Below are 67,870 nucleotides of genomic sequence, written 5' to 3' on the forward strand. Positions count from 1 at the left end.
CGACCCTTAATCATCAGTGTCAAGATTAGTTTAACACTTTACTAAACCGACTATGGTCATTTTGGAGTTAATTTTGTCAAAAAGCCGACTCCAATCAACCAATAATCACTCCTAGTATCGGGTGCATCACCTAATTTGAACTTGTTATTTTACCATATTTGCAAAATGATAAAAATATATACATGCACATCCATAGATTGTCATTTACTACAATTTACCTAAATTATGTTAACACTTATGGAGAGCAGGTTCATAGCTAAATTTGGTATTTTCCTATTTATTTTCATTTTTTAAAAATAGTAATTGAATAAAGAAAATGGGCATGAGACTGAATATAAAAATGGTACTTGCAAAAATGGCAAAATAACTTATAATAATTAAGTCCATATCATACACATTTTATTATTTGCAAAAATGGCAAAAACAAAGTCCAACCCACACATCAAGAAGTAAAATGTCACAAATGCCCTCGTTACTAATATACGTTTGATACACCTAATACACTAATTGATACTTCTTGATACACCCGATAAATTTGATTGATACACTTGATGCACCGGATACTATTTGATACACTCAATACTGAAACATTGCATACCCTCGTTACTAATATACGTTTGATACACCTAATACACTAATTGATACTTCTTGATACACCCGATAAATTTGATTGATACACTTGATGCACCGGATACTATTTGATACACTCAATACTGAAACATTACTAATATATGCTTGATACACCTGATACACTGTAGATACATTTTGTATTCTTCACTTATACAATTGATTGATTAAATGCACTTGATATGCTTGAAGTCCTATTTATACATTTGATATATTATTGACATACACTTGTAAACTCGATTCATATACTTGATAATGATTTACTTTACTGATATTCTTTAACAATATATTGTTGGTATATTTGATAATATATAGTGAGTTACATCATCCAGATACTTAATAATACTCTAATGAACTGCATAATATAAGTATATCACAACACTGATATATGAAACTGAGAGAAAGTAAAACCAAAAAATAATATAAGAAAATAAAACAAAATCATTTGAAATTAGATTCAACTCAAAATACACATCGAAGAAAGTAAAAAAATCACAAATTTAGTTAAATTACTTCGATCAACAACCATTATATTATATCATATTGCAATTATTATACTATCGATATTTTAAAATTAGGATTAAAACATAAAGAATAAATAATTTTTCTAGTATAAAAATAAACAAATAATTAGGACCAAGTGGGAGCATAAATAAATAATGAGTAGGACATTAAAAGGAGAAAGAGAAATAAGTTATTGAAGAGTAGTTTAGGAATAATATCAAATTTAAGATTGAAAAGTGAAAATTTTACCATATTTACAAAATTATAAAGCAATATGTTATAATTGCTATATCATATTCTCAAAATGCTATCCTATCCAATTTCCCTTATAAAAATTATTCCCAAATAAACTCAAAAGACTTTAAAAATGAGACAGTGCAAGAGAATTGAATTTAGGGCTTTATTGGTATGAGAAAACAGAGTATATAACAAACTTCAGAAATGAAAATGGTAAATTTAAATGAGAGCAGACCCAAAAATACAAATTCAGCTAATGTTTAATAACACATAAAACTCTAATCAAAGTTGAATTTCACCCCAATAATGCCCTATTTAATATCAAAATTTCTGACTGTTGTAGTAATACAAAACAAGGAACAAAAACGAAAAAGAAAAAGAGAACCTAATGATGGATAGTACAAAGAATGATTTGTAATCTAAAATGCTACAAGACTTTTGAAGAAGGTTAAAAAAAGAAAGAAAATAAGTAAAAATCAAATGTCCATATGAACAGTAATGAAGGAATTACCACTGAAGGAAGCAAGATACTGAAACCTAAGTGAACAAAGTTACGACATCTCGACGGTATCCTCTTACGATCAAGAGCCTAGGCACATTCTCAACCAACAAATCCAAGTACTCCATATAGAAGTATGCAGGATGGTTGACAGGGGGTGGCGGGAGACTGACAAGCACGACTGCAGCCATCCTTGAGTATCTCAGGATTGTTGAGTTCAACTTAAGAGTTGTATTTAGAAACTTCTCGACCTGCTGCTCATTCACACTAACAGGCTTGCCGTCAGCCATGAGTGTGGTTCCTCTGCTCTCAGCTGTTTCCTTCATTTCACTTAAATAACTAGCAATCCTTCCTTGGGCGGCGGTGAAGGCTTCCATCGATTCGTCTTGTTGCCCGCCCTCCACTTGTGTGTCCCATGATTTTATCGTTATAACAATCACCTCAGCTTGCATTCGTAGATCATACAAAAACTTTTTGACGTCAGCTTTCAGGCCCTCGGCGTCGGAATCCTCCTCTGCTATGCAGAACACCTGAATCTTACAGCTTTCAAAGCTCTCCTTTGTAAGGAGAAGCTGAGAGAGGAGAAGCATAAGACCACCATCTCTCACAATCCAGTACAAATCTATAGTTCCATATTGCCTTTGAAATTCATTTGGCCATTCATCCAGACCCTTAACAATCACAACTGCCTTGTTAGCATCAATGCAGTCATTGATAATTCCAACAAACGTAGCCGGAATTTCTATTAGATTTTCACGACGCCATATTTCAGGGTATCGCATGACTACAATATTCGGCTTGAGATTTCCAAGACCCATTGTCTGAACGATCCCTCGGAAACCTTCAGACATTGTGGGAGCCACAACGATCTCTGCCACACCTTCACAACGTTTGTAATCAATATAGGTAGCAAGCTGCTTGCAGGCAGCTTTTCCATCTTCAACTCGTTCATGGTAATCTCCATCTAAAATGGAAACAAATATGGACATACCACGGCCTTTTTTCTTCATGCAGTTAGCAAAGTCTGCAAGTTTAGGGTGACAGGGTACATTTTCCGGCAGCTTTCCCCACGGCCGGCAAAATATCAAGGGAATGGGATACCAATTCTTTGGGTGAACTTGGCTCGCTGCAATATAAACATATTGCTATGTTAAGAACAGTAGTAACAAAAATCTACAACAGTGCATTCCACAAACAGCTATAACAAAACTAACAACAGTGCAATGGAAGAGCTAAGCAGCTAAATCAAAAGGTTGAGCTCTGGCTCTCCACGACAAAACAAGTTAAATGAAACCAATAACACTAGCATAAAGAAAATGACCAAAAACTATAGTCAAGATGGTGTTTATCAGCAAGTGACAGTAGTATGCTTACCTCCAAGGGAACGAAGACTACGGAGAGCAAGTTGGAAATATGCACTCTTGAAACCATCACCCCAGTCTCCAGCCTTACCTCTAAGGCACACATAATAATATATAAGGCTTGCAAGGGCTAAAGACACTATCGTGAACGACCACGAGATCAAGAACATTATCACTGTAAGAAAAAGAAAAAGAAAAAGTAAAAGAGTAAAAAAGAAATCATACTGGTTCCGAGGGAGAGAGAGAGAGCCATGCTGGAGAATTAAGATGATAGGAAAATAATTTGTTCTAACAACTGTTGTATGTTAAACATAAAACATAACAGATACAAAATTCTCTAGTACTATTTTGTTTGGTTGTTTGTCTTTACTTTTTGCTCTTTGTATAATTCTCTTGTACTTTGAGCTTTAGTCTCATTTTCTTTTATTAATAAAGAAGTTTGTCTCCGTTTCAAAAAAAAAAAACATAAAACATAACAGATGCAAAATTTTCAAAGCAATTTCCTTTATTTGATTATTACTGTTACTTGTAGAGTAAGTGTGCCAAATAGGCACTGAGATTTCAAGTAAAGAAACAAAATAGAAATTGAACTTGCTAATTGGTCACGTGAGATGTGCAAAATTTTCTGAGGTAAAATCAGAAAAGCTAACAATAAGCACTTAAATCTAAAAAAACATCACTCACTACATATTTCAAAGTATAGCATACCTACACAAAGTGATGCTCCAAGAAGAGAGAGGCTCCAGTGATGGAATCTCCAACGTGGACGCCAACTGGGAGCGTCTAGTAAATCCAAAAGGAAGCAGGATAAGTTAACACCAGCATAACACAGTAAGAAAAACATGGTTACAGTTGGTGTGATAAGATCAAGATTCCCAATTATGACACATCCGATGCAGAGAAATGCAGTAAAGAGGGTTGCAAAGTATGGCTCGCTGCCATCTGCTACTTTAAAATAGTTTAGGATAGGCAATATATCATCATTGGCTATGGCTGCTAGTAAGCGAGGGGCTCCTGTCAGGCTCTGAAGGGCAGCTCCAAGAGTTGATAAAATAATTCCAACATAAATAATTGCTGGGAAAGGCCAAGCAACCGTGGCGGTAAGAAGCCTACATAAGAAATTTCAATTCAGTATCGAAAAACACATTTTGAACTGCTCAACCCAAGCCTTCAAAAATACAAGATACTAATTCCACCCTCCCCATCTCTAACAATTGCTCAACTTCCCATTCATACTCAACTTTGAATCCGATTTCTAACAATGACTTGCAAGGGAAACAACACAATGCTTTAGCTGTTACATATTCTTAAGGATTTGGCCCATCCAAATCACTCACTAGCAAATAATAGTAATAAATGAATATGGACAATGAAGTGCGTCACTAGCTATAAGCCACTCAAATAGTCATGTCTCAGAATTGCCAATGATCAACATTTACATCATCTCACTTGGTACTGCGAGTCTATGATGTATTACCTATCCGTCAACAATTTCTTTCTGGTTGCCAGTGCTCCAAACAGCAAAACAGAGACCAGATACATTACAGTTGTTGTTAAAGTTGCAGCCAATGTTCCAATGGGAATTGAACGCTGAGTATCCTTCAGTGAAGCTGATCTATTAGAACCAGCCATTATTCCCGTCACAGCAGGGAAAAACAGCCCAACCAATGCACTGCAAGAGAAGGGAAGAGAGAAAGGAAAAAAAAAAAAAAGAGAGGAAAAAGTAGAAAATCAATCCTCAAGAGTTGCCTTGAAATATGTTATCCATTACTTCAACGACTCAAGAAGCCAAAACTCTGATAGTAATAGTAATGAAAATTAAATAGGTAGTCTGACATTATAGCAAAATAACATCCAACGCTTACTTGAAATTCCAATATACTTTTCCTAGAGGATCAGGAATTCCAGCACTGTTGGTCATCTGATAATCAGAACTCCAATTTTCTTTAAAAGATTCCAAGCTCAAGCCTGTGACACCCTCTGCATAACATATCAAAAGAAAGCACCAATTAAATTCCTCCACTACATGTACACCATTTATAAAAATGACGAAGAGTTAAATACCCTCATTATTTGTGTTCAATTATGTTATCATGGTTATATAAAAAAACCTAAACCTTAATAGATTGTTGAAAGACCGGCCCACTAGTTGTTACATATAGATTGAGTATCGTTACACCAAAGTTCTCATACAATTTTATTCAGTGCTAATGTAGGAAAAAGTCAACCAAATATTTCTCAATCTCAATGACACGTAAACAAACTGACATGCAGAACAGCAGAAGAATGGAAAACCATGTCAGAGACATGATAGGGATGGAGCACATACGTTATACAAGTGAAACAAGTGAAAACTGTAGAAATCAAGATTCCTTTTATGAGATCAGTAAGCAATTTGTAACATCATCCTTCAACAAGCAGAAGAAAAAAATGCACACCACAGGCCAACCCACTCTGATGTCCCGAACACAAGGAGGAGAGAATGACAATGGATCCGTATAAACTGAAGTTTGTAACAAACTATGAGCCTAATACCCATCTTGCCACAAAGATATTGATCAAGAATGAGTAACAAGTATCAAAACTAACATTTAGTGTATCATGTATTGTAATGTAACAATTAACATGTACCTAAAGTTCAAAATTTTAACACACCCCCACACGACAGTCCTATAAACTGCATTGCACATAACCTAATCTAGTACTCTAGGTATCCACAATAATTCATATTAGAACAGAGTCAGAAGAATCAATTAGGAGCAGCCATTTTTAACACATCTCCATTCAACTTTAGGGTGAGTGTAGACGTAGTGTTTGAATGAAATATGACAGGTTAACAGTTTGAATATGCAGAATGAAAACCTAAAGAACCGTAAGTGTACATAGGACCCACACATTCAGAAGAACAAGCTAATAAGAATAATTTTTCATTAAAAAGAAAGTGAAGTCACCTGTAGGGTCGTTTTTTCCTGCCAGAAAAACTCCAAGAAATATGCAAAGTACTGAAAACAAGACTGGAATCAGGAAAGCAGGAGCAACCCTATTAATCATTTTCACACCACCAAACACAATGAAGCACAGAAGAATAGTCACAATAATGCCATAAACTTGCAAGTCATGTGAACTTGGACTTTGTATTGGCTCGACGGTTGTTCCATTAACTTTTGTTACAGTCTCTGCATTGCAATAGCAAAATGATCAACATAGTGCAGCAGGTATCTCTGATATAATTTAATTAAGCATGTCTTGCTAATACAGTAATACTAAATATGGAAAATATCTAGAATCCCATAGCATACAACACCAAATTTAAATGGACAAATAACTGCTTGTGTAATGGACGATAGCACAAACTACATGTGAAAAGTTTTTAATGTGAAGGAGATGGTGGTGAGATTCTTATAATAAATTTTAGGTATAATACTGTCTAAACCAGCATTATACAACTACACATGCTTCTGTTATAGATCAATTGCTTTAAATTGGAATGCTATCCAATCCTCCCTTACAATTCCACCTAGAAAACTCATGCTTATTACTTCAAAATCAAATGACATTACTATGTTGTAAACAAAAGGACACGGTGTCTTCATGAGAATAAACTAGAGTAACAGTGCCTCATGTAAAATTATATCAAAACCTCACATACCAGACAAATATATCCTTGATAGAAATAGAAATTAGAAACTAAAAGATGTTGTTTAAATCCAAGTAATAAATGAAAACTAACGAGATCCACAACTAATAACAATATAAAAAGGCTAGCTAGATACAGATAAGTTATGTCTGTAGTCTAACTCTAAAACAACAAAGACTCATCATTACCTCTGAATATCCCTGCAGCTGGTACAGCATTCAAAAATGTTTCAACAGCTCCCAACACATAACTGAACCACCAAATTGAGGAGAAGGGCAGAAGTTAAGATACACAGAAGTGGTGCACATTTTGACTTAAAAAAACAAAACACAACAAAAACGCAGGTACACAATGAAAGAATGGTAAGACAACTACAAGTCTGAAGTCTTTTATATAATAAAAATCACATATATCGAAAACCAACAAAATTAAGTTAAACGTCATATATACTTACAGAGCGCCAGCAACTGCATTTCCGAGGAAGAAACATAGCCCAATGCTAACTCCAACCTCTGGACCAAGGGCACGACCTATCAGATAATATGGTCCCCCACCCTAGAAGCAAATAAACACACACACAAAAAAAAAAAAAAAAGACCTTAGATGACAACTAAGCATATTTTAGGGTACCTAAGCTGGTATTTTTCTCACTGCCAAACTAATTACTCCATGAAACTGTCAAAGAATAGAGAAAAAATCACACACGCACACAGCAGTTTCAATGGGATAAATCAATTATGAATAAGTGGAGATTCAATTGATTACTCTTTTTGAAGGAAAAAGATTTTTAGTAATGTTCATTTGGTGCTTTTAAAAAAAAATTCTTCTCTTTGTCAATTAAACCTTATCACAATTCATTACTTACGAGCCAAAAAAAGGAACAAAATTGCTTAGAAAAAGTTAACATTCCGAAATATAACTCTTTTCATCTTATCTTGCTTTCTCATAAATAGAAAAAAATATACAAATTATTTTTATATCTTAAAATTATCAAAGCTCAGAATACAAAGTGCATAAGAATATTTTATAACTTATAGATGCTGCTATATTCGTCCTCATTAAAATTTATGCTCTTTGTTAGAAATAGTGGGCTTGGGTCATGTTTGAAAGCCCAAGGGTAGTTATGATTTACTTTGCCCTAATTTTTTATTCTTTTAGTAAGGCTCGTGTTGCCCATAAATATTTTTCCCCTTGTACTTTTATTATCATAAGAAATATTGGTATCGTGGTTTTTCTCCCTGTACTAGGGTTTCTACTAAATTTGTGTTTGTTCTATGTCTACTTTCAATACTCTTAAATTCACGAATTAGTAAGCTCTCGAGGTAAAATAATGACAACATTACAAATAATATACGTAACTGGAAAGTTATAGACTATAATATGCTAATAAATTTCAACCTAAGAAATGTACCTTCATAGCACCATTAGTTGCAATAGCACTTAGTGAAATCGAAGTCAAGAACGTACATAAACCACAAAACGCCACCAGTACTAATGACTCACCAATGCCAGCCATCCCAACGATCCTGCATTTTTGTACGTGATAGAAACATCTTTCATTTAAAATAAATAAGAGAGTACACAATAAATTCCCATAAAACAGGACCCAACAAGCAGGCAACAGGCAACTAACTAACCACTACAAGAAGGAACCTCAATTGCTTACTAAAAAAGAGGGGATTACAGAAGAAATAAATGTCAAGGCATATATCACAATATATCACCAAATATCTAGATCATTAAATAACGTACTTTTAGCATATCAAGTCTTCTATTCCAGTGCACAATTTAAAAGGACAATGTGCCTTCTGTGTCATATTGACATACAGAACGAGGCACATATTGATATTTCAACCCAACACAGCCAGACTAAACAATTATGAAGTTACAAAACTACCTACCACACTAAACTACTTCTAAACCTTATAAACTCAACGTTTTATTTTTAAAAAATAATGATGATAATGACAAAACTTCATTAATGTCAAAAAGGTTATGGCAAATGGGAAACATCTCCCTCGAAATGAAACCCTAACAAAAAAACCACGGTAATACCCTCGATAAACAATAATCAAGAATGAATTACAAAAGAAAACTGCAAAATACTCCAAATGGAAGCAATACATTTTACAAGGGGGGGAAAATCTATGCTATGTTCAATCCAATAAGTGTGAGATTAGGCCAAATCCATGACCAAACAAAGAATACGTCCCTAAGAGTTGGAGAACTCTTTAAAACAATGTTCTATTTTTAAATGTGATTAAAAGAAATTTCCCATTACAACCATAAACCTACTATTTTTATACAAGAAAATACAAATAACTCAACTTAAATAGTAATTAATCTAAAATTAACAGCTAAACAAATATTAACTAGAATATACGAATTATGTAACAATCTCCTATTCTTCTCATTAACCTCGACTTTACTCTATAAGAAAAATTGTTCTCAAGTTTAAGGTGACTGAACATGATGGAACACCAGAATGTGTTCGTATTTATTGATATCAAACTAAGAAATACAAAGTAATCAAAGGAAACGCAAGAACATATCAATAGAACCCTAACCCTCTGCCCTTTCTTTCTTTCAAGGAATGTTGTAGCCCAATATCTTCACCAAAATCTTCATGCCTTCCTTCCTTCCAAGTTCTCCACTTCAACCATCTAACTGCCTATATAACTAACTACCCTTAGCCCTATCTAAATCTAGGTATCAACAGAACACAAGTGTATCTGGTAAACTCCAATTGAAAAGTTTCAGTGCAAAGTTATCTAGACCCAAATAGGAACAAGTTGGGATTAACTTAATGAACCACCAAAATGTGAGAAGTTGAAGAAATTGTAATGTTCTAATTGGGTTGAAATGTTTTAGAAGAAAGAATGGCCCTCGATTAGAAATTTAGAATTTAACACTACAATGAATTTAGCACTCGTAAGTTGCAATTTTGGTTGGACAAGTTTCCAAAATTTTCCCACCACATCTTCCTTCTTCATTGAGCCATCAACACCCAACCGCTTCTTTCTTCTTGAACCTTCACCAGTGATAGCAACAACTCTATCCCTTCAACTAAAGTGATGCCGGCTGTCATGCCACTTTTTGACATGTGCGACTCATGAGAACCAATGAACCTCCAAGGACGAAAATGAACTCCCTATGAAAACTTTGTAAGAATCACAGGTCCCTATTTGTTGGGATCTGAGAGATCGGCCCCCTCCAACAATATTGCATCATTTGGCACCCCCTCTTCTTACTTTGTCCTCCCTTATTCTGCATCACCGTGGTTTCAAATGATTTTTTTTCATTTTCTTCTCCCCCTTTCTCTTATTTACTCTCTGTAAACTTCTTTTATCATCCATGGACACTAAACCTAATTTCTAGTCTTCTGATGCAGTGGGATTAGGATATTATGAACAAATCCTTAATTTATTAGGATTATGATTAGTTTCTTTGACCAATTAGGATTAGAATTAGTTTCTTTTATTAATTAGGATTAGAATTAGTTTCTTTTATTAATTAGGATTAGGTTTAGTTTGCTTTTCAATTTGCTATAAATAGAGTACTTGTCTTCTTGTATTCACAACTTTTGATCATTAATAAAATTTCTCTCATTTGGTATACACCATCTTATTTTCCCCATTCAGATTCTCAGTGCTACAGTTAGATGACTTGAGTGAGTTGAACCATACGCTCACCGAGGCAGTTTTCCACTTTGGCCATGGATTTGTTCAGTTGAACCAGTTCCACGACCAATGCCTAGCTAGTACATACATTGCAGGACCTTCAGAGACCAAACAGGGGTTACGGTTTCTTTGCTTATATGCTAAAAAATATCAGAATACACTCTTCTACCATCTTCACCATCTCTCTTGGGTCTAAGAATCCTTTATTTAAAGACAGCATATTATGTTTTCTGGATAGCTATAACTTGAAAGGAAATGTAAGATTCTTTGGATGGAAGCTGTTAAAGAAACTTTTTGAGCACTATGGCTAGAATGAACTTCTGCAACCAAGGCGGGGGGTGGAAAGGAAGGAGGTTTTTGACTTTACCAAGTTCCAATCCTCTTCATGGCAGTGTTGGTCAAGTGACTTGGGTAACAATTTCTCCCTTCATAATTAATGTTATTTGAGTTCTGTTTTCTTGCAAACGCCTAGTGGGAGAAAATAGATTCGTTATAGCTAATTATTCTTACCATGAAAAGTGTCCTTCTTCTTAATAGAAATAGATACTGGAAATTTCAGCTAAAGTGTTTTCTCCAATTTTGTTTTGAAATATGTGCCCGGCCCAAGGCCTAGATGAGACTTCAATGGTTCTCCTTTTTAAGCTCATCTGATAATATAAACACATGACCTCTAGGAAGGTATTGCTCAAACATTGTAGGCCTAAGCCAACGGAGCATAAGGGTTTTCTTTCTCCAAATTTCATGTAATGCGTTAGGAATAGACATGTAAAAAGCAACAATAATGAGCATCAATTGCATTTAAATAAAACACTTACCAAGAAAATCGAATATAGTAAATGATTCCCAATATGTTCTGTAAGCATGGGATAAATACACCCATCAATGTACCTGATTTGACTTCATTGGTCTGCATGAAATGTATTGCAAAACAATTAAAAATGTATAATCCAAAGGTTAAGGAGCAGCAACTGAAATGATACATAATTTTTAACCCACTAATAATGGTTTTCACGAGAAGGGCATAAAAAAATGAATCTACACAGAACTGAAAACACAAAAATTTTCAAACTACTAGTTCACGCATAAGTTTATGTTGCTAGAAGAACACAGCCAAATTCAGAAATGAAACAAGGAAAGTAAAATAAATAGAGTAGGCCACTTTGTTGGGAAACTATCAGCGCTACAAATTTCTAATCATACAACCAGAGCAACAATATTCTAATATATAGCTGCTTCAAGATTTACTATCATGAGCATTTATTAATAGATGCAGAGAAAATTGATCCCAAAGACAAATGAAACAAAATATTTCTGTCTAGTCTTCTAGTGACATTTTTTAATGAAAATCTTTTTCTAGTGACGTTAAACTTAATGAATAAAAACCCAGTGTAACTGAGCCGTTTTCAGGTTTGACTTGCAGCTACTTACCAACAAAGTTAGTAGTAACAGCCCCAATGCTGCAATGAAGAGATCACCTAAAATTAACTTGCTTGTGTTATTTATGAATTGAAATTGAAAAAATATTTTTTACAAAAAATTAATCAATCAGGTAAAAATAAAGAATGCATTTGTTACTGTACAGCTACAAAGAAAAAAAAAATAGCCCTAGATTGTAACAACAGTCCTTTCTCCACAAAAGTTCTTTTTTTTTGGTAAGAAACCACTCTTAAATGAAAGAATATACAAGGGTTTTCTCCACAAAAGTTTTACCAACATGCTGGTTTCAAAGGCCTCGACAACATGGATAAACAAATAAATAAGTTTCACGTCACCATGCTGACAGTGCCCAGACAAAACACAACAAAGCAATTACAATGTTTCAACATCCAAAATTCTCGTGAAGAAGTAACATCTCTTGAGAAGGCCATGACAATAACCTAGGTAGACGTTTATGGGATACCCACAGGCCACAGCAGATTGTAAGTCACTCCATGTGAGATGCTCCACAAAACAAATACGAGGTTTTGTTTTTTCCAAAGGAATAAAAGTATTATTTTAAGTAGAACGAACGTAGGAATAAGGCCTACAAATGAAGGTCAATAGCAAAAATTCAGGCCCCCATATAACAAATAACAATCATACACAATACAAAAAGCAGTCATAGTCCTTAGTAATCAATCCAGTAGGAAAGCACTAAAATCTAAGACTAGCAGTTGACAAAATGAAGACAGAAGCATTGAAGCAAGCCACACCACCTCCCCTTATAACTTTTTCTAATCCCTTACATATTTCTCCAGCAAGAAGATCAAACAAAAGAATAGAACCCCACTTATCCAGTAACCAAATGAGAGCCCCTTTCTCTTCCAAAATTTCCCAAAAAAGACCTTGCATGAACTTCTTTAACAAAGCTCCAACTGCAAAAAGATTTAAAGATACCCAAACAATAAAATGGATTTCACTAAGAACGAATTGGACAAGGGTGAGTGGTCCCTCCTTAAATATAGACTTTCTATCAAGTTTCGAGATGCCAGAGGCTAGACCTCAAGGACAATGGGGTCAGACCGAAAGAAATCAACAATAATGGCCTAAACAGAATGCCCCAAATAGGAAACGGCCAGAGCAACTTCATAACTCACAAATGAAGACCATGACTTGACCTTGGTTTAATCACCAAAGAACCCCAACACCGGTCACTTGGATCTATTACTTCTTAGACCACATGTTACCATAACAATTATCACAATCCAGTTTATAGCAAAAGAGTCTTCCTCGCAGCTCAGAAGAAAATTTTCATCGGAAAACTACAAATAAATCAGATGAGCTCTAAACTTTCTCACCCTAAACCCCTCACTGGGACCTTTTCCATCCCTTTAAAAATGATTTTGTGGACAGTAATAGCACAAAAACCACAATAAAATGAAAAAAATATGAGAATCCCCTCATCTGATTATCTTCTTAGGGAAAAAGAGTGGGGAACTCTTATGATTCTCATTGCACAAAATAAAGAAATAAAACAGAGAAACTGATTAGCATGAGGCTTTAAGTTCTCTAATTATATCCTAGACCCTTTCTCCATAACAGCTTACCCAGAAAGCTTAAAGCAACGAAGTTATGACTTTCTCAGGATCAATCCGGTTCTCAGTTTTATTATTGACTATAATTCTCGGTGACCCATTTCCAATCAGTAATTTGTCTTGAATTTGTGAATCTACTGACAAACCACCCTGACGGCAGAAGATGATGGTGGATTAAAAAAAATCCCCGCCTACATTCCACTGACATCTTAGAAATGACTTGTACACACGTCTAATAGGTCTAAAGACTTTTACATTTGCATCTACTTCCTCTAATTTCTTTAGGATAAGGAAAATGAAGGTCAAGCATCAATTAACCCTCTCTCCTTCGATAAATACCTTAAGAAAATCCATCTTGTGTCCCAACTTTCTTGAAAAAAGGCCAGAAAAAAACCATCAGAGCCAGAAGCTTTAGTCCTCTCAAATCTGGTAACCACATAGCCAATTTCCTCAAGGGAGGTGATCTCTCTAGCCACTCTTGTGGTTGCCAATCCAAGCCCTCCAAGGCCAAGAAGGTTTGTGAATTAGGTTGTGTGTCTACAGAGATATTATGTGATCACTCTAACTGAAAACAATGTAAATACCTAAATGGAGAACAGCAAGGAAAACAGCACGATAATGCAAGTTCAGATAGTTTACCTTTGGCAACCCTTGAGTCATAGAAACATTCTCACCATCCCGAGGACTAGAAGGCGCTTGAATTTGTTCCCCCATCATACTATAATAGCAACAAACATACTAGCACCGTTACACAAAATATACACTAAGGAATTGAATGAAAATCTCTAAAAGCAAAATGCACCATATCGAAACGGCCAATGAGCTAGCAATATGTTTGTGGGTTGTCCACTAGAATGTCATGCAAAAGGTCCTCTCACAGATGCATTGAATAAATCTATACAAGTTACTGGCATAGAAAAACAATTATACCTCTTAAGGCCAAGAATATTAACAAGAGAATCAAAACCAAAAAACTCCAGTTTCGATTCTCGCTGGGGGCCATTGACGTCAATACGAGTAGGAGAGTTCCCTTCTTTTTCAGTACCTGTCTGAGAGCCCACTTTTACCTTCCTGCCATAGAGCCAACAGATCTTCAAACAAACCACATCTCAAACATATAATCTCAAATCTCCAATACTGAATCAAAAAAAATAAAAACTACATCTTAACATACATCTAAATTACAAAATCCAAAGATCCTTCCTTAAATTCATTGGTCAGAGATAATGACAATTCACTTGGCCATAAAATTCATTCAAACCCCACAATTAAAGAATAACACAACAGTAATCACAAGACCAAAAAAAAAAAAAAAAAACAGATTACTTGAGAGAAGGATGGCGTATGGGTGGAACAGAGGAAGAGGAAGAAGAGGAACCCGGATCCATAGAAGACATTTCAAGAACAGCACGATCATGGGCTTCAACAGGACGATACTTCCTACCCCTCTGACCATGAAATTCCTCTTCCCCACTCTCAATATCACCATTATCCATTTTCAGAACAACCCAATACGAAATAGAAGAGCTGGGTTCTGAAAAAGATGCAGATCCAAAAGGAGAACCGGAAAGGAATCAGAGATCCAAGTGAAAGAGAGCGTATATAGGAAGAAAAGGGAAGGAAGACCAATGAAGGAAATTGAAAGAAGAAGAAAACGAAGAGAAGTGGGAAATATATAGCTAGAGGGAAAATCCAAATTCCATGGTAATGTTAAAGAAGAAGGAAAGGGGCGGGGCGCCGAGAGAAACGGGTTTGAATGTGGGAAAAATGGCTCGCGAAGAAAGAACCAGCAAATTCTTGCCTTTGTGTCATCGTTGTTGTTGGACAATGTCATGAAACGAATAGCACTGATTAAAGCTCACGAACAAAGAAGGCGCGTGGCTAATTGTTCTCAATTTTTACTTTTTAACTGAAATTTTTTTTGGTAACTTCTTCTCTTCTTTTTTTTTCTTTTTCATTTTTACCCTACATTTTATTCTCTTTCATTTTCTATTAATTTAAATTTTCTATTAATTTAAACTCTAAACTTTCAATTTTATTTATTTGTGTAGTATCGTAGTTATCAATAAAATATAATTAATAATATATTTAGTCCATGCAAATTAATAATTAATTAGTATATAAATATTATACTATTGTGTTTTAATATAATAAGTAAATAAATCTCGTATTGGAATTAAAAATATCTAAATAACTTACTATCACAATTTGTAGTGTTTTTCTTTTAATAATTTAAAATATTTAAATAGTTGTTTAGAAGGATGTGCTTTCTCTACCTTAATCTTAATTGTTAAGTATTGATGAGAAAAACAACAATTTTTCTTTTTGAAAAATGAATATGGCATGATTTTAAAATAGTATTTGTGTTTTAATGAACAAAAGCAAGTTAGTAGATATAATCTCAGTTCTTGAAAGATGAAATTGAAAATGGAAAATTAAAAAGTAATATATTATTTTGTAAAAATCCTAATTTTAGTTATTCGATGAAAATATTGTTTAAACATGTATGTATTCAATCTCAATTTTGCAAGCTTTCACATATTTTATCAAACCTTTGTGACAACAATACTTATTAGAGAGTTAAATTTGCAATACCCCTTTGAAGCTTACGATTGAAATGTCACCATCTTAATATTGATTTTAAGACTAAAATATAATTTTAATATTCGTGTTTAGTAAAAAAAAATTGTGATTAAACCAAAGATCATGTCTATCTAAATCACGTGTTCAATATGTCGATGTACCCTTTATAAAATAAATTATTGACGAAATTGAGGTATAACTTTTAATAATGTTTAGATTTATTTTATAATTGTGGTACCTTTTAAAATAATTACTTGTAATTGTGCCATTTAAATAACCAAAGTGTGAAATGAATTGTGCCAAAACTTGAAACATAGGTTAAAATATTTGAAAAATAAATACTAAACATTTTATTTTAAATATAATAACTAAAATAGATTTCTAATCAATTTTTAATTTTTTTTAAATTGAAAATTGTTGTTTATTATGATAAAATTTAGGGACATTTTCAAATTTAACCAAAAAAATTGAAATTATTTACTTATAGCAAACAAAAAAAAAAAGAAAAGTTAATTGAAAAAACAATATATTACATATAATAAGTTTTAATATATTAAAGTATAAAATTAAAAGCTAAATATCAAATAAAAATTCCACCTTATTTTAGATCAATCTAAAAGTTGATAGGATCATTCTTATAAAGTATGTGTGAAATTAACACGTTTCTAAAAGTGATTCTAAAATTTAAATATATCAAACGCAGCCTAACATTTGATTTTATTGTTTAAAACCAATATTTGTTTTACATATCTATTTAAACAATTATTTAATAATTAATTACTTATTTTATTCATATTACAGCTAATTTAAAAAAAAAAAACACACACACACGTAATTGACAATAATTACAAATAAAAAATTTTATAAGAAAAATGTTAATGGTTATGTTTAGTTAAAAGATGTTAATTATTAGGAACATTTTGAATTTAATGAATTAAAGATTGATCATTAGTTTGAACGAATTTAATAGATAAGACATCAAACTCAGGATTAATTCTCATATATTCCTTATTATTGTCCATCTCAAAGAAGGAATAAAATTTGAGTTTCAATGAGTATTTTCTCTTTATACATTTGTTTTGTTCCAATTTTAATGATTTTCATGGTTATTTTCAAGAAAAATATCCTAAATGTCAAATTAATAGTTGAAAATATAACAAAATTTTAGATATTTATAGACTTTTCTTAACATCCATAGTTAATAAAATATAAAATATAATTAAGTTTTGTTATTATTTTCGTTCATTCTAGCATTATTTTTATGTTATTTGTTCATAAATAAGTTTATGTCATAATATGGTTGTACTACAAAAGAGGAAAAAAAAGGTTCATATGTTAGCCCAAGTAAATATTAGAACCTCTATGTAATCATGGATTCTGAGTAAGTAAAAATTTTACCAATTCAGTTTACATTGAAGCTAAAATGAATTAATTACAATATAGTAAATAGAGCTACTAATTGTTATACTAAAAATAAAAATAATAACTTTTCATTTTTTAAAAATCTTCCACAATTTTAAAATAGGTGTAATTGAAGGATAGACACACATCTACCTATGTTTATCCATGTCTATCATTTTGTAAATATTTTTAAGAGTTAGAGAAACATACACAAATGCTTTTTAATCTTAGATTTGGTAGGTTTTTATCAATTATAATAAAACATAAAAATTCAAACCACATACTACAAATCAAGTACTCAATACTCTTTTAACAAATAAATTTATGCCTAATATCTACCTCAAATGTATTCTATTCTCCATTAAAATAATAAATTTAACCACAAGAGTCTATTCTCCATTAAAATAATAAATTTAACCACAAGAGTCTATTCTCCATTAAAATAATAAATTTAACCACAAGAGTCGAATGAAGGATGGACAACTCTTCTTGATTTGTAGACCAAACCAAACCAAACCGGTCAAAGATCTATTTTATAACAAATATATAATCATGAAAGTTACAGTATAAAAACTATATCATTTAAATTTTAAGTTCCCCAATTTGAAAAATAAACATAACTTAATTTATTTGTCAAAGTTATATAAAATAAGTATAATTATGAACGATTGTAATCATTCACACACAATTTAAATTTTAAACAATATATTATGGAAAATTGATTATGAATGGAAGAAGTCTATATAGCAAACGTAAAAATATAGTATTAATAAAATATTATATTCTAAATTTATAATATATTGCACCTCAATGTGAAATTAAATAGAACTTGATATTTTTACTACTCAAAAGGCTTTGAGGCATGATGAGATGTTTTATTTGTCGGTGTAGTTTATATGTTTATTTGGAGTGCACAATTGAATTCATATGTAGCTGTATTTGGTGCAATTTTTTTTTTTTAAATTTTAAATAATGTCTTTATAAGTAATTTTGTTTTTAAATTTTTTATTCAATAATTATTTTGAAACAAATATCAATTACATTTTTTATTTTGTTTTTCTTCTTCCTTTTTAGCTTTTTGTAATTGACAATAATTAATCTGCACTAACGTAGATAAATAAATAAAATGTAAACCAAAATATAAATGAAAACTTAAAGGTTGTTTTAAAAACTATTTGCAAAAAGCAAATACTCCCAAAACTATTTGTAAAAAGAAGATTGAATTGAATAAAATTCAGCCTTTGATAAAGACTGAAATCTCGACATCTCAGCAACCCTTAGATGTCGTGATATTCAATCATGTACTTTTAAAAAACATTTCTCTTTCTTTTTTGAGTTACAAATCTTAGCTTCTCCTTTATTTTCACAATCTCTAGGCTCAAACAAATATTTCCAAACTCAATCTCTCTCAAAATCTATTCTAAGCAACACCTAAAGATAAATGAAATTAAAAGAATAACTATTCATGAAATCATACTAAAATCTTCCAGTTAAGGCTTGGACCAAGGAGTGGACTTGCTTAAATCTAATGAGTTGTTAAGTCTGAAAAGCCGTTTGTTACGAATTCCACAATGTAAAGAATAAATAAGTCACTAAATTGATGTCTTTTTAACCGAAGAACAAAGATCCCCAGATCAAGTAAAGAAATCCCTATTCCTAACACAAACATGCCCTGAAAAGTAAATCATAGCAAAAGAGAATAGCATTGCAATGCAATGGATGAAGGTTCATACCAATTTTTGCCGGCCCTATGATGATAGATGTGGCACATAATACAATGTGGCTAAACAAATACAAACGTCTGTTAGAATCAGAGCTACCACATCAAACACAAATTTCGGTGCAAACAACCCCCACACCTGCAAACATTTGAAATGTCACAACTATACTATACCAAAAGGAATCCTATTCTTTATATTATATAACATCTATTTTCTAAATTTGGTTAAAAGTTCGTACTTTTGAAATCTGTTCGATTTCGGTCCATATACGTTCAATTATTCCATTTTACTCCTCCCACCTCGAATAAATCTTATTTTTAATTCCTTCAAGTTAACTTTTAGCAAAATTGAATAAATAATGATAATAATATCTATGCAAGAAAATAAAAAATGTTATAGATAAAAAGTTTCTTTTAGAAAAAATCAACAATAAATGTGCTAAAGTTAAGATTTATTGGAAATATAAGAACTAAAATTGGCCGACAAAAGTATATGGACTAAAATTAAACAAATTTCAAAGTATAGGAATCAACATGATATTTTAACCTATGATATTTTAACCTTAAAATGACTAGTAACCCTTCAAAAGTGACTTTGAATTTGAAGTGGATACTAATAAACTATTCCTGAAGTACAGTATCTCTGAACCATGTTTTTCAATGTTATTAAAATTCAAATTTTCAATATTAATTTTGTAATAAATACCGCAATTTTTAGAAAATTTTCAACATTTTCTAAATTCATACTACACTCATTCTTGCTTTAGAGAAAATGAAGTAGTTAAGGTAATTACCATCAAATGCCGTCTTTGAAGTATAACACACAATATAGTGGCCGTAACTGGAACCGCCGTTACGAGCCCATACATCAAGTAAGCCTAAAAGTGATACAGGGGAAATTGAAAGTGAGATGTTTAAAACCATGTTACAATTGGATAAAGTTTCACTTCCATCTTTGAAAGATAAAAAGATAGATAAATAACTTACTTGAGATAAGCCCATAAAGAGAGAGCTTTCCACTTTTGCAGCCTGAGTAGATGAATATTTGTTTGCAACAATGAAAGGAAGTCCAAAAATTGGAAGGATGATGGAGAAGCCAAACGTATCAATCATGAGAAGGACTGCTTGGCGAACTAGAACAAACTCGTCAAACCTAAGATTAGGGCATCAAATGTTAAGGATTTTGATCTTTCACGTGAATATTTTAATCTAAATGAAGGGGACAGTGCAATTAACATTGTTTTGGGACAAGAAAAGAAAAAATCTCATCAACCAAAAAAGAAAAATACAAATGGTGGCGGCTAGGCACAATCCCAAAGCATCTAGCAAGAGTGAATGTTAGTTCAACTTTTCAAAGTATATAATGAGGGAGTACGAAGCCAGAATCTCACTCAACCTGACTAACACAAAATAAAATAAAGTTCCTAGATCAGCCCAAACAATTGGCCATTCAAAGATTGCTTAAAAACACCAATCCAGATCTGGTTTTGATTCAGGAAACCAAACAAGAGGAGATTTCGAAGGGCATTGGATGGAGCTTTCTTCAAGCTCATGGAAAATAAGGAGGATTATTGACTATGTGGGACGAAAGCAAACTCTCTGTTATTGATGTTTTGAAGGTAGGCTACTCGTTATCAGTTAAATGCAAAACATCGTGTAATAAGTTGTGCTGGGTAACCAACGTATATGAACCAACAGACTATGCAGAGGAATAGAGTTACTTTCCCTTGGTGGGTATTGCCCAGAAGCTTGGTGTTTGGGAGGGGGTTTTAATATGACCAGATCAGGGGGAGAGTGCTTTCTAGAAGGAAGAACATTGCGTGGCATGAGGAAATTCAATAAGAAGTTCATTGATGACTCAAAACTCATTGAAGTTTCTTTACTGAATGGAAAGTTTACATGGTCAAGAGAACGAAGAACTTTGGGATCCTAGCTGGACAGATTCTTAGTTTCTTTTCACTGAGATGAGTAATTTGCGAACACAAGAGTAAACCGGCAAGTAAGGATTTCCTCAAACCACTTTCCTATTTTACTTGGAGCAGGGGCATTGAATGGGGGCCGTCCCCTTCAGATTTTGTAACAGTTGGTTGGTTATTTGACAAGCAGTGCTGTCAAATGATAGCAAACTCTTTATCTTTGTACACTCCGCCCACCGGTTCAAAACTTGGCACTTAGATCACACAAAGAACAGAATTGTCAAGAAGAAACCCTTTCAAAAGTCATTGCTCAAGAAGAAAGCAAATATGATCAATCAAAGATGGACATAGTGGATCAACTATTGTTATGTCCAAGAAAGCGGACCTACTAGCTCTATATAGAAGAGAGGAAAGAGATTTAATCCTCAAAAGTAAATTGAATTGGCTGAAATTGGGGGATGGAAATAATCTTTTTTGCAGCGAAAAAAAAAAAAGAAGTCTGATTCCCAAGCTAGTTTTTTTATATTCGTGAGTGTTTGGGCTAGTTTACGTGCACCTCAACTAATCTCACGGGACAACCTGCCTGACCCTACAACATTTGAGTGTCAAGGAAACTCGTAAGAAATTAATTCCTAGGTAGGTGGCCACCATAGATCGAACCCATGACCTCTTAGTTAGTTATTGACCTTTTTACCACTAGGCCAACCCATGATGATTATAATTCCCGAGCTAGTTAATGATCAAGAAATCCCCCCACCTCTTTCTCGGAAATTGAACATTTAATCCTTGACTTTTACAGCAACCATTAAAAGAAATCTGATCATGCAGTATCTTCCTTTCCACTTTTGACTCGTCTATAGTTTCAAGGATCAGAATAAAAAGCTTCAAAATTCAGCCTGCTGGAAATTAGGGCAGCTTTAAAGTCAATGGGAAGAAACAAAACCCCAGGCCCAGACGGATTCTTAGTAGAATTCTTTATCAAATTCTGAGAACTTCTCAATGATGATATTCTCAAACTATTCAATGAAATCTATGAGAATGGGAAACTAAATGCGTGCGTAAAGGAGAGCTTTATTTGTCTAATCAAGAAAAAGGAAGATGCAATAAAGGTAAGAGACTTTCGTCCCATAAGTCTCACTACTCTGCTGTACAAATTTACTACCAAAGTGCTCGCTCAGAGAATGAAAATAATCATGTCCGGCATCATAACCCCCTCAAAGTGCCTTTTTGGAAGGTCGCCAAATCCTGGATCCTATTCTTATTGCAAACAAAGCTGTGGAGGACTATAAACATAAGAAAAGGCAAGGTTGGATCATCAAATTGGACCTTGAAAAGGCATTTGATCGAGTCGATTGGAGCTTCTTCGAAAAAGTATTGATCCAGAAGAAATTTGATCTCAGATGGATCTCTTGGACCATGAGCATGGGCTGTGTTAAAAAAAGTTATTAAGTATTCATAAACGGAAGGCCTAGAGGAAGAATTCAAGACTCAAGAGGGTTAAGGCAAGGAGCATCTGTCTCAATTGGTGTTCTTCAAATGCAGAATTCAATGATTACTCTAGACAAATGGAAGCGTTTTAATCTATCAAGAGGATGTAGACTTACTATTTGCTCTTCTGTACTCTCCAATCCTCCCACCTACTTTATGTACACTTTCCTAATGCTAGAAAAAGTAACTATTCATGTCCACTTTCCTAATGCCAGAAAAAGTAACTATTCAAGCCCATTGAAAGAATCATAAGGAAGTTCTTTTGGGAAGGAAACAAGGGCAGCAAATTGAACCATCTCGTTAAATGGGATTTAGTATCTAAAGCCAAGGAGAAGGAGGTCTAGGCCTGGACAAACTGAAAATTAGAAATATGGCTCTTCTTGCCAAGTGGTGGAAATGCATTGTAGATCAGAATTCCTTTGGTGTAAGGTGGTTCATAGTATCCATGGCAATAGCACATTCCAATGGCACACAAGCGGCAAAGAGACCTCCAGTTTAAGAAGTCCTTGGATAAATATCTCTAGGCAGTGGCGTAAAGTAGAAGCCTTGGCAGATTTTAAAGTCGGAAAGGGGGACAGAACCTTGTTTTGGTTGGACCCGTGATTGGACAAAATTTCTTTGAAAACCAGATTTCCAAAGCTGTACAGAATAGCTCTTCTCCCTAAGGGTTCGGCTTCCCACTACTAGGATACCTCCACCTCATCCTGGTCTATTAATTTTACAAGATTGTTAAAAGAGGAGGAAATTTAAGATTTTCAACTTCTCCTTGTATTATTGGATAGGACAAGGTTATCCAATTTAAATGATAAAAGAAGCTGGTTATTGGAATCTCATGGAGTTTTTTCAGTGAAGTCATTATCAAGACACCTTGCTTCTGCCTCCCCTTTGGACCCACAGCTGGCAAAATGCCTTTGGAAATCTAAAAGTTCAAGGAGGGTGAATATTTATATAGGTCTTGCTGTTCGGGAATCTAAACTGTGCTTTAGTTATGCAAAAGAAACTCCCCACCCATTATATTTCGCCAAATATTTGTCCATTTTGTCTTAGATCTCATGAGGACCTATAACATATTTTCTTTGAATGCATTTACACTGCCAAGTGTTGGAGCAAGCTCTTTCTCATCTTTAAACTCAGCTGATCCCTGGATAAATTTTGCAGGAATAACGTTAGACAGCTTCTAAATGGTCCAATTATGGGGAAAATTGCATCCTTGATCTGGTGCAGTGCTGTCAAGGCAATCTTGGCAGAAATCTGGTTCAAGAGAAACCAACGGGTCTTCCACAATAAATCTTCTTGGCAGAACAGATACAAGTTGGCACGGCTGAATGCCTCTTCATGGTGTTCTCTAAGCAAACGGTTCAAGGACTACTCATTGCAATACATCCTACTTAATTGGCAGGCCTTCATCCTTGCTCATCCTTGAATGAAGATTCCGATTGGAGCATAGTCCTCCGAAGTCTCCTCCTCCCCCTTTTTGCAGCTCCCTTCTGCCAGATTTTTCTCCCTAGTAGAACCATTTTGTTTGAATGTCATATTACTGGTTTATTGGGTGGTATTGGCTGTGTGTAGCCCTCACTTGGACTCTTTATTTTTGCTTCGGTTTTATACTTTATTTTCCTGGATGTGTTGAGGATGCTATAAGTTTAAGTTGCAGTTAGTTGTAGTTTATGGACATGATGAGAGCGCTAGGGGGTGCTAACCTAGTTGAGATGTCTTGGTGCGCCTACTGGTCCTTAGGTTTATTGCTCTTTGTATATCCCTCATGTACATCGAGCTTTGTCTCTTTATTATTATTTATATATTTAATAAAGAGATCAATTTCATTTTCAAAAAAAATATAAAATAACATAAATATCGGCCTCTTAGGAAATCATAGAATAGACAAGGCGTTTCTAAGAAAAATATATTTGGCGATTACTTGAAATAACACCAGACTAATAATTAACAATTACAAAACAATCTTTGTATTTTTGTGTACTCTTTTCATGGGACAACTTGCTAACGCTAAAGATGTGGGTATCAAAGAAACTCATAAGATATTAACAAAATTGTGCATATATAAGATTAACTTAATTTCATGTAAAAGAAGATTAAAATGCATTGGTTTAAATTGGTAATAAAAAAGTAAAAAGTAAAGAATGAACCAATGAATAAAGAAAGAACCAATGAATAAAGAAACAGCCTTTTACACAAAGAATAAGAAAATAGTTTTTTTAAAAAAGATATACGAAGAAAATTAATCGTAGACTAACTTTTGGAAATGATGTATAGAATATTAAACAGACAATTGAAAACAGCTCTACAGCAACGTCAATTGAGAACTTGGAGTTTTCAACACACAAGTAAAGACATACCCAATAAATGCAGCAGCATAGCGAAGGCCATCGAAAGCACACCTACAGGAATCTTCCATGGGTAAGCAGACGGTAATGTGATATAAGAAATATCTAGTTGTTGAATAGAAAAGAAAAAGAAGCATTCAAAACATTACAGAATTGAAGATATTTGACGCAATGTTGACTGTTTAACAAGAGAGAGGCGGCAGAACTTAAGTCTCGAATAAAGGAAATAAATTACCAGTGGCCAGAGCTAAAAAAGAGGCAAATAGCAAACAAGCTCCACTGCGTTACAGGAAGACTGTCAACTGTCAGAACTCTATCATTTCCATCCCCTCCGTGTCTTAGATTGTCCATACTTATTATGCAATATCCTACCAAGATGAACAAATAAATCAATGACAGGAACTAGATAGAGAAAAATAGGAAGTATTAAACCACCAATTCACCCAAAAGCTTAAGCTAGTGGTTGAAGGCAAATTTAATTATCTATCACTAACACTCCTCCACTTGTGGGCTTGAAATATTCGAAAGGCCCAATAAGTGGAAATCAATTTTAACTGTGGAGGAAACAATGCATGAACTTAAACATAGGACCTCCTTGAACCACCTGCTCTGATACCATATTAAACCACCAATTCACCCAAAAGCTTAAGTTTGTAGTTGAACGCAAATTTAATTATATCACTAACATAAAGAAAATTAAAATTATCAACCAGAGACATCTCAAATCCTACATTTAAAAGTGAGAAGAAACTAACAGCACACATAAGGTAGAAAGGGCAAGTAACAATATTATGCTTCAGAAATAGTACAGCTATATATATATATATATAATGATGGCATAATGCATGAACCAACAAACCAATTTGTAAAATAGTATAAACAAAAACTAAGATATTGTTTGATAACCAATTGGTTTCTAAAAATTAAGCTTATATACACTACTTCCACCTATAAGTTTCCATTTTTTTTCTCTTTTTGTTATCTACTTTGTATTCGTTATGTTTTAAAGGAACAAACCAAGTTTTGAAAAGAACCAAAGTTGTTTTAAAAAAGTATTTTTTGGTTTTTAAAACTGACTAAGAATTCAACCATTTCTTTAAGAAAAGTGAAACACTTGTAAAGAAGTTGAAAAGAAAGAAACATAGATTTCAAAATAGAAAATTAAAAACAAAATTGTCAGACAAGACCCAATTAATCTCTCCACTATTTAAAAAAACAAACAAACAAATCATTTGAGGTGTATATCATGGCAGGGAACATGCAGCAGCATATGTAAGAAGACTATGGGTCACTAATGCAATTTAGTAACATACAGTGAAGTCCAAATAAAAATTCACCTCCAAGAACAGATGCCAAAGCGACCAAGGAACCTTGCTTTCCTGCTAGAATAATCACTGTTGGACTACATGCAGCTAACATGGTGACTGTTTTGGTTACTAAAGTTTTTCTGCAATTTAAAGGCTTGTCTTCACCAAAAAGTTGCCTAAACAGCAGTAACGACAGTTGTCCAAGTCCAATAGCATAGATTATTCTTGGAAGACAATTTTTTCCTATACCCTCAACCGCTGGAACAAAATGCAACATATCATTTTCTAAAGCCCAATGGACTCCAGTAAGGATATAACAAAAAATTGTTCCATACACAACAAACTGCCACATTCCCTTAGATTGGCTGCCAGAAACGTTTTTAAGAAGCAACTGTACCAATAATATCAGTGCGATAATTGGCACAGCTTCTGTTACATAAGTCCAACCAGGAAGCAAAGATGCAATTTCAAGCACCCATGAAGGATAAACTTTCAAGAATGCAGATGTATCAGCCTGCTTCAATAGACCAACTTCAATTGTAAATCTACAGTAGATCATCAAAAGTAGAAAAATGACAACCTGCAATAGAAACCAATACACAGTTAACACTGACATTTTTAATAAATTATTCAAAGTAAGATATCTGTTAACGTAAGCTTAAATGCTTACTTTCAGAAAATGTTTCCGCTCTGCGATTGAATATCGTAGCATGATAATGCCAGAAGTAGCCAAAAGAAAACTTGTCGCTTTTCCTTCTTCCACTGATCCAAGGAAATTAAGGGAGGGAGGGGGGAAATGTGAGCGACCATATGCTATACTACAGTAAATTTAGATCTGAGAGATTTCCAACTTACAAATGAAGCTATTTGAGAGAAAGCTGCATGCACGTATTGCCACCAAAAAGCAAGAAAGCATCAATTCAAAAGTTGTTCCACAATCTTCATTTGCAAAAGAACTGCTGCATAGTTTGCTAATCCTCTTGATAGCAAGAAAATGGACAAAAAGTGAAGCTAACATGAGGCTGAAACCAAGAGTCATCATTTTTAAATTAAATTCTGTCCATTTAGAACGTGCTAGCTCAGCAACACTTGCTAGGAAATTAGAGTATGCATCAATTTGCCTCTTAAGTGAAGGTATATTGTCGCTTCCATCATCATTAGATAATAAGCCTTTTCTAATGTGGGACCAACTCTCCATTGCATCATCATACAAACTACGAGTATGAAGCAAGTCTTCGTCAGAAAATCCAATGACAGATGAAGCAGTATAATTATCAATATACCTTTTCACCTACAAGGTAAGGAATGCAATAGCCATTAGATTGATTGATGAAAAATAATGAAAGAGGAATGTCTCCTATATAGCAGCATGATTGACTAAATGACAGTAGAAAGATAAAAGAACAATTTCCAATATCCTCTCCGTTAAAGGAAAGGCCTTCCAAATCTAAATTCACAATTGTACTTTTTGAAATCTGCAAGCTACAGCTTAAGTGTTATCAACTCAATCGTTCTAATGAATAACCAGGTTGAGGAAACTATAGCTCTACCACAAACCGATAAAAGAATGAGCTAGTGATAGGCAATGGCTTGGTTAATAGAACCCAGTAAACCTAATAACAAAAGCAATCTTCATATGGTTAATCTCACTGATTATAGAACCCACCCTAGTTGATCTATCAATAACAAGGATGGACTTTGGGAGAACCAAGTGGAGCCCTTCAATGTTTGTCAACCCATTCAAAAGCAATACTGGACCTTGTTTGGTGAGTGAGAATGATAAGATAATAGAATTTGAGCCAATCTTATAAAACAAAATACTTGGAACATGGGAGGGGAGAAGGGAATGGTATTTAATTTTGAAGAAGTTTTTGGAAGGAAAAGCGAGGCCGAGATGGCACTGGAAAGACAAAGCAAAGATTTTGTTCAGCTATACATGGAAAAATTCCAAATGTGGGAGACAACTCAAATTTCCTATGGATCAACATGGTTTTGCCACACTTGGGAACTTTGCAACGAAAACTATGAAGAGGGACTCGAGTGGATCATGTCTAGACTGGTATATGTCTTTCATTGATTCTACTTGTAGTAATTTTTATATTAGAAAAGAAGGTTCTGCCAAAGCAACTAAAGAGAGAGGTCAAGGAATGAATTAAGAAAGACTTGGGAGAACAATGTCTGTATTGGATGTATGCTTTTGAGGTAAGAATGGTACATGTCACCAAATTTATAAAGTTTTCTACAGTTTATAATTACAATGATTGTTCTTTACATGTTATAGTTTGAACACAATAATATTGTAGTGATATTGCCATCAAAGCAAACATGAGGGCTGCTCATCATATACCTGCCAGGAGTTAACACAAAGTACATTAACGTAATTCTGCATCCATCCTCCTGACTGATTTAGGTAACTTCCCACCTTCGTACCATCTAACTTCATTGAACCAGCACCAAGAGCATATAGCTCAGGATTTACACGCCCTATGCTGAAAAGAGAGCAATGAAAATTCGTGAATACTCAATACGTTCATCCAAGAATTGATAATCCAGGATTCTACAAATCAAATTGCCATTGATTTTTAAATTATTCACTTAAAATTTAGTTATAAATGTTTTGCTACGTTTTTAGGATAGTTTAGAATGAGCAAAGTCCACGATCTATAAGAAGAAGAAGTCATTATCATCTAAAAATCCTCGTTTTAATTACATTGTTTAAGTCAAATGGATTTTTTAAAGAATTTAAACAAGATTTCTTAGTTCTAGTCTAACTGTCCTGGCGAATAAATTAGGTTTATCTTGTTGAGCTTCCATAAAACTTTTCCACCAAGCATGGTAAATCATTTTCTAAACATGTTACGCTTAGACTAGAAAGCATCTTGCCATAAAGGGAGGTCAGGCACCTCCATTCTACCCTGCACCATATTTTTCACTACAATGCAACCACTTAAACCGAATGAAAGTCACCTCTTCTTCATGCTACTAGAAAATGTTCTCCATGATTTTTTTATAGATTCCAACTAGACACTAAAACAATGTTCTTTTAAGAAGTAAGACTTCTTTTAAAACAAAAACAGTTTCTATCGATATTTGAGAAATGAAATTTGAAAAGCATGGGTCAAATTACAAGATTACAATAATCTCTCAAGGAGAGGAAAAATAATGAACCATGAACGAGAACGATTGCAAGAAAGAAAAAACCTCCCATGTTCCATCTATTACAAAAGAAGATTGTACTTGAATGGATTGGATGAAAGTAGGTTATCGTTCTTTAGAAGTACACTTTCATCCAATAGGAGGGGAGTTTTTCTTCTTCTTTTCTTTTAACTTTTCCACTGTGAGGCAAGCCTGATCCTCATTGCTAATCTAATGTGAGGAAACAAGAAAGAAAATATAATGCAGATAAAGAAAGAATGGTAGGGCAAGATGCTTACACTGCACCTTCCATAAGGAAAAGGAATTCCAAGCAAGGCAGATAAGGTCACTGGGAAATCGAGCTGCAGAGAACAATTAAAATTAGTGCAAGAGAAGCAATAACTTGACATTTTTTTATAGGATCTTAATTGATAAAAACTATTCCCTGACAAGTCATAGATAGCAAAATAAACCTGTTGGATGGAGCTGGTACATATCTCCCTTCCTTGCTGAAAAAAAAGGGACAAAAAGGTAAACTAATCGGCACACACAAATTTGGCACCTAAAGCCTTAGTATTATTTCATCTTCTAATTCCTTCAAGTGACTTTCTGGAGATCTACTAATATGAAAGGAAACCAAAATGTTGGCACAGTGAACGTTCTAATTGAACTGCATAGCAGCGCCTAAATTAAATCAAATATATACTTGAAACAGGTATATTTACATCTATGCCATATATTTAAATATACATCTATGCCATTTTTCAAAGATTAATCTGAACCATCACCCAGACCTACCTTTGGGAGGAAAAGGTCACTTTTGGAAGTTAGGGAGAAAGAGGTAGTTTATTTTCCAAACTTCAGAGTGCAAAACTGTATCTTTTCAAAAGAAGAGAACCTAAAAGAAATTTGCATCCGTTATATCTGTAGAGTTAAAAGAGAGGAAATACCGAATCTAATTGACAGGAAGAAGTACCAAACTCAGATGGTATAGATGCCGAAAGCTTATTAAAGCTCATTGCAAATAGAGACGTCTCAACCTGCAAGGTACAGCAGAGTAATCATTCTGGAAAAATGTGATTGAACACAAATCGAGTTTCCATTATTAACATATATTATACCTCTTCAGCACTTCCTCCACCATGATCACCATTCAATGTTTGTCCATGATCGCCCATCACAAGAAGAAGAGTGTTTTCATGTAACCCGCCCGTTTCAGACTGGCTCTCCAGCACATCGACTACTTTCTGAGAAGAATGGGATTAGCATGGTTGAACTAAGAAAGGCAAAACGAATGCAGGAAATATGAAAGGATAACAAAATTGTGTTTGGGAAAAACTTATTTGAGCTCACAGTATCCCTAAATATACCCAAGAATTCGAAACAACAACACAAATGGGTATATTAAGGATACTTGAGCCTGCAAATAACACTTCCCCTTTGTATTGCTAGATCAAGTCATATTGCGTGAGCATACCTCTAAAATAGTATTATACTGCTCCAGTTTTTCAAACATCGGACTAGAATCAACACCAAATATATGCCCAGCATGATCCTATATTGCACATATTCAGTTACTTGTTCTCACTGAATACAGTAAGCAACAAATGTTCAATTTAGACGGAGGGGCAAAGATTCCCATCTTCTCAATTGAGCCACAATATAGACGTGAAGGAAGCAAGAAAAGAAGAGAGAACCAACACAAGATTTTACAATGTACTCCAAATGCAAGGGGAGGAAAGTCCTTACCACACCAAGAAAATGTGCGATGAGAACATCCCAATCATCTTCATAGAGGGATGGAAGAAGATGTTCGATGCATCCATTGTCTACCTAAAATAAAATTCTTCAAATATTTAGCTGCTCATTATGCCTTGAAACTACATAGAACATTATTGATGAAAGAAAAGTTTTCCATTGAAAAAAAATAAGGTAAAAGGTTGTTCTAATGTGAAACGAATACTGTAAGAAAGAAATGAGATTAAATAAAACATACCGTATGAAGATCTTTAACATTAAATGAGGGATAGGGAAATGCTTTTTGGAAATGATTAGGAAACAATTGCATCCATGTGTCATCCCCCATCATCACCACACGTTTTCCATTCTGAACAAGCTGTAAATGGATCCAAATCGTGAGAACTGAAGTAGATTAATTAAAAAATACCCTCTAGATGTTTAAAATAATAAACACATGTCCACTTCAAGATCATCCTTAACCAGCATCTGTATGACTAATAGACCATTAACAAAGATGCATAATTCAACCTGATGAATCAAGTTGTCTTCAATTATTGCTGGAGCACCAAAGCTGTTTCCAACATCAATAAACGTTGGCAGTCCACCAGTTGTAATGCCCTGAAAGAATACAACAAAATCAGACTTCTATACTACGATTTGTAACCCCACCCTAGAAAGAAGGGAGCAAAAATGAAACAACAATAAGAAATATCTGCAATTTTAATGAAGTTTCCAAGAGCATCAAAGTAATATCACAAAAAACCCTTACCAAACAAGCCAGTTAGAAGCATGAACAGTTTATAAGGGCCACAGGAAAAGTCAAAGTTTTCACGTGGCCTATATGAACGCATTCTTGAACAATAGGTTATGTTCAACTACTGGTAAGTAAGCCATCAGATGTACGAAGGTAATAATGAAAGCTAAAAGTTAAAATCTGTAAGTTCAGATATATTACGATAAACATTCCATCTAAAATAACAAAAAAAAAAAGGACCTTCAGTCGCTGCAAACTTGTGGTGGGTGGATCAGCAATAGCTTTGAAAATCTTGGCAGATGAAGCCCGTTCCGATGCCATTTTATGCAGCACCCGTAACTTATCCATCCATGGTTTCGATTCTAAAGCGCATATATATAATTAATCAGTCCTAATTACAACATCATGGATCAAAAGTTTGACAAAAACCACATCACTTAAAACAGGAGCTAAAGAACAGGAATTAAGAAGTAGCCCACACGTCACTACTATCAAAGAATTCCAAATACAAAATACAAACTCGAAAAACCACATACATATTAAACAATACGGCACACTGATTTAACTTAAAACTAACCAAGAATAGCAACATTCTAAACTAGCAACACAAGAGAGCTAACCTTCGAAGAATGAACTAGGAGCAACAAAATCAAACCTGATATACAAATAGGTAAAAAAAACAAACAAAAATTAATGAATCAGATAATAGTCAACGAATAATAATAACAACAACAATAATAAAGGATGAGAAACAAGTGGGAAATGAAGGAAAATAACCGTAGAGCATCAAAAACGATGATGATGATGCGATTAACGGCGGGGTTGGTCCAGCAACGGCTAAAATTGGTTGCATAAGAGGGAGACGGAACTGAAGGATTGGAGTGAAAAAATGAATCGGGAGTGAAACAGGGAGATTGAGAAACATCGGAGCAGTGACTGAAATAAGGAAGCTCTGTACGAGTAAGAAGAAATCCTTTAACGAAGATGAGAATGGCAACACCATGAATCGCCAATATAGCCCAAAACGGCCATAAGAGACTCCATTTTCTCATGGTTTTTGCGCGAAATTCAGATTCAAAACAAGCTCCAGTTTTCAAAAACAAAACGATGAAGAGAACAGAGCCATGAGAAATGGACAGAGAAGAAAGAACAAAACCAAAACTCCATGGAAAGTCGATCTTAGTCAAGGTGGGCGAGGCCCATTATGCTAACACTTCATTGCGGCCCAAGGAATTTCGAATAATTTACCAAGCCCAATCTGGAAGCCCAAAGGAAAATTAAAAAAAAAAAACAGAAAAGCAAAATTAATAATAAACCCTAAAAATCAAACCTCATATTCTTCACATTTCTTCCACTAATTCCCTCCATCTACCCTTGCCGCCGATCAGCTGTGCCCCTGCCTTCCCGCCGCCGTCGCCGCCGGTTAGTTTCAACCCTTTATTTTTTTCACTCTCTTTTGAATGTATATGTGTACGTGCGTGAAAATATAGAGAACATGAAGTATCCTCGATGTATCCGTATCTCGTAACTGTATTGCTTCATAGTTGGTTCATAATGTGCCTCTCGCTTATTGGTTTTATTGTAAGAAATCACTCTAATAGGTTTCCACCTGTTTGATCTGCTAAAAAGGGGTGGCTTATTTGTTGTTTTCCTGCTCCTAATAATTGGGTTGAAATATGAATTTAATATCTGAGTTTTCAGCTTTGTGACTATTTGTTACATGAACTTTAAAATATTACCAGTAGGTTCATGAACTTTTAATGGAAGTGTTCAATAAATCTCTGAACGGCTGATGGGTGTTAATGTTCAATTTTGTGTCTAGGTCTCATAGTTTTCAATTTTGATCGAAATATTTAACTTCCTTTAAATCTAGGGACGTGCTAAACACAATTTTGAAAGTTTAGGGAAATAAAATTCAATTCTATATCAGCTAGAATGGTTCATTTTAAAATGTTTAAATGTGTCAAAGACTTACTGAACACATAATTGAATCCATTAGACACTTTTATAGTTTAGGGATCTATTAGACACAAAATTGAAAATTCAAGTACCCATTATACACATGTTGTATAAACAAACATGAAAGAGATTGGTGATTTAGCTATATTTGAGTGAGAAAACCTGTGTTAAAATCCATATAAGTTCATTTAACTTGGCATCTGCACAGTTTCGTTGCAAATAGCTGCTTGAATATGTTTCCGTTTCCTCGGATTTCAATGTATTCGTATTCTTTCAGGGACGCTCTGTTGTTTCATCTTGTATTTGGGCTAATCTTTGGATATTTCATTTATCAATGAAATGGTTTCTTGTGTATATATGTTTTCTTTTCCTCGTTTTCTTCATGCTAAGTCTATAGTATAGCATACGAAGAACTAGCTTTCACAATGACTGGATGAGTTAATTTTGTTTTTCTCTTTTTGGTGTTAGGAAATGGGTGACAAGAAAAAGAAAGCTACTATGTTCATCCGACTTGTATCAGCTGCTGGGACTGGATTCTTCTATGTTAAAAGAAAGCCAACCAAAATTACAGAGAAGCTCGAGTTCCGAAAATACGATCCTCGGGTCAATCGACATGTTTTGTTTACGGAAGCGAAAATGAAATGAAAGAAGAGAGGAATAAAAATCAGTTATCCTCTCAACCTGGACCTATTCTTCTTTTGGTCCATAGGTTTTGAAGCTTTGCAATTAGTCTTCTGCTGCTTCTCCATTTTAGACTGATGTTTCATATTTGCTAGTCTTTTCCCTTGGCTCATCTTCAGCAGTATGTTTGTACATCAAATTCTATGGCCAGGAATTGTTTGCCGCTTGATCTCTTGCGGTCAAATGTGTTGAGATAAATTATAAGATATAGTTTTGAGTTATTAAGCTTGTTGATTCATGATTGCATCTTAGCATTGCAAGCATGTTTGGTGGCTCTTAATGGAATTGGATCTAATGTAATCTAATCCAAAATTCATTTTTCGATTGGTGTTTTGAATACAAAACTTATTCCACAGGATCTTATGCAACACTATTTTTCACTGTTTTCATGCTTAGGATCTCATTTTTTTTCCGTCTTCCATCATTTAGGGTTTACATTTTCCAATAATCTGCTGATTTGATTTTTAGTAATTTTGATAACATTTCAGCTCTTCACCTCTTACTTAACTAAAATTCTATGAAGGCTAATTGTTTGCCCCATGATATCATCTTGTAAAATCTGTTGAGGTAAATAAATTAAATAATATGCTCTTTTGACTCGGTGTATGTTTGAAAGTGATTGTCATGTTTGTGAGTGATTTATGGTTTTAAATACTCAAAATTAAATATTTAGTATGATCAGCTAAGGTCATTTTTTTTAATATCAACAAAATTGGTTTTTGAAGCATGAAAAATACCTTTTATAACGATCTAAGTAATTTTATCCATTTAAAAATCATTTAAAATCATCTTTTTATTTGAGTGTTTGGACTAGTACACACCTCCACCAATTTCATGGGCACTTCCAAATCATTCAACTTTGCTCTAAATCAATTTTAGTGTTTCTAAATGCAATTTGTATAACTATAGTTATGCTTTGGAATGTGGTTTATCATTTTATGATCGGTCACAAACATGCTTCATCTTCTTCTTTTTTTGGATAAAAAATATGTAGGAATATAAAACAAAAGAAAACAATCTATTTTTGAATATAAAACAAAAGAAAACAATCTAAGGGCAAACAACAAGAGGTCCTCCTCAACAGAATCTAAACAATAATGACCTTCAATTGTTGAAAATCCTATAAAGGCTATAATTACACAAGTGTTTTTATTAAATTTGTTGTATTTTTTCTTTCGTCAAAGGATTTTCAAATAAACAAATAATACAAGGTTGAATAATAAATCCCCGCTAAATTTTCTTAAGAAAAAAAGGAACTTGATCCAAAAGAATCGTAAGCTGGTATTTTACAAGATGCTGAGAGATTGAAACCGAGTATGCTCTCAATTATCAAATGCATTTGTTGCTTGAACTTCACTGTTAGAATTGAAGGCAGATCTTTACAAGTCCACCAAAACAAATTGAACATGAATTTCTACATTAATTTTCATGAAGCAAATCACCAGATATTTTGAATAGGAAAACTTTAAGAAGCAATAAGGTAGATTACTAATGACAGTAATCAGAGAAGGGGATGGCAAAAAGATTGGTTTATCTTTTGTTTGCAACAATGTATCGGGTTCGCAATCCGAGACATACACAAAGGAGCGCATTGTTTAAAGAAAATAAGGTTAACTCAGAGAGGGAAAGGGAATAACAACAGTACTTGCTCATTTTGCAAACAAGAAAATTTTATTGGAAACAGTTTACATAAATGAAGAAGATCATTCCAAGGGACAACCTTTCTCAAATGCTTCCTGCTCTTTGCGACATAAATCGAACTCATTAGTATGGTAGTACATACACCCGACATACGCATCCATCTCTTTCGTGCACCTTTGATGAAGATCTTTAAGCCTGCAAACAAAAGCAGCCTTTCCATTAATTAATTTTCTTTTTCATTTTAAGAAGCCAAACTGTCGTTGAACAAAATAAAAGAACATACAAATACATAAAAAGAACGGATTCTAATCTAATTGAATCAAATCAAGACTACAGTTACAAAAAGATCTAGTTACGAAACTCGACAGGAAGAGCATTAAACCTCTCAAACGGATGCAGAAATTAGGTATAAACAGGTATAGTTGTCAGAAGTGAAACTGATGAGAGGTATGGCAAGTGATTGTATGATGAGAGAGAATGCAAAAGATGAAATGAAAGGATGTCTCTCACAAAATATCCAGCTAAAAAGGTTATAAAAAAGTGAAACAAGGAATAATTGTAGAAGACAAGAAAATAGAGAATGGTAATGACTAGTGCCTGCAGTCTCATGCGCTAAAAGTTGACACATCCAAACCAACCAGAGGAAATAGGCCAAAAAGATTGGTGAAAAAAAGACTATATCAACAAACTAAAGAAAAATGGATATTCTTCCTTTTTCTTTTTTTCATTAACTATAACAAGCATTGTCAATAACTATTCTATAGCAGTCACAAAATCTAAAGTATGATGTTAATGGTTGAAAAGATAACTTGTAATTCGGAAAAAAGAATGTACTCTTTGAAAGCAAAAACAAATAACTTGCAATTGTAATTCAATATGTCTGAGAAAAAAAATCATTGAATGTTTTGAACATCTTAATCAGTTTAGGGGTTAGGGATGATCATACCAATAACCCTAGTTCGTAGTGTACCTTCCAAAATTCATCTACTACTCTTTTATGAAATTTCAGCTAATTGAAGGGATTTGGTACAACCTGCCCCCTTTGTGGGGTTGGCACTCCACCCCTGTTTAACTTCATTTATAAAATGAAATGCCATATTTCTTACTTTCCAATTGAAAAAAAAAATAGTGGAAATACTACTTCATGGATATCAAAACCAATAGAATGCCCATAATCGATGCTGCAGTACCGTTTGTCCAGGAAGAACATAGGAAAACAAGAAAACAACGCAGAGTCAGAATTATCTTCATCAACCGTTTAATATTAGGTTCACCATTTCACAGCCACATATTCAACCACTGAAATACCCCTATACCCAACACTGCAGAAGGATTTCATTTCTTAGAAGTTAGAAGGTAGAAAATGGAAAATCAAGATAATTACAAATCCAAATAAAAAGTCTTATTAAACCACCAATTCACTCAAAAGCTTAAGGTGGTGGTTGAAGGAAAATTTAATTATATATCACCAACCCTCCCTCACTTATGGGCTTGAAATATTTGAATGGTCTAACTAGTGGAATCAATTTTATCTCACTTGTGGGATTGAAATATTTTTGAAAGGCCCAACAAGTGGAAATCGATTTTATTGGGGAGGAAACGACAATGCAGGGGCTTGAAGTCAGGAGCTCCCTAGACCACCTGCTCTAATACCATTTTAAACCACCAATTCACCCAAAAGCTTAAGCTGGTTGTTGAAGACAAATTTGATTATATATCACCAACAAGTCTCAACATAAAAAGTATTCAGATGTGCAGTAATCATAATTGATCAAGCATTTAGAAAATCAAGCAAAAGCTTTTGCATCCAAAAATTGTTCATTTATGATTGACATCCAACCCCACATATTTCTAATAGCATTCACTAATATCCATGATTTTTTTCTTCATTTAAACAGATACAAAACCTTTTACCGATCAAAGGAAATTAAACAAACAAACAAAAATGTTCAGTTATACAAACATCCCAAAGGGAGTGGACAAAAGATAAGAGAGAAATATCAACTAAATTTGGAACATGAAAGCATCTCAATTCAAACGAATATTCTAGAAAGATAAATCATCAATAAATTCTGACAAGGAACACCATTTGAGGTTTTCAATCCAGCTAAACTTGAACGGTTCAAAACGGTCAAACCAACTAAGTTATTTGTTCTAAAAAATCCTTTGAGTGCCCATGTGCTATTATTTAAAGATTAAATAATAAAAAAATAATCGTTGGGGGCGTTTGGGGTGAGAAGTAACTTATAATAGTCTAGGTATTATAATAGTCTGAGGATTATAATAGTCTGCATTTGGGGTGCAGACTATTATCTCAGCTTTTGTCGATGTTGCTTCCTTTTGTGGTGGCTGCTACTGGGATTTCTGCTTTGGCTTAGACTTCTACTTTTACTTGATAAATATTTGGAGCTAAGTGAGATAGGTAGAGGAGAAAGGAAAGTGAGAACGAGTATTATCATAATACTAGGATTAGGAAACTCCTAATCCTAAAATTATGATAATACTTGAGCCAAACATGGAGTGGGCTACTCCTCTCTAATCCTAGGGGCAAACAGCCCACTGTTCCATGAAATGATCTTCACTAAACAAGCTAGTTAGTTACAAATTAGTTTATTCTGTTCAGTCCACCTGTTACTAGGCCACAAGGCTTCTATCGGCTGGTATCCTTGAATTAGTCTCATAAACTAAAACAACAATTACACAATCATCTAGAAATATTTGGAAAAAAATTATTTATAGAATATACAATTTGGAGAAGAGTGGAATGGAGGCAATGTTTTTGAGTGAATGAGGAATACTTTCTGTACAGAATAAAAAAACATAGTGCTTCTTCGTATGACTCTTTCGTGAGGGTTAAGAAACATTTCATTGATTAATGAAAAACAGAAAACCCCAAAAGCCAATATGCAATTACAATAAATATTTCCAATTGGAGAATAAATAAGACAAGTTAAAATAATTACAAGGGTGTTTATCCTTGCACCAATAAAAAGCAGTAGAATTTCCATGAGGCTTCATTCTTGGCCATGAGAGTTGGACCAGAATCCATACTACTGATCTTAAATCATAAACCATATCTGACTCCATTAAAATTATCCTTTTTCTAATTTTAATTTTTAATAAGAAATTAAACTTTTACTAAGAAACATAAAAGGATATACCCGGGCATACAAAAAACAGGTCACATGAAAGGGCCAAAAACCTAAAAAAGGGCTCCCAATTCAAAAGAGTAACACCTAACTAATAATTACAAAAGTCCTTACAGGCCACGTGTCAAACCCCTAAAACCTCCACCCTGTGACACCACCACCCATAAATAAAGAAGTATTGCATCTCATAGTATCCCACAGAACATCCCAAGACCAATCTACCCCTAAAAATCCTAGGATTTCTTTCAAACCAAAAACAAGCTTGCCAAAGAACTTCCCCCTTTTCCTCAAAAGGAAGGAACAACATGACCTCCTCAGACATAAACCAACAATCTCTATTATAACACAAGAAACCCCAAAGTAATCCAAAAACCGGTCCTAGATCAATTGCACGAACTGGCAATTCCAAAATAAATTATCAAGATCCTTAGAATCTCCCATGCACAAAACACACCATAGCAACACCAAATACACAGGGGAACACCTCTGAATGTGATCCAAAGTGTTGATTTTCTCATGCAAAAGATATTAGGCGAAAACTTCAAACTTCTTTGGGATTCCACCTTTCAAAGAGAGGAGAACAAAAAGGCCTTTGGCAATTCCAAAAGTAGAAAGAGTAGGGATACTCATGTTCAATTCAAAAGTTAACCCAATAAGTGGCTCCAACAACACACTTCCAAAGAATATTGCCTTTTCCTTTCAAGGGCCAACTATTTATAACTTCAAACAATCATTCATTCACAGAGTGAGGGATGCAGGTGACAATCCCAAAATCTTTGAAGAGGCAAATCCAGCATTGCCAAGCAACTAAGCAGTGCAGAAAAATATGATCCTGTGAGGGATGCAGGTGACAATCCCAAAATCTTTGAAGAGGCAAATCCAGCATTGCCAAGCAACTAAGCAGTGCAGAAAAATATGATCTAAGGATTACCCGCACAATGACAGGCTTAAAGCAGTCAAATAACATTTCTTTTGCATCACATTTTGAGTATCAAAGCTTACGTGAGACGCAACATGAAAACACCTTCACCTTAAGAATTTTAAATTTTCAAATTGAATCAGTTGTAGTATGCCTGAACGTCGACCTATTTCCATCAAACTTCAAAAGAAGTGTTCTTGAAGAGAAAGCACCAAATAAGTCCACCTTACCCCAAGCGAAAAGCATCCAATTTGCCAATCAAAGCAATCCAAGCTTGGAGCTGGCAACCAAAGGTGCCTCTCCAAATGCCCAATTCCATGTTTCATTAATATAAACTCAACAATCTGCAACTATTGCCTCTTTCCTAAGAGAAGCTATAAATTTATGGAAAATCTTCATGAAGGGATTCCCCAATCCACACATCCTACTGAAAGAAAATCTCCTGCCCACTTCCAGCTTTGAGTTTAACAAACTTACGAAACAAAGGTGTCAAACCATGGGCTGTTCTTTTTGGAGCAACCTTTAGGCTAAGGATTCTCCATCCTTGAAACCCTTCACCATAAATTCTGCTTACCACTTTTCTCCAAAGGGCCTTCCTCTCTATCGATAATCTCCACAGCCATTTTGAGAGAAGAGCAAGAATTTTGTTTTTAAGAGACCCTATCTCCAAACCACCATTGAAAAGGGGAAGAGAGGTGATTTTCCACTTAACCAATAAATGAGTAACAACCTAAGAAATACGACTTATTTTCTTTCCAGTTTCCTGGTTCTGTGTTTCCTATCATATGATTACTAAAGCAATGTATTTCCCATCCCCCTATTTGCTAGCAGATCAGAAGACGATCATATGATAACTAAAGCAATTTTCCAGAGAAATGGGAAATCGTACTTAGCCAAAGAAAATAGTAAAATGTTATTCGCTTACAGGGAGAGGACGCATCGAGTGACTTGATGGCCTTTGTCCAGGCATTTCTCCGGGTTGGGATCCTTCTGTTTGCACTGGAGGTATGCCACATTCTCCGACCGACACTTGATCGCAATGTGCTTTGAGGAGGACATTAGCACCGCCGATGTAGGAATTGGATCTCCTGCAGCATCTACAGCGCTCGCCATCTCTAATTCGATCAATTCAAAACAACAGAACACAGATAATTTAGCTTGGTATCATCGGCAACAAAATTTTGCATCCACAACGTGCCAGAAAAAAAAAAGGCTTCTGAATTAGAAAATTTCAAACCTTTGAATCCACTAGGTCGAATCCCGTAAACTAAGAGTGAGAATCTGAGAGAAACGCAGACTTGATAGTGGAGTGTTAGGGTAAGAAATGCTAACTTACACGCTGCCGATGAACTGAAGAGTTTTCCCCTTTCTTTTTAATTTATTTTATTTTTAGGGTCCAAATAAAGAGGTACCAATTTGTTCATACATGATGGATGGAAAATGATTTTGTAGTTAGCGTTACCACATTGTCAATTTAACCACCCATGTGTTACGATTTAAAAGTTTATTCAATGTCCAATGTTTAATGCTTGTATGTTATATGTTTGATGTTCAAATGAGCATGTTAAAATCGAACAAAAAAAATTAAACACACACAAGATCCAACACTCGACACAATAAAATAATTGAAACAAACACAAAATGAAGTAACTTTTAATTTTTTTTAATACGGTAAAAGTTCAACTCTTTTCCTCAATAAATATGAAAACTAGGTAAGAAATTAAGTAAAAATAAAGCTTGATTTTGAAAGACAACAAAATTAAGAATTAAGAATTAAAAAAGTGTGTTAAGATTTGAGAACTTGTTTAACATTTAGGAGAGTAAAAGAAACTAAAAGAGATGTTGAGAAGAATAACAAATTATAAATTTTACTTTAAAAAATAGCAAAAATAATTTTAAATTGTTAGAATAGCAAAACATAAAAATCATAAAATTAAATAAATGAAACAATCTCTTAAATGTCTTACTCAATCTAAAAAATACAATGGTTCACTTATACCCAAAATACACTATAATTTAAATAATGTATGCAACACAAAAAATTTTAAAAAAATATAAAGATTAGAAAACTTGTCATTAATGAAAAAACTCCACCTCGTGCGTCCAAAATTTAAAATCGAGTGATTATTTCTTATCTTGGACTTCAGCTGTTCACTTTATTCTTTCATCATTTATTCTTCTTGTAGGTCAGATATGGTCAATAGTTGAACATATCACTTATGGACATTCCAAATCTCTTCCTCTTTCATTCAGTTTTTTTTTCATCGTCTTAAAATCTTGCAAGTGATATTTTTTTCATTTGGACTTTGCCCGCTTACTTCCTTTTGTTCCTCTTTCATTCAAACGCTTATTTTTTCATTCCAAACCCTATAGAAAATCATTTGAAACCATTCAAACGTTCTTTTTTTTTAAAAAAAAGGTTCGAATATGGTCATTGTTGTGGCTTCTGTAATTTTGGAAGCTTCGAAAGAGAAAATAGTTTAATAAAAGTTTGTTGTTTTTATTATTTAATTATATGATATATTTAGATATAACAAACGGTTTGTTCTTTTTATTTTATTATTATTATAAAATAAAATGTAGAACAGTATCTCCTCCATTTTAGGAGCAAACAAAGAGATTGGTGTTTATTATTTGTTTTGAAAGTTTGTTATTTTATAAATATTGTATAAAATCTAAATATGAGAACGGATAGCTTATTCAAATATGATGTATTTTCAACCAAACCAACACGTGCATAATCAACCACCACAACTAGAAATTTCGACATAACCAGCATAAGTCAATACATGTCCTTGTTTTCGACAATTCGAATAAGGTTTGAATTGTTGCATCACACAGAAAGATTTAAAGATGGAAAAGTGTACATTAAAGTCAAGCATGCTGTAAAAGAAATTTGAATCCAAACACTAAAATATTCCTAGTAGTGAAATGAAAATTGAATATTAGTGTAATTCAAAATAAAAATGTCATAAAAAATTATTGGTACAATTAAATAATTTTTTCAGATAAAAATCACACTATTATCATAATTTTATGGGATCGTGACATTTAAAATCAAATTTGTAGTACTTGGGCGGTTTCTAATCAAATTTTAAAATAACACTTATGGAATATATAAAAAGAATATTAACAATATTATTCTAAAATTTTGAACTTATGTTTGCCATTGATTTAGGGGAATTGATCAAGAATCACGATGTTTATGGATAATAAAAAATATCTTGAAATAAAAATATGCACGTTAAATGCATAACAATTATAGGAAAAAATAAAATTATTTTATGGAATGATTGAACTATTTTATGGAAATTTTAATTTCAATTTATTATTACGATAAATGAACAATTTTATGAAACGTTGGTTAAATGCATAATTATAGGGGAAACAAAATTTTAATATGAAGTTGTTATTATATCAAATGCACGAGCATTTAAGGAAAGATGAAATTATAGATTGAAACCTACAAATCCAAAAATTGGGTATAAAATGTTATTAAGAATTAACCAAACCTTATGAAACATAATTATATTATCAGTCATTTTATGGTAAGAAAAAGAGTGAATTAAATAGCTATTATAATATATATATATTAATAAGAATAAATTGTTAATCATTTGATTTGAAGCCTACAAATTCGAAAAACTGGTATAAATTGAAAGCATAAATCTAGGAGATGTTGGTTAAATGAGATAATCCTAAAAATAAATATTTATTTAATATTTTTATAAAGTTAAATGATATGCAAATACACTGTATTCGTAAATGAGTTTAAATATGTGTTATATTTCATTATTTTACTCTGCAAAAATACATTGTATATGAGAAAAATGAGTTTATGCCTATGAAGGGATAAAGTCGGTTAAAAAATTGTCAAAAAATATCTATTTCAGACTGTTTTGCTAAAAATAAAATTATTTTTTGGATTTGCTATTTTCCAAATTGTACTTTATTATTTGAATTTTCTTTTTTTAGGTTTTATAAGAGAAAAGAAAAAAAAAAGATTGAGAGAGAGACAAACACAATGTGAGAGAAAATGTTTTCTTGCAAACAAAAGAGAATATCTCAAATGTATGAAGAACTCACCGATTTGAGTGGACGAACTCACCGATGCATATCTTGCTAAGATGTATATAAGTTATGAATTTTATGGTATAATTTCATGATTTCATCTTTATTATAATATCAACAATGTTTCCATTTTCAACATGAAGCTTTCGGCTATAGTTGTTCCACAGGTGTAGAGTCAAACTCTTGGATTGAATGTGTCTCAATTTTGCAATTACCCATTTCAAATTAATTACATCTTTTAGATCTTGAAATAGATTTAAAATTTTGCAGGCATGAGATGAAACTTCTCATTAATGGCAACTTTTCTAATCTTTATGTTTTTGGAGGAAGATTTTTGTGTAGCATATGTTATTTCAATTATAGTGTATTTATGATTTATGTGAATAATTGTACTTTTCATATTGGATAGGGGTATTTGAGAGATTTTTTTTTTTAATTTTTATATTTTGCTATTCTAACAATTTAAAATTATTTTTGCTATTTTTTCAAAGTAAAACTCATAATTTGTTATTTTTCTTGATAACCCAAGTGCTGATTGACCCATATATTGACTAGGAGTGGACAGAGCTATTTAGCCCACAACCCACTCCTTGTTTTGCTCGACAATTTTTAATAAGAGATAACGGTGGAAATAGCAAAATTGTAGATAAGAATTTGAAAATTGACAAATAATGAAAAAAAATAAGAAAAATAGCAAAACTGCCACCTGTCCTTTTTTTTTTTTTATAATTATATTAAATCTAAATCTACCCCTAGTCATACGATAATTCATATTCTAAGTATAGCAGATTTCGCGGAGAGAGTGTATTTTCCAAACATAATTCAAATTTAGTAAATTCTAACTAAATATGTTATTTTGTTGGACAAAATTTCAACAACCTCCCCTATATTAAAGAAAAATATATCTATCAGACTTTCGGGTTTGTTATATTTAAAACTATTTATTAACAATATCGATAATTATTATTAAATAATGCACAATATATATTTTCCATAACAATATGAAATTATATGTTAGATTAGATTCCTTAATTTAAGTGCAAATTACATTTAGGGTTATTTTTTTTATTGCGCTTTAAATTTTTAAAAAATCTATTTTGGTGGCTGTTATATATATTTTAAAAATAAATAGAAAATATATATTAACATCTATATGTGTTCATTATTTTAAAATTTTGTAGAAAAATAGTTTGAATATGTGCATGTTTGATATTATTTTGAAATAACAATATTCATGTTTTTGCATTTTAAGTTTTAAAATGTATGATTTTTATACCTATTTTTAAAACATATTCTCGAAATGTGCATTTTTCTATATTATTTTGAAATATCACTATTCGTGTTATTTGCTTCTAAGATTCTAAATTCATAAAATATTCTACACTTTACATTTTTCTTTTTGACTTTGGCAATAGTTCATAGGCCACCTGAATGTGCTTTGTGATAATAGTGAACGATTTAGAGTAATCTTGCTTTGCATGCTACATTTAGGGTGTTGAGAATAAATTTTCCTAAGCATCAAAGCTCAATCAAACGAAAGAAGAACTACAAAAACAAATCTTTGCACCGATGAAGAAGCTCACCTGAATCTAGAGTCGTTTTGATGAAGAAGAAAATCTCTTGTTTCACGTCAAATGTATGACGACTTTGAAGGGTTTTGAAGGGGATAAAGTTGGAAGCTCTAATCATTTTTGCAACTAACAGAAGACTTTGAAGGTTTGAAGGGGACGAAGGGTTTCAAGAATATTGTTTGGTGGAATCTAGGGAAGCTGAAATCTTTTCAGGTTTGAAGAGTTTAAAAGTGATCCAAGAATATTGTTTGGTGACCCTTTTTCTTTTGACGTTTGAATGCCTTAAGTGTTTGAAAGGTTTGGAGGATGTGAAGAGCTTAATAACGTTTGAATGCCTAAATGGCATGATTTGAAGAAGATAGAAACGATTGCCGAAATTATGTGGAGCTTTGATGGTGATAGGTGTTAATGTTTGGGTTTTGGAGGAAAATTACAATTTTGATAGGTGTTAATTGTTTTTTAGGAGTTTAAGTTAATTATGAGGTGCTTGTGATTTGTTGAATAATTGTATTTAGAATGTAAGTTTTTCACTTAGGTATGTGCATTTAAGACATTGTTCTAGAAAAATTTTTCTTATATTTTTTTATTTTGCTATTTTATCAATTTAAATAAAAATTTGTCATTTATCTAAATCAAACCTGCTAATTTTCTGTTTTTCTGGTAAGTCCTTTTAATAACTCATGGATTAGGGAGTAATTAATAATCATTCTCATTATCTCAATCCTCACCATTCTCCGTCGTAGACATCCATAATCCTTCCCCTCAATGATTTTGTCACTATTCATCACTCCCTCTTAATCTTCTAGTCACTGTTCACCACTCCTCCTTTCTCCTTCTCTTTACTTTCTCTCTTTTCCTTCTCTGAATTGTTCATCTTCCTCTCTCCTTCTATGAACTTTCTCTCTTTCTCTTATTCGAATCCCTCATCTATATCCCTTCCTCTGTCAAATTTCTTCTAAAAAAATGAAGTCTCTGTCTCCCTCCTTCTTCGAAACCCTTCTCCGCTGAAATCCTCATTCATTTAGTTGAACCGTCCATTTCAAATTATACTTCAAAATCGTCTCTCCCTCAATTTCAGAAACCTAGATCCAAAACTTTTTTTTGGTTTCCTTTGTCAATTAATTTCGAACCCTCCTCCAAAAAAAACTTATTTCTTTATCTCTTCGTTTTCAAAATCCTCATTATTGTCCTTGCATGTTTGGTTTATTTGGGTTGAACATGCAAGGTTCTGTCATTGGCACTCTAAGTGTCCCTTGTCGCTCATACCTCCCCCTTACCACTCCTATGGAAACCCCAAAATGATAGTCAATTTTTAGTCCATTTGGTTGATGTTCATATCATGATGGATCCAATAACTCTTCAGTTTGGAGAATGGTAGAGCTTCAAACTTCAGTGTGGATTAAGTTGGAGGGAAGATAGTGTTGTGATTTATGTCCTAAAACTCATAGATAGTAAATATAATTTGTTGATATCGTTATTTATTCAATAAAATATTATTATTATTTCAAGGATCAATGTTCGAAATCAACTTAAATGATTATAGTATAGGGATATAAGGTCGGATACCTTATTATGGTAACATTATGGATACGGCTTACTTTGTATTTGATATAAATTTAATGATCCAACGCGTTTGTGTAGGTGACATGTGAGTGATGGCATCCCATGCAATGAGTTTGCATCAAATCAGACGACAAAATAGTAACCACTAAATGTAACTCCGTTAACTATTTGAGTTTCTATTTCATTAGGATGACCTAGGTAACTTAGTCCTAATCCTAAGTGTATTATGAACTTCTGTTCTCGAGGGATTGTCCTAAATAGGTAATTTTGCTTTTATGCAAAAGAGTTTCTAAAAAAAATCTCTAAACTTTTTCTATCCCAATTGGTTCTAACAAACTAATCTCATCTCAAATGATTGGAAGGTCTATGACGGGTGGTATTCCAATTTGGAGATTTATTTTTTAGATTCCGAGACGTCAAACAAGTAAGTTTTTCTTTCTCTAATCTATATTTAAAAAACATGCTTAGCCTTTAAGTTATAATAAGAAAACTTATTTCTATATTATTTTGCAAATGTATTGGTATTTTGGAATTTCCAAATTAAATTGAGAAATGGATCTGTAAAATCTTCTACTGCCATGAGTTTTATCCCTTTAACTTAAACAAGTGATCTCTTCCAACTCTAATGGTCTTGTTGTCACTCTAGGTACTTCTTGGCTCCTTGATTCGACTTGATGTAATCATACGACTTCTGACATTTCGTTGTTAACCTCCCTTATTCTTGTTAAATCTCTTCCTCCAATTCATTCTGCTGATGGTAATCACATGTCTATCTCTCACACTGGCATTGTTAATACACCCACCATAAATCTGTCAAACATCTATCACGTTCTAAATCTTACATCCAACCTAGCCTCTATTGGCCAATTATGTGATCTCAGACTAACCATTATCTTTTCTTCTCATGGGTGTTAGGTTCAGGATTCTTAGACATGACAAGTGATTGATATGGGATGGAAGGTGAGACGATTATTTGAACTCACATCTCTTCAACACTCTTATGTATTTCCACCCATCTCTGCACCTATCACTGATAACACTATATATAGTGGCATCTTCGTCTAGGTCATGCATCTTCTGATAAACTTTGTAATTTAGTTTCTACTAACACTTTGAATAATGTCTCAAAATTTAGTCATTTTGAGTGTTTAAATTGCAAACTTGTGGAACAACGTACTTTATCATTTTCTAATTCTACTTCATTATGTGATATACCTTTTAGCCTTATTCATTCTAAAATTTGGGGTCCTGCTCCATGTACTACTATTAATGATTATCAATATTTTTTCTTATTTATTGATGCCTATTCTCGTTTTACTTGTATTTACTTTCTTAAACATCGTTCTTCCTTATATCAAATTTATGTTGATTTTGCAAATATGGTTCACACACAATTCTCTAGCACAATTAAAATCTTTTGCACCGATAATGGAATATAATGACTCTTGTCTTCTTTCCTTTATTGTCCATCAAGGCACTCTGATTCAACGCCCATGTCCTCACACCTCCCAGCAAAATGGAAGAGTCAAACAAAAGCATCGTCACATTCTTGACTCTGCTCACGCTCAACTTCTTTCTGCTTCCTGCTATGAAATTTTTTTGGGAAGAGACTGCCCTCACCTCTGTTTATGTCATCAACCGCCTTCCTTCTCAAGTTATTCACAATGTTTCTCCCTTTGAACGATTATACGATACTTTCCTCTCTTATTCTAATTTCAAGGTTTTTGGTTGTGTATGTTTTATGTTATACATCCTCATGAACATACCAAACTTGAATCACATGCTCGTCTATGTTGTTTCTTGGGTTATGGTACTGAACATAAAGGATTTCATTGTTGGGATCCCATCTCTAAACGATTACGTATATCTCACCATGTCACCTTTTAGGAAGATCGTATGTTTTCTAGTCTTTCTTCATTTCATGCATCTCTATCTAGTCCTCACTCATTCTTCATAGATCCTTCTACTGACCTATTCACTATTTCTGACTCATCACCCAACACTACACCTTGTCCTCTATCCATATCTGAGCTCAATCAATCTGATTTTATCTCTGCGCTCTCGGATCTCTCATCTACTGTTTATGAGGAACCTAAATCTGCACTGGTTCGACGGTCTACCTGGATAAGAGAATCTCCTCCTCATCTTAAAGATTACCATTTTTTTCCACTATCATGTCTTTGGTTGATCCTTCCTCGTATAAGAAAGCCGGTACTAACCTCTTGTGGCAGCACACAATGAATGAAGAACTTAAGCATTAAAAAAGACTCATACTTGGGACTATATTGACTTACCTCCTGAAAAGAAATCTATCAACTGCAAGTGGATTTTTAAAATCAAAACACAGTCTAATGGCTCTATTGAATGATTCAAAACATGACTTGTGGTCAAAGGTTATTCTCAGGAATATGACATTGATTATGAAAAAAAATTTGCTCTTGTATCCCGAATGACGTTCGTTTGCAGTCTTTTAGCCATTGTTGCTATAAAACAATGGTCCCTCCTTCAAATGAATGTTAAAAATGTGTTCCTCAATGGAACCCTATCTAAAGAAGTCTATATGAAACCACCACCTGGTACTACTTCGCCACCTCAGAAAGTGTGTCTTCTTTGTCATGCTCTCTACGGTCTCAAACAGGCTCCTCAAGCTTGGTTTGCAACATTCAGTTCCACTATTACCCAACTTGGGTTCACTTCCAGCTCTCATGATTCAACCTTGTTTACTCGCCAGACATCTAGTGGTATTGTTCCTCTTCTCTTACATGTTGATGACATGATTATTACAAGTGATGACCCTTAAGCTATATCTGCATTGCAATATTACCTAGGTAAGCACTTTGAGATGAAGGACTTAGGAACCCTAAACTATTTTCTTAGTCTTGAGATCTCATCCTCAACTAAGGGCTACTACTTATCTCAAGCAAAGTATGTCTCTGATCTCCTCAGCCGATCTTCAATCGATCTGGTATTACTGATTCTGCCACATCACCAACGCCTTTGGATCCAAAATGTACGACTCACTCCTTTTGATGGTGTTCCTCTTGACGACCCACTTTGTATAGGCAACTTGTTGGCATCCTGATTTACTTATCTGTGACCCGTTCAGATATTGCGTATGCCGTTCATATTGTCAGTCAATTCATGGCTGATCCTCGGCACTATTCACTTCACTGTTGTACTTCGTATTCTCTGCTATATTAAAGACACTTTGGGTCATGGTCTACAGTTCTCCTCAAAATCCTTACCGGTTCTCTCTAGATTCTCTGATGCTGATTGGACTGGTGATCTTACTGACATAAGGCCAACCACTGGTTATTGATTCTATTTAGGTGATGCTCTTATCTCCTAACGCAACAAGAAACAGTCTATCGTTTTCCGTTCCAGCACATAATTTGAATATCGTGCTCTAGTTGATGCCACTTTTGAATTATTATGGTTTTGTTGGCTTCTTATACGAGAGTCCCACAGACATCACCCCCTATTCTTCATTGTGATAACCATGGTGCTATTCAGATTGCACACACTGATGTTTTCCATGAACAAACAAAGTATATTGAGAATTATTGCCATTTTGTTCGCCATCATCTTTAGAGCAACACTCTCCATCTCCACCACTAATCAACCTGCAAATATTTTCACCAAAACTCTCCATTCTCCTCGTTTCACTAAGTTACTTCACAAACTCAAGGTGGTGTGTACTCTACCATCTTGAGTTTGAGGGAGGGTATTGTCATAATTATGCTATAATTTGGTGTATAATATCTTTGTATTTATTTATTGATACTTTCCTTATGTTGCTTTTATCTTGTCTATAATTATACATGTAATCGTAAGTTTTAGTAATAAAAAATATACCAATGTTCAATAAACAATACAATCAATATTGTTTGAATTCGATTTCACTTTCTTCCTTCTCGGCTGCTGCTACGACCTTTTGACAGTTCAAGTGCAACTTACATGGCTGCAAGAATTTAGCTCTTCACAGTTAAACCAAACCTATTGAAATCAACGTCTATCACTTCATCGTAGAAATGGTTGCTCGAAAACAGCTCAATGTCAAATTTGTTCCTTCTGAAGAGCAAGTGGGAGGTGATAAGATTATTTTTTCAATGTATGATTTATTTGTTCTTTTGAAATATGTTACCATTTACCTTTTCATGTAATGATATATCCTCCACATTGCAGTATTTTCTCATTTAATACCACAAATATTCACCTATGATCTTTGTACAAAACATTTTCTTGTTTTATATTTTCTTCCTTATAAGTATTTGTTAAAACTAAAATGGTAGAATATTAAGATAATATTTTGTTATTTTCTTAATTATTTGCTTATGGCCAATATTAAAAAAAAGTATACAATTTAAAATGTATTCTACCTTACCTACCCCTCATAATTTTTTGTCCCATCCACCTTTAGTTTATGCCACCAGTCTAAGTCCTTTATGTTAAATAGTGGCAAATTATTGATTACTTGTCTACCTAAGTACTGATCATGTCATAGTATTTAAATTTAGTGCCTTTGTCATTTTCCTTTTAAAGAAGCTTCAAAGATAAACTTCAATAATAGAATTGAAAAGTCAAAATTAAAATTAAATACAAAACACCATCATTTTTTTTTTAAAAAGAAAACTTCTGCCTCGTCAGATATGGTGACTCTTAATTATTATTTTTTCTTTCTATTTTATAATTACCCTTCGGCCTTCTAAAAATATCCAAAATTTAATTGAAAAGATTTATTCTTGAAAGTGTAAAATGACTTTTGTCCCACATTTTAAAAGGTAAGAATTTTGACTTTTTGCTTACTTTATCATCAAACCATTTTTTGCTCCATTACCTTTACTTAAACTAAGATATATATACATATTAAAAGTGAATGATTAAATTGAATAGTTGAGAGCATGAGAGCAAAAATGGAAAAAAAAAATTCAAATACATATTTTAAGTAAATAGGTGAAGTACTTTTAAGTATAGAAAAATGAAAAAAGAATATGTATAGTGAAGTATCACAACTTAATGAGATCTGAATTTGTGTTGATATGGACTAATATATATTAAGATGAAATGTGATGTTTTGATATAAAATTTCATAATAAATTGAGAAAATTAAGCAGTAGAAAAATAAGAAAAAAAAATAATTTTTAACACAAAGAAACAAAATCGTTAGTAAACCAAATAAAAAAAAGGAAATTGGGTATTTAAGTATTTAGAAAAAATGGGAAACCATTTAAAGAAACTATACAGTTAAACAGAATATATGTTGGGTTTGAAAGTTGAAGCAGAATCAAAGGAAATTTGGAGCAATCTTCATGTAAAAGACACAGAGAAAGAAAGAAACCGAACACCATTGATGATGATGATGGGTTATGAATAATAATAGCAATTGGTAGGTGCTAAGCTAAGCTAAAAAAGCTAAACCAAGCCAATTCATTGGATGCTTCCCATTTCTCGATTTTCGAGCTTCCCAACTCTCTCTCTCTCTCTTCTTTCTCATTTTTCATTCTGTAATCTGTAAAAAGGACGAACACATAAAGGCGACGGACACTCACAACCTTCTTTTTCGACGTTACTCTAAATTTCCCTTTCCGTTTCACAATTTTTTCTTCTTCTCATAAACCACCTATGGTTGTTGTCGCATTATCACTTGCCTTCTCTTGTTCTTCTTCTTTGGGCAGTGGATTCTGCAGCTGACACCCTTCTACTTGTCAGACCCACTGTTCTCATGTTCTTTTTCCACCGTTTCATCAATTAAAAATAGCTTCTACAAGATTTTTCTGAGTTGGGTCTTGGACGTTTTTTTTAAAAAAAACTAATTATTACATTTGTATTTTTTACTGCTTTGTTTGTTTGGTGGTGAGAGTAATGGGGTTTTGAAGCTGTGTGATTCTGGTTGTTTATTCTTCTTATTTTGTCTTTTTTGCGAATCCTTGAGCCAATCAAGCTGCTGTGAATCGTAATGCTCGGGCTTTAGCATAGAAGATTCGAGTAGAAGAATAAGAGGAGTTGAAGTTTGAACCCCAGCTGAGAAAAGCATTGTCCGGTTATTTTGGTATCTCTTTATCTTTTCATGGATCTTGTAATTTGGTCACTTGGATATTGTTGGTTGTGAAATTTTTGTAATGAACATTGGATTTTAAGCCATTTGTTTGGGTTTTCGAATCACTTAAACTTGGAAGAGGGAGATTCTGTGGAGAAGTTGAGTTTATTCAAACATTGTCAAAGGTAAGCCCAACAGGAATTTGTTATTAGGGAGTTTTTAGCTTTGGGGTTTAGTTGTATCAGCGTTTCTCCTTAATGATTGTTCTGCTTGAGTTTCTTTCAATTGGGTCTACGATTTCTGCTGCGTTTGTGATTGAAATTCTATAGCAGACATCTTTTATTTGGTATCCATTTGGTGAAATGGGTTGTGCTGCCTCAAGTATTGATGAGGAGGAGAGAGTGAAGGCTTGTAGGGAGAGGAAGAAGCTAATGAAACAGTTAATAGGGTTTAGGAAAGAATTTGCAGATTCCTTGCTAGCTTACTTGAGGGCATTGAAAAATACAGGTGCAACCCTTAGACAATTTACTGAGTCTGAAACATTGGAGCTTGAAGATACTATTTATGGCTTGGCATCTCCTCCATCACCACCTCCCCCTTTGCCTCCCTCTCCACCCCCACCTCCACCTTTTAGCCCTGATTTGAGGAAGCATGGTGCTGAAGATGCACAAAAAGATGAGCTTGCCCAAGAAGAAAGCGTAGTTATCGACGAGGATGAGGATGAGGATGATCACACTCCATCACCTCCAATCTTGAGCTCATCTTGGGAGTATTGGGATCCTTTTGAGCATTCTGCTGTGCATCAACAAAAAAAGAGTGAAACTGTGGGGCCAGTTGAAGAGGAAAATTGGGCAGAGACTAGAAGCGAATTTGAGGAAGAGGATAAGAAGGAGGAAGCTGTGGAAGATGTCGTGAATCCAGTACCTACGACTCTAGAGCAAAGGGAATTGATAAGTTGTATTTCTTCTACGAGTAGCTTGCATATGAAGGTGGCTACAGACATGGGCATGATATCATGGAAAAATAAGAAAACCTTGGGAGCTGTGGTCAAGGAACTCGATGAGTATTTTCTTAAAGCATCGGGCGGCATAAAAGAAATAGCAGTTCTCATTGATGTCACTGTTGGAAACGATTTTCCACCCCATAATTTCAGGGAAAACAAGAGTAAGTATTCTCTTTTTTTAATCATTTCTTTGTCTCTTTTGTGCAGTTGATCTCGTTTTTAACTTTCATGATTTTCCTTGAAACTGATGAAAAATTAACACTTCCTTTCTCCAAAAATTAAAAAAAAAATGGTATGGTTTCATTTTTTCCCTATGATTGTGGCATCGAACTTATTTAAAGTAGTTAATATTGAGCATACTGCTAATGCATCCCTCTTGCAATTGTAGTCTTTGCCTTCCAATGTCTTTGCAATTAACCTTGAAAGCCTTCAGCACTCCTCGATTTTCTTTTATGCTGATGTTTTTGTTTTAGTCTCTTTAGTGTTTGTTATGTGCTGATATTATTTGTTAGTTTGTAGTCGAGGTCTCAGTCAACTTCTTTTGCCTTCTTTAGGGCTGGCATTTTTCACAGGATGTTACGTTCTTCTTTCTTGTTTTTAAGATGCCTACTCGGAGATCTTGGAAAATAAGTGTATAACCAATAAGATTCAGGCTTTTGTTTAACCGTAGTTTCAGATAATACAATGCTTCCTTTACTAATTTAGTCTCTAAACTTAAAAAGTATCTAAGAAGTCTAAAATTTCAATGTCATGCCTAATAGTTTTTTTTTTATTTCAGTGAGTTTTTCGTTTTTAATGGATTTTTTACCTTCGGAAAATGACTCACCGATCATGAACCTCGACACAAGAGTTTATTAGATATTTTAAATTTCCAGAGCTATTAGACAGAATACTGAAAGTTTAAACGCCTTTGAAATGCTTTTTTAAATTCAAAAGTGTATTAGACACAATATTAAAAGTTTATAACCTCTTAGATGCTCTTCTAATTTCAGAGATATTTAGACATTAACTCTATACCTTTGTTTCTTGATTAAAAAAGGGAAAGTATCATAGTTTCTTTCATAAGCTCTATTACTTTAATGCACCATCAGGCCTGCTTCAGTTTCCATTACTTTCCCGTAAATTCCTCAAGCAACTATTGATCCTATGATTACAGGGAAGAGAAGCAATTCTGCTAAAGTGTTCAATGCATTATCGCGGAGGTGGTCATCTAGCACACTTCAGTTTGCCACAGATGCAGCTGAGTTTCTTGGTCCCAATGAACCGTGCCGACCTGGAGCTCATTGTATCACCCTAAAAAAGCTTTATGCAGCAGAACAAAGGCTTCAAAAGGACATTAAGGTAAAAAGAAAAAAAATACAAGAACCGTGCTGATATAAACTGTTGTGCAAAATCTCAGAATATATGTTTCGTTTGTCTCATCATTGCCATAATACTCTTAGGCTATGCTGACCTATGTCCCACAGAAATAGATGATAGCAAAAATGTGAAATATTGTAAAAAACTCGTACGATCATCTTGTAGTTGTTGATATTGTTGGCGATATATAATTAAATTTACCTTCAACCACCCATTTAAGCTTTTGGTTGAATTGACGATTCAATAGATATGAATTCCATCTTTAGGATTAATATCTGCTTCAAGAATCAATGGAACTCTTGAGCGTTTAATGGAATTTGATCATGATGAAGAAATTCCTCATCCATATCTTAATTCAGGACAGCTTAATTTGAATCTTTTACCCTTCTTCTCCCAACACCTACTTGCTCTTGCCATGTGGAAAGTAACTGCGCAAAGAATTTAAGATTTTGCTCGGTGCCTGATTGTTGGGGGTGTTAATATGCAAGGCGAGGTCCACCCAAAGACATCCTGATATGCAAGATGTGGTTGACCAATGACATTCTAATATTCTGTTACACTCATCTCCACGATGACAATCAAATTTTTTTCCTTTGATCTTACCTGAGAACATTTTCGTGATTTGTCCATTATATCTTAAAGTTGTGGACCAAGTTCCAAGAGGGTGTTTGACCCCTAACTCAAGTGGGTGGAGTGGGCTATTATAGTTGATTTTCATGTTTGGGATTTCAATTATAATAGTTGGTGTTCTAACTATTAGAATATAACCAACAATTAACTGTACTATTGCTATTTTTTTTATAAGAATCTGTACTATTAATATTTTTAATCCCTCTTTGTTCATGTTTACTCTTTTCTACTCATTCTCTTGTTGTTACAGTCTTTACTATTTCTTACCTAGACCAAATAGTTTGCACTCTAAATATAGACTTTTATAACTCATATTAAAATAGTTTTCATCCCAAAACACGGACTATTATAATTCATAGGCGACAATAACCACTAACTTAATCAACTTAGCGTCTCAAACAACTCCTTAGAGGTTGAGTTCACAGAACCGGTACCTTGTTTTGCTAGGAAGTCTTGTAGATAGCTGGAGCAACTGTTTTCATTCATCAGTAAACTTTAATTGAACTGGAACCTACTGGCTACTGTAACATCATGCATGGACTTTGTTTAATTGTTCTTTGCCTTGTAGATTATTTTTGAAGACTGTAACTTACGGTAGTATGAAATGATGCCAATTCAAGGCAGGTTTGATTGATATATCAATACTGGTAGTTGTTATACATCCACTGTTGAATTTCCTATATATCTTTTGTAATGTTGATTGTGTATTATGTATGTATGTGTATGTGTGTATTTTGTTTTTGTGATTATTTTTTCTTATTGTTTGATGGCCTTTGTTAAGAAGTAAGAGGACCTTGTATTTGATTCAGAAAATAGAAGAAATACAGTAATTTTGTTTCTTCTCAAATTCAAGTACTACTTGCATATGATTCTATATCCTTCATAAGTTTTATTGAGATTCTTTTGTCCTTGTTTTTATCAAATTTTCATATTTTGTAGGAAGAAGAAGGTACCAATCTAGAGTATAAAAAGAAAGTTTTGCTACTACAAAAGCAAGAGGATGAGCATCATGATTGGACCAAAATTGAGAAAACTCGCCAGACTGTTGAGGGTTTGGAGTCTGACATAATACGTCTGCGGCAAGCTATAGGTGAACATTGTGCTTCTATATTGGCGCTAATGGATGAGGAACTGTATCCACAATTGGTTGCTTTAACTTCGGGGTAAATGCACAAAGGTTTTATTTGAGTCCTGGCGATAAAAGTTTACCTTCCTTTATATGCTTATTACAGGAAAATTCAACAGTGCCACTTTCTGAATGAATATGAACGAAGACCGATTTCTTGTTCTTCTCTGTTATCCTGTGATTCTTTTTCCCCCGTACTATCTGATATCGGTGACTTGGCTGCCTTCCTTTATTCTCCCCACTAAATGATTTCATCCTCATTCATTCTGCCCGTTAAGGAAGTTGGCGACTTTTTAGACTGCATATCTTTCGTGAGCCAAACCTGCCTAATAACAATTACACAAATTTTGCAAAAGCTATACTGAGGCTAAAATAATCTCTCTACCTTCCGCCTTTTGGCAAAGATCTCTGTGTTCTCATGTAAATTGAGTCTTATAATTATCTGTCATCTGTCTTTTTTAATTTTTCTGTTTCATTTTTGTTCAGGTTATTGCACATGTGGAAGATAATGTCTGAATGCCATCAAGTTCAGAATCAAATCTCCCAGCAGTTGAACCATCATATCAACAACCATGACATAGATCTAAGTACAGATTACCATCGCCGGGCCACAGCTCAGCTTGCAGCTGAGATAACAGTCTGGTACAGCAGCTTCTGCAATCTCGTAAAATATCAGCGAGAGTATGTAAAAACCCTCTGTAGGTGGACTCAACTTACTGACTTCCTTGTCGATCATGATAGACAGAGTGTTTGTGCATCTGTGGTTCTTAACATCTGTGGAAAATGGCAGGATACACTTGAAAGATTACCTGACAAGGTACTTATCTTGGTGCATTTTTGTGAATATTTTGGCCTTGATCTGATGATTAAAGGTATGGCTTAACGGAGAATGTTGTCATGGTAAATGTTGATCTTTTAGTTCAAAGTTGGTTCAAAATTAAAAAATAAAAAAAGATCAAAATTCAATCCTAAATTAAGCTTATCGTTTTAGAATATCACATCACACTTGGTTAGGAAATTATAAACCGCATTATCTTAGAAGGCGTAGATATGCTTTAAATGCTAAACCATGCTCATTTTGGCTCTAATTGAGCATATTTGAAATTTATCTTTGATAGAAGATAAGATGCTTCTTTGACAAATCATACTTTATATTATTCTGTATGTCTAATCATATGCTGAAAGATTGTAATCTTCTTTTATCCTCCTTTAAGTATCAATTATTTATTAACTTATTTTATTATGTCTTTTGGTTGGTTCTCCTTTGTTGTGGCTTCCATTTTTGTGTAATTACTCGCTTGTTTGCACTATTGCCATTAGACAGATGTAATTGGTAGATTTCTACTCACCAAGTGAATGTTTTGCCTCTGCCACCATTAATTACTTAAAGGACTTTAAAAATTGGCCTACTTTAAGTATATTTTATGAATTTTTCCCATTTACTTTGCACTAAAACCATCAAACTTCTATTCCCTTCCTTTCTTTCTACTGTGTTCTTCACTCGATTCTCTCCCTGTCTTTCTTTCAGGCAGCTTCAGAGGCCATCAAGAATCTCTTGTCAGCCATAAACTCTCTACTACTCCAGCAAGTGGAGGAACAAAACCTCCAAAGGAAATACGAAAAGCTGGATAAGAGACTTCAAAAAGAGATGCACTCATTGGCGGAGATGGAAAAGAAACTTGGGGGAAACTCTCTGTCTGAAGTTGGAAATGACAATTTGAACTCCAAGAATCCTCTTATACTAAAGCGTGCAAAAACCGATGCCTTGAAGAAACTTGTTGATACCGAGAAGGCCAAATATCTAAACTCCATCCAGGTTAGCCGAGCCATGACTTCAAACCATCTGAAAACAGGCCTCCCCAATGTCTTTCAGGCACTTATGGGATTTGCTAGTTTATCTGTAAAGGGTATGGAGTCTGTTTGTAGTAATGTTACACCACCCCAGGAATGTTGTGATGATGCAACAGTGAGCTCTACTAATTGAGTTTATTAGCCATTTTGGGATAGTAATGGGCCCATAGAACATGTTATTTTTCTTTTTTATCAACAGAAGTTTACTTGCTCTGCAGAAAATTTCCTATATTTTATTGGATGTCAGTCTAATCACTATACCAATACACGAAGTCCAGATTTCTATCAAGTAATGAAATAATAATATTCTGCTGATTAGGTCTATTGAGTCCTTGGTTTAATTGAGGATAAGGCTTTTCTCTCCCAAATATTTTTTTTTCTCAACCCGCCTCTGCCATTATCTCACTTGATGAACTGTCATTTTTTCCTGCATAATGTGTCCTTTATAAATTTGAAATTTTGAAGTTTCCACCCTTTGAAAGGTCATTTCCATCTTGAAGTTAATGAAATTAGGACCATTCAAATGGAGTATTTTTCTAACAACTAAGATTGGACGACTATAGTCTTATTATCCTATTATTTATAATACAAATTACTAAATATGATAGTGGTAGTGATTCCACAAAATATTTCCATATAAGATGATTGGACCTCTTTTTTATTAATTATTTTTTTAGACTACCAATAAAACAAGCAACCAAAGCCAAACTATCATCTCACCTCATCTAGGTTTAGTTTTGATTGATTGATTTAAGATGATAAATTGATAAATGTTAACAAGTCTTTTTTTTTTTAAAAAAAACAACAATTTCTTCTCTGAAATCCCAATTTTAGCCAGCAAGGGCTCTTTCTATATAAGATGATTTGGGCGAATTTATTTGAGTTCATGAATATAAATTTTGTCCAAGTTCAATCAACTTAGCCTTTTTATTATGATAATATCTGAAATTCTCATCCAATACATAAATTATGTGTTCAAAAAAGAAAATAAACACTACTAGAAATCATTTTTTTCCCTTTTTGTCCTTACTATATCCAATACCCTCAAAAAAAAAAAAAAATTATTGGCCATCAATAGTGAAATGTCATTAGGCAACATTTGGAAGAATTAATTTCTTTGACTTCATTGATTTGAAGAAAACTTAAGGGGGAGTAATGAAATGACCATTTTGTTCCAATTTGCAAGGTGTGGTTCTAATAAAAATCTAATTTTCCATCAATCACTATATAATATTGACAATCAATCACTCACTCACACATACTGATCTCTTTCTCCCTAGAGGCCTTGGGAGACAGTTCTTAGTGCCTGTGACAAAGGTGACAAGCATTGTTCAATTCTCTATTACCAAATAATATCATACTCCAAATTCAATGTTTCACTCAATAATTTGAGTAAAATCTTGACTATCTTTTTGCAAAACTCCTAGCAATAAAACATAGGTCAATTGGGAATTAAGCATCTACTAGTGGTGTTTCTTGACTTAGTTGAAGCTACTATTCTTAGGCTTTGAGTTAAGAAGTGAAGCTGTTAAATCTGGAAAGTTGTATAGTTGTAAAGCTTATAGTCGTGGAGTCGATGAATTCCTTGAACCATATAAAGAGTGTAGTTAACAACTCTGATTAGGCTAAGATGAGAATACAAGAGAACTCATTTTCCACATTCTTACGCAAAAAGAATTAAATTATAATAAAAGATAAAAGACTAATGATCTATATTCTATAACACCTTTCTACTCCTTGGGTCAAACATCTCCTAATGTATTACTATGGTCTTCACTTCTCTTCAAAACAATCAAACCTTTAATCAAATTTCAAAGTTTTAAAAACTACATTTTTTAATTTAAAAAAATATAGTTCTAATTTTGAAAACATTCGTATTCGTAGTAAATAGATAAACACAAATAAACTCATAAGTGAAAGTAAACGTAAGCTTAATTTTAAAAAAACAAATAAAAAAACCAAGTGGTTATATAAACAAAACCTAAATTCTTATCAAATGGACCAATAGTTTTTAGGTTAAAATTTCAATAAAATCTTAAGACGAAAAATGATTTAGCATGTAAATTGAACGGCGATTAAAGCTTTGCACTTTCATACTACTTGATTTCAATCGAATCGATTTTAGTCTAAGAACTCAACTTTTACATTTACCAGAGTATAAGAACTAAATCAAGTAGAAAAAACAAATGTTATGAAAACTTTAAAAAAGATTTAAATAATTGCCCTATCATTAAACTATCCTTTCTTTTCATTAAAAAAAAAAAAGTTTTTAGAACTTTTATCAAAAGTATGTATTAACTTTTAACCTTATTGCTACTCTCAAAGTTAATAAGTTCCTCACCTTAATGGTTTGGGTTCATTATATATTGTATATTGTTTTGAACACTAAAGAAGTTGGCAGTATTTCTATTAAAGCACAACTTTGTATCAACTACTTTTGCAATATACTTTATGGAGATTGGTGTCTTCAAGAATAAAAAGTTAGAATTAGATGCATTATTTTTGTAACCACCAACTATTTTATTACACCCCATCAAGGTAATATAATATATAATACTTTTTCTGATCTCATCAAACCATTAATTCTTTTCATTGAAACTCTTGTTGACAAAACTTCTTATGATTTTTTTCCCAAAAGGCTAAGTTGGGCATCTCTCTGTTTACCTTCTGTTTACCTTTTGGAAAGGAATAAAGGGATAGAATATTGGTAATTGCAAAAAATAGTACTTTTGGACCTTCATTTTGCCATTGTCAAAGTGCAATCAACAATATTTTGTTGTTGTGTTTAACAATTACGAAGTAAAGAATTGAACTGTTGTTGTGTTTAACAATTACGAAGCGAAGAATTGAACTATCATTCTAAATAATAGTTGATATTTTCATTTATTAGTTATGTTTGGATTGACACAATCAATGAGATAACAAGAATATGCAAGGATCATGCGTAATGAAATCAACAATAAAAGAAAACAAAAACGTAAACAATAGAGAAGTCAATACAAAAATTTCATTAACAACTTTATTATTAAAGAGAAATATCATATAAGAAATTACTTGGACGTTACTAGAGCTAGAGAGTTCATAGTGCGTTTCTCTATACTCTAAGGTTAAAATCGCAAAGAACACAATTCAATGAGGTCTCGTACCGGTTCATTTGAAGTTGTCAAATATTAGATTGAATAGGTTGAATGTAGGATTTCTGGTGTTGTTCTCTCTAGAAAACTGGTTTTCTTGTAATTGGGATTTATGTTTATGTAATATTGTTCATGAAGTTTGAGAAAACAACCACACTTCAAAAGCATTGTGTCTCAAAAGAGAGTTTGAGAAATGCTGACCAATAATTGCTTAGACTTTCTCGTACGTAATTCAAACACTTGAATACAATATTGAGATATGATTCTGTAGTTCTTATGACAAGGCTTCTCCAATATCCATACCCTAAAATCGTCAACAAAATACCACATCTTGAAGTCCGCCTGTCATATATAAGAACTACAGAATTATAATATAGTTTGCTTAGAAAGCTCACTGTGGGCACATATAATTGTAGAGCCAACTATTCAACTTTGCTTCATGTCACTTCATATAAGTGCAGCACACATTTGACTTTTGAGCCACATATGGAACTAGAGGCAATCATTCTCACCTAAGAAGCATAAACACTTTAGCTTCGGTTATATGTATCCACTCTTCATAATGCTTGTACACTCGAACACATATTAATATCAGGCATGCATTATTTTTTATCACAATACATATACGTTAAATTGTAGTCATCTAAAGTGAATATGGATCCAACATTTGTTAGCCAAGGATCAAATACTTGTAAAGCATAATAGATGAACACAAATAGTAATATAGGAAAAAAATCATAAACGGAAATGAAATACAACATATTCATTATTAAGCATGTAGAAGCATAAACTTGTTGGATTTGAATTACTTTCTTATATAGAAAATTGGTATATAGATTTTTATAAATGTACTATGTATTCTAGATTTAAAAAAAAAATTGTCATCGTGTTCATTTTATGTCTTATATGTATTATGTGTTTATATATTTGTGCTTCTTAGATTCTCACCATGTATTTGAATGACATGTATTCCAAAGAAAACGACTGTGGCGTTTGGATTTTCAAGTTCTTGTTGAAAGCACTAAGTCTTGGAGTGCATATAACAGATCTACCAAGAATCCATTACTTTCTTTGTGACTATACATCTTTTTGTGAGATTTGACATGTTGTTCTTCAAGTGCCATGGAAATAGATAATAAATGGAGAAGATTTTGATGTTGTTTCTAAGGCAAATATTTGATTCCAAGATATTAGACACAGAATTTCTAGGCTGTAGTTACCCAAGCTTTCTCTATCTCCCTCTCTAACCCTCCAAAGATGCTCAAGATTACAAGAAGGGCATCATAATATTATACCAACCTTTTCGATATTGGTCGTTAATAAACTTGTGTTGTAATTCAAACGTCAGTGTCGTGACGATTCATGAGCTTATTCCATCATATACGACTGTTAAAGCTTCCAAAGAAAGGAAGCAGGATCAAAAATGAGAAAACAGCATCAATTAAGATATTCTGATACAAGTTGCATTATATTGTTTTAAATCATTTTCGTTTCCCCATTAGGCAAAAGGCTAAGCTTATATATATGTGTGTGTCTTCACAACTAAAATCATATTTCACAAGTCTTTGCCTTTGGGCAGACATCATATTGTTAGAAGAGTAAAAATGAAGCCGGTTGTGGTAATGCTTTCAATAAATCTTGCACTTGCTGGTGTGAACATACTACTTAAGGAGATTCTTAATGAAGGGATCAGTCAGCTACTCATTGTCGTTTATCGACAAACGATCTCCTCGCTTTTCTTGTTGCCAATTGCCTATTTTTGGGAAAGGTAAAGTCACCTTAACTTCTTGAAATTTTAGTTTATATTGGTTCCTTTGCCATACTAGAGCCTGCATTTTCCTTCTTACCTTGTCGAAGTTTTGATTTGTTGTATGAAAATGTTTTAAATGCTGCAAAGCTATAAAGAGTTCTCATCGTGTTTGGTGAAAATGCAGGAAAACTAGACCTCAGCTTACTGCTTACATCTTATTCCTCCTTTTCATCAGTTCCTTACTTGGGTTAGTAATTAGTATAGACATTTTTTTGTTAATTGATCGGTGTATAACTACCTTTTAAAGAATTGCATATATAGCAAAATTTATTTGTGCGATAATTTATTTTACAGCTGAATCTAAATTTTGCTATATTTGTAAAAAATTTTACATCGTGCTATATATGCTAATACTTTGAGCCTAAGAACTTTATGATGTTGTTTTAGTTAGTAAGAAACTTTGGAATGATGTACTAATGCAGGTTAACACTAACATTATACCTATTCCTAATTGGTCTACACTTCACCTCTGCAACTTTCTCTTGTGCATTTCTCAACCTAGTACCTGTAAACACGTTCATTCTAGCAGTATTGTTCCGGTACGTGCCGAAAGAACTGCAGTTCATTTTCTTTCCTAACATTGACAAAAATGTGATGAAAGTAACTGGTTTCAAAATATTTCTAGTATGGAAAAAGTGAACATGAAAAGCAAGGGTGGAATTGCCAAAGTGGTAGGGACACTGGTGTGCATTTCAGGAAACTTACTATTGATTCTTTACAAAGGAACACCACTAACGAGCCCTGGATCGACAAATGGGAAAACAAACGGAGGTCGTGCAACGGTTGAAGCTTATACACAAGGAAAATGGTTAATAGGTTCATTGGTTTTGACTGGAGGGTGTTTTATGTGGTCATCTTGGTTCCTTATGCAAACAAGAGTTGGGAGGGTTTATCCGTGTCAATATTCTAGTACTTGTATTATGTCATTTTTCAGTGCCCTTCAATCAGCTGTTTTGCACTTGATTATAGACAGGAAGAACTCACTGTTCATTGTGAAAGGGAAATTTGCTATCTTAAGTCTCATATATGCTGTAAGTATCAGTTTTTTCTTTTTGCCAAGTTAAGTTGCTATTTTGTTGCTAAAGTTTGTTTGTGTTTTGTGATGGGTTCAATAGGGATCAGTGGGATCAGGGTTGTGTTATGTGGGAATGTCTTGGTGTGTAAAGCAAAAAGGGCCAGTTTTCACAGCTGCTTTTACCCCTTTTATGGAAATTTTTGCTGCCATATTTGATTTCTTCATCTTACATGAACAGATTCATCTAGGAAGGTTTGCTTCTTTCTTTCCACTTTCTTTTCCTCCTATTGCTTGATTAAGACTCTCAAATTGTTTTTAACTTTGCTCTCTTGAAGTTGAAGGAAAAACAATGACGCTCCATTAAGTTCTTGACCGTTCTCTTTTTTTCTTACACTACTCTACATCTTTTTTCATAAAAAAAATATTGATAAAAAGTAGATAACAAAATCAGATATGAAAAGGCAGAATAAGTGTTTATAAATTTAATTTTCAAAACACGGAAATGATCATCAAATGAGACCTAATAACTTCTATAAGCATTTCAAATAATATAGAGGAAGATAAATTTTGTTTTCAAGAGTAGGTTAGTTTTACCCTATATTGATTGTTGTTTGGATGTGATTTTAAAATTGATAAAGATCATATTTTTCATTCTTAAATACGTCTTTAACTACTCAAAATTTATTTATTTTACACTTTTAAACACAATTTTCATACTATTCAACAAACTAACATCAAAATCAAAACATATACTTTGGTAGAAAGTAGCTAATGATGAAATCTTTTATTATGAAAAATTTTGGCTGAAAAATGTGAGGTTGGTGATGTGGCAGTGTGGTAGGGTCAGTGTTGATCATAAGTGGAATGTACATTCTTCTATGGGGAAAAGACAAAGAAGCAAAGGAATGTGTAGTGAAGCAAACTATATCAATAGAAGAAGCCTATCATAAATCAAACATACCATCAACAAATACAGATGCATTGGAACAAATATAAATGCATTTGCATTTCTTCTAAGGCAGCTTCTTAGTTTTATATTATTGGATGAACCCAAATAAATAAATATATATATATATTCTAGTTTACTATGTTCTACTTAATTTATAGATGAACACATGGTTGAGTGACTTAAATAACATATTATAAAGTATAACTAACTAGTTAAGATAATATAAACATCTTTTAAAATGTGTTTGAATTCTTTAAGAGAAAAAATAAAATTGAAAGGAAAAAAAAATGTAAAAACTATCTAAAGTATAGTGATAATGTTAAGATTGGACTCTCAACCTTATATAATTGTTAAAATGGTAACAATTATGTAAGTTTAAAGGTTGATTTTTTATTATTTGATGTAGAAATTAATAATGAAAACTTTAAAAATCTATATTGTATAGAAAAATTTACTAATATATATATTTTTAAAATCCTCAGTAAGTTAAAGGTAAGGTAACATTTTGTATATATTATAAAAAAAAGCGGTTAGTAGCAAATTGCAATGAATGACTATTTTAGCAATAGTAATTAAGGATATAGCAACATTAAAATTTTTTTTTGCAAATATAGCAAAACTATCACTGATAGACTTGTATCGCTGATAGACTTCATATGGTATATCAGTGATAGACCAATATTTGCAACATGATCTATCAATAAATTTGACAAATTTTGCTATATTTGTAAATTTTTTAAAATTTTAATTAATTTGAATTTAATTCCTAAATTTGCAACTATCCCAAAACAAAAAAAAAAAAAAAGAAAAAAGAAAAAAAAGAGAGAATTTTTGGCTATACAATATACCAATATGAGTTGTGATTTGCTCCTTAGTTGGATTGGACGGTGTGATTTTTGCCTCTTTAAAGGTACATGCATTAGCCACCTTCTTCAAAGTAGGAAAAACATAGCATCTTTTGTTTCCACTTCTTGAAGTTTGCTCCTTTAAATCGAAAAGGACGGTTAAAGTCAAATGAACTCAAATCGGGTAAGGAAAGTATATATAGTGTAAGGAAATCAATAGACAGTTGAAAATTAATTTTTGAGAAATTAATTTGTAAACTTTTTTATTTATTTATGGAGGGGTTATGTTGACTTATTAAATGTTAAACGGTAATAAAATGTTTGATTCTTTTACTCATGTAATAAAGATCATGACTTGAATATTTCTCATCATATTTGACCATCTCGTGTAGGATGTCATATGTAAGTGATAATCGTTGAAAACTGAAACACAAAATACTCAAATTTTCATTTGCATAACATTGAACACATGACTATATCGCATAGCTTAGTTTTCTCGCATCTCATAAAGAATTCGTGTTTGAATCATAGCTATATTGCATAACTTGGTTTTCTTGCATGAACAATTTTTTATTTAACATCTAAGATGGTGTCTTTTGTGTTAAACTTAAT

At 33.3% G+C, this 67,870-nt stretch overlaps 6 protein-coding genes across 8 annotated transcripts; 3 read left to right on the plus strand and 3 right to left on the minus strand.

Annotated features, from left to right (window-relative positions):
* Window positions 1-1,565: 1,565 nt before the first annotated feature.
* LOC101216218 (cation-chloride cotransporter 1) lies at window positions 1,566-15,381 on the minus strand. Of its 3 annotated transcripts, XM_011660839.2 has the most exons (13): window positions 14,886-15,381; window positions 14,490-14,630; window positions 14,199-14,277; window positions 11,361-11,452; window positions 8,277-8,391; window positions 7,320-7,420; window positions 7,054-7,115; window positions 6,180-6,404; window positions 5,094-5,208; window positions 4,706-4,900; window positions 3,937-4,337; window positions 3,242-3,403; window positions 1,566-2,993 (listed from the first exon to the last, which is right to left on the minus strand). In XM_011660839.2, exons 1-13 carry the CDS (start codon window positions 15,053-15,055, stop codon window positions 1,906-1,908), a joined length of 2,946 nt encoding a protein of 981 aa, XP_011659141.1. In that variant the 5' UTR covers window positions 15,056-15,381; the 3' UTR covers window positions 1,566-1,905. The 3 variants fall into 3 exon arrangements, with proteins under 3 accessions (XP_011659141.1, XP_031741796.1, XP_011659145.1); XM_031885936.1 differs by lacking the exons at window positions 14,490-14,630; window positions 14,886-15,381 and adding an exon at window positions 13,899-14,096; XM_011660843.2 differs by lacking the exons at window positions 14,490-14,630; window positions 14,886-15,381 and adding an exon at window positions 11,974-12,020 and having other exon boundaries at window positions 14,199-14,257.
* Window positions 15,382-19,058: 3,677 nt separating this feature from the next.
* LOC101216463 (GPI ethanolamine phosphate transferase 3) lies at window positions 19,059-33,095 on the minus strand. The gene is made up of 20 exons (XM_004135686.3): window positions 32,723-33,095; window positions 32,566-32,600; window positions 32,186-32,307; window positions 31,720-31,809; window positions 31,448-31,567; window positions 31,201-31,284; window positions 30,929-31,006; window positions 30,573-30,698; window positions 30,402-30,491; window positions 29,925-29,960; window positions 29,758-29,813; window positions 28,664-28,805; window positions 27,172-27,607; window positions 26,987-27,078; window positions 26,347-26,896; window positions 25,245-25,377; window positions 25,022-25,063; window positions 20,251-20,416; window positions 20,058-20,141; window positions 19,059-19,402 (listed from the first exon to the last, which is right to left on the minus strand). Exons 1-20 carry the CDS (start codon window positions 32,995-32,997, stop codon window positions 19,292-19,294), a joined length of 2,868 nt encoding a protein of 955 aa, XP_004135734.1. The 5' UTR covers window positions 32,998-33,095; the 3' UTR covers window positions 19,059-19,291.
* Window positions 33,096-33,271: 176 nt separating this feature from the next.
* LOC101212288 (50S ribosomal protein L33) lies at window positions 33,272-34,940 on the plus strand. Its single transcript, XM_004135506.3, has 2 exons — window positions 33,272-33,367; window positions 34,373-34,940. The coding sequence occupies exon 2, from the start codon at window positions 34,376-34,378 to the stop codon at window positions 34,547-34,549; it is 174 nt and encodes a 57-aa protein (XP_004135554.1). The 5' UTR covers window positions 33,272-33,367; window positions 34,373-34,375; the 3' UTR covers window positions 34,550-34,940.
* Window positions 34,941-36,086: 1,146 nt separating this feature from the next.
* LOC101212532 (NADH dehydrogenase [ubiquinone] 1 alpha subcomplex subunit 8-B) lies at window positions 36,087-41,696 on the minus strand. Its single transcript, XM_004135507.3, has 3 exons — window positions 41,532-41,696; window positions 41,220-41,407; window positions 36,087-36,421 (listed from the first exon to the last, which is right to left on the minus strand). The coding sequence occupies exons 2-3, from the start codon at window positions 41,405-41,407 to the stop codon at window positions 36,289-36,291; spliced, it is 321 nt and encodes a 106-aa protein (XP_004135555.1). The 5' UTR covers window positions 41,532-41,696; the 3' UTR covers window positions 36,087-36,288.
* Window positions 41,697-52,846: 11,150 nt separating this feature from the next.
* LOC101216940 (protein ALTERED PHOSPHATE STARVATION RESPONSE 1) lies at window positions 52,847-59,829 on the plus strand. Its single transcript, XM_004135687.3, has 5 exons — window positions 52,847-54,700; window positions 55,696-55,880; window positions 57,468-57,691; window positions 58,141-58,471; window positions 59,183-59,829. The coding sequence occupies exons 1-5, from the start codon at window positions 53,899-53,901 to the stop codon at window positions 59,636-59,638; spliced, it is 1,998 nt and encodes a 665-aa protein (XP_004135735.1). The 5' UTR covers window positions 52,847-53,898; the 3' UTR covers window positions 59,639-59,829.
* Window positions 59,830-63,744: 3,915 nt separating this feature from the next.
* LOC105436149 (WAT1-related protein At3g30340) lies at window positions 63,745-66,549 on the plus strand. The gene is made up of 6 exons (XM_011660880.2): window positions 63,745-64,407; window positions 64,574-64,636; window positions 64,872-64,988; window positions 65,075-65,480; window positions 65,565-65,716; window positions 66,298-66,549. Exons 1-6 carry the CDS (start codon window positions 64,244-64,246, stop codon window positions 66,458-66,460), a joined length of 1,065 nt encoding a protein of 354 aa, XP_011659182.1. The 5' UTR covers window positions 63,745-64,243; the 3' UTR covers window positions 66,461-66,549.
* The last annotated feature ends 1,321 nt before the right edge of the window (window positions 66,550-67,870 follow it).

The sequence above is a fragment of the Cucumis sativus genome, chromosome 1, assembly GCF_000004075.3.
Source record: "Cucumis sativus cultivar 9930 chromosome 1, Cucumber_9930_V3, whole genome shotgun sequence".
In the NCBI taxonomy this organism is placed as follows: domain Eukaryota; kingdom Viridiplantae; phylum Streptophyta; class Magnoliopsida; order Cucurbitales; family Cucurbitaceae; genus Cucumis; species Cucumis sativus.

Excerpts from the sequence above, each read along its gene's own strand:
- LOC101212532 (XM_004135507.3), bottom strand. The coding sequence starts at position 41,407 with ATGGCGAGCGCTGTAGATGCTGCAGGAGATCCAATTCCTACATCGGCG. Across the intron at positions 36,422-41,219 it reads ACTCGATGCGTCCTCTCCCT|GCTTAAAGATCTTCATCAAA; the intron begins GTAAGCGAATAA and ends TTTTGTTTGCAG.
- LOC101216218 (XM_011660839.2), bottom strand. The coding sequence starts at position 15,055 with ATGGATAATGGTGATATTGAGAGTGGGGAAGAGGAATTTCATGGTCAG. Across the intron at positions 7,116-7,319 it reads AATGCAGTTGCTGGCGCTCT|TTATGTGTTGGGAGCTGTTG; the intron begins GTAAGTATATAT and ends TTGGTGGTTCAG. Across the intron at positions 5,209-6,179 it reads AGGAAAAAACGACCCTACAG|AGGGTGTCACAGGCTTGAGC; the intron begins GTGACTTCACTT and ends TATGTTATGCAG.
- LOC101216940 (XM_004135687.3), top strand. The coding sequence starts at position 53,899 with ATGGGTTGTGCTGCCTCAAGTATTGATGAGGAGGAGAGAGTGAAGGCT. Across the intron at positions 55,881-57,467 it reads GGCTTCAAAAGGACATTAAG|GAAGAAGAAGGTACCAATCT; the intron begins GTAAAAAGAAAA and ends CATATTTTGTAG. Across the intron at positions 58,472-59,182 it reads TTGAAAGATTACCTGACAAG|GCAGCTTCAGAGGCCATCAA; the intron begins GTACTTATCTTG and ends TCTTTCTTTCAG.
- LOC105436149 (XM_011660880.2), top strand. The coding sequence starts at position 64,244 with ATGAAGCCGGTTGTGGTAATGCTTTCAATAAATCTTGCACTTGCTGGT. Across the intron at positions 65,481-65,564 it reads TCTTAAGTCTCATATATGCT|GGATCAGTGGGATCAGGGTT; the intron begins GTAAGTATCAGT and ends TGGGTTCAATAG. Across the intron at positions 65,717-66,297 it reads GAACAGATTCATCTAGGAAG|TGTGGTAGGGTCAGTGTTGA; the intron begins GTTTGCTTCTTT and ends GTGATGTGGCAG.
- LOC101216463 (XM_004135686.3), bottom strand. The coding sequence starts at position 32,997 with ATGAGAAAATGGAGTCTCTTATGGCCGTTTTGGGCTATATTGGCGATT. Across the intron at positions 32,308-32,565 it reads TCCTAGTTCATTCTTCGAAG|AATCGAAACCATGGATGGAT; the intron begins GTTAGCTCTCTT and ends TATGCGCTTTAG. Across the intron at positions 27,608-28,663 it reads TTTGTGTTAACTCCTGGCAG|GTGAAAAGGTATATTGATAA; the intron begins GTATATGATGAG and ends CTTACCTTGTAG.
- LOC101212288 (XM_004135506.3), top strand. The coding sequence starts at position 34,376 with ATGGGTGACAAGAAAAAGAAAGCTACTATGTTCATCCGACTTGTATCA.